The sequence below is a fragment of the Ranitomeya imitator genome, chromosome 6 (genome assembly GCF_032444005.1).
Source record: "Ranitomeya imitator isolate aRanImi1 chromosome 6, aRanImi1.pri, whole genome shotgun sequence".
NCBI classification, from domain to species: Eukaryota; Metazoa; Chordata; class Amphibia; order Anura; family Dendrobatidae; genus Ranitomeya; species Ranitomeya imitator.
Window position 1 is genome coordinate 559,074,853 of NC_091287.1, and position 72,089 is coordinate 559,146,941.

The 72,089-nt window shown below is 40.9% G+C and overlaps 1 protein-coding gene across 1 annotated transcript; it reads right to left on the bottom strand.

Annotated features, from left to right (window-relative positions):
* Positions 1-17,454: 17,454 nt before the first annotated feature.
* LOC138643175 (uncharacterized) lies at positions 17,455-50,347 on the bottom strand. Its single transcript, XM_069732005.1, has 5 exons — positions 50,220-50,347; positions 41,031-42,686; positions 39,290-39,481; positions 18,763-18,842; positions 17,455-17,958 (listed from the first exon to the last, which is right to left on the bottom strand). The coding sequence occupies exons 1-5, from the start codon at positions 50,260-50,262 to the stop codon at positions 17,854-17,856; spliced, it is 2,076 nt and encodes a 691-aa protein (XP_069588106.1). The 5' UTR covers positions 50,263-50,347; the 3' UTR covers positions 17,455-17,853.
* Between the last annotated feature and the right edge of the window lie 21,742 nt (positions 50,348-72,089).

The following is a 72,089-nucleotide window of genomic DNA, read 5'->3' on the forward strand; positions in this document are numbered from 1 at the left end:
ACAGTGTATTTCCAGCAGCACAGAGCATTTGAAGCAGCAAAGAGTAACTAAAGCAGCTCAGCGTATCTGAAGCAGCACAGAGTATCTGAAGCAGCACAGAGTATCTCCAGCAGCACAGAGTATCTCCAGCAGCACAGAGTATCTCCAGCAGCACAGAGTATCTGAAGCAGCACAGAGTATCTCCAGCAGCACAGAGTATCTGAAGCAGCACAGAGCATTTGAAGCGGCAAAGAGTATCTAAAGCAGCTCAGCGTATCTGAAGCAGCACAGAGTATCTGAAGCAGCACAGAGTATCTGAAGCAGCACAGTGTATTTCCAGCAGCACAGAGCATTTGAAGCAGCAAAGAGTATCTAAAGCAGCTCAGCGTATCTGAAGCAGCACAGAGTATCTGAAGCAGCACAGAGTATCTGAAGCAGCACAGAGTATCTCCAGCAGCACAGAGAATTTCCAGCAGCATAGAGTATTTCCAGCAGCACAGAGTATCTGAAGCAGCACAGAGTATCTGAAGCAGCACAGAGTATCTCCAGCAGCACAGAGTATCTCCAGCAGCACAGAGTATCTGAAGCAGCACAGAGTATCTGAAGCAGCACAGAGTATCTCCAGCAGCACAGAGTATCTCCAGCAGCACAGAGTATCTGAAGCAGCACAGAGTATCTCCAGCAGCACAGAGTATCTGAAGCAGCACAAAGTATCTGAAGCAGTACAGAGTATCTCCAGCAGCACAGAGTATCTGAAACAGCACAGAGTATCTGAAACAGCACAGAGTATCTCCAGCAGCACAGAGTATCTCCAGCAGCACAGAGTAGCTGAAGCAGCACAGAGTATCTCCAGCAGCACAGAGTATCTCCAGCAGCACAGAGTATTTCCAGCAGCACAGAGTATCTGAAGCAGCACAGAGTATCTGAAGCAGCACAGAGTATCTCCAGCAGCACAGAGAATCTCCAGCAGCATAGAGTATTTCCAGCAGCACAGAGTATCTGAAGCAGCACAGAGTATCTGAAGCAGCACAGAGTATCTCCAGCAGCACAGAGTATCTCCAGCAGCACAGAGTATCTCCAGCAGCACAGAGTATCTGAAGCAGCACAGAGTATCTGAAGCAGCACAGAGTATCTCCAGCAGCACAGAGTATCTCCAGCAGCACAGAGTATCTCCAGCAGCACAGAGTATCTGAAGCAGCACAGAGTATCTGAAGCAGCACAGAGTATCTCCAGCAGCACAGAGTATCTCCAGCAGCACAGAGTATCTGAAGCAGCACAGAGTATCTCCAGCAGCACAGAGTATCTGAAGCAGCACAAAGTATCTGAAGCAGTACAGAGTATCTCCAGCAGCACAGAGTATCTGAAACAGCACAGAGTATCTGAAACAGCACAGAGTATCTCCAGCAGCACAGAGTATCTCCAGCAGCACAGAGTAGCTGAAGCAGCACAGAGTATCTCCAGCAGCACAGAGTATCTCCAGCAGCACAGAGTATTTCCAGCAGCACAGAGTATCTGAAGCAGCACAGAGTATCTGAAGCAGCGCAGAGTATCTCCAGCAGCACAGAGTATCTCCAGCAGCACAGAGTATCTGAAGCAGCACAGAGTATCTCCAGTGTTGTGAATTCTGTGGCTGAGTTCACTTCTGTGGTCACAAGTGGTATTGCAGTCTCTGGGCTTCCTCCCTCAGGTGTTTTGGTGAGCTCGTTGGCTGCCTTGCTATTTAGCTCCACCTGAGTCTGTCTTCCTTGCTCCTTGTCAATGTTCCAGTGTTGGATCTGAGCTACTGCATCTTTCCTTGGGCCTGCTGCTCTGCTAGATAAGTGCTTCTAGTTTGTTTTCTGTTTTTTCTGTCCAGCTTGTTATTATCTTTTGCTGGAAGCTCTGAGTAGCAAAGGGGTGCACCGCCGTGCTGTTAGTTCGGCACGGTGGGTCTTTTTGCCCCTTTGCGTGGTTTTCGTTTTAGGGTTTTTTGTAGACTGCATAGTTCTCTTTGCTATCCTCGCTCTGTCTAGAATATCGGGCCTCACTTTGCTGAATCTATTTCATTCCTACGTTTGTCTTTTCATCTTGCTAACAGTCATTATATGTGGGGGCTGCCTATTCCTTTGGGGTATTTCTCTGAGGTAAGTCAGGCTTGTATTTCTATCTTCAGGCTAGTCAGCTCCTCAGGCAGTGCCGAGTTGCATAGGTAGTTGATAGGCGCAATCCACTGCTGCTTCCAGTTGTGTGAGGATAGATCAGGTACTGCAGTCTACAGAGATTCCACGTCTCAGAGCTCGTCCTATTGTTTTGGGTTATTGCCAGATCTCTGTATGTGCGCTGATTACTGCACGCTGTGTTGCCTGATTGCCAGCCATAACACTCCAGCAGCACAGAGTATCTGAAGCAGCACAAAGTATCTGAAGCAGTACAGAGTATTTCCAGCAGCGCAGAGTATCTCCAGCAGCACAGAGTATCTGAAGCAGCACAAAGTATCTGAAACAGCACAGAGTATCTCCAGCAGCACAGAGTATCTGAAACAGCACAGAGTATCTGGGTAAATCTGACAGGGAGAAGGACTTGGGGATCCTAGTTAATGATAAACTTACCTGGAGCAGCCAGTGCCAGGCAGCAGCTGCCAAGGCAAACAGGATCATGGGGTGCATTAAAAGAGGTCTGGATACACATGATGAGAGCATTATACTGCCTCTGTACAAATCCCTAGTTAGACCGCACATGGAGTACTGTGTCCAGTTTTGGGCACCGGTGCTCAGCAAGGATATAATGGAACTAGAGAGAGTACAAAGGAGGGCAGCAAAATTAATAAAGGGGATGGGAGAACTACAATACCCAGATAGATTAGCGAAATTAGGATTATTTAGTCTAGAAAAAAGACGACTGAGGGGCGATCTAATAACCATGTATAAGTATATAAGGGGACAATACAAATATCTCGCTGAGGATCTGTTTATACCAAGGAAGGTGACGGGCACAAGGGGGCATTCTTTGCGTCTGGAGGAGAGAAGGTTTTTCCACCAACATAGAAGAGGATTCTTTACTGTTAGGGCAGTGAGAATCTGGAATTGCTTGCCTGAGGAGGTGGTGATGGCGAACTCAGTCGAGGGGTTCAAGAGAGGCCTGGATGCCTTCCTGGAGCAGAACAATATTGTATCATACAATTAGGTTCTGTAGAAGGACGTAGATCTGGGGATTTATTATGATGGAATATAGGCTGAACTGGATGGACAAATGTCTTTTTTCGGCCTTACTAACTATGTTACTATGTTGCTATCTGAAGCAGCACAGAGTATCTGAAGCAGCACAGAGTATCTCCAGCAGCACAGAGTATCTGAAGAAGCACAGAGTATCTGAAACAGCACAGAGTATCTCCAGCAGCACAGAGTATCTGAAGCAGCACAGAGTATCTGAAGCAGCACAGAGTATCTGAAGCAGCCCAGAGTATCTGAAGCAGCACAGAGCATTTGAAATGGCAAAGAGTATCTAAAGCAGCTCAGCGTATCTGAAGCAGCACAGAGTATCTGAAGCAGCACAGAGTATCTGAAGCAGCACAGTGTATTTCCAGCAGCACAGAGCATTTGAAGCAGCAAAGAGTATCTAAAGCAGCTCAGCGTATCTGAAGCAGCACAGAGTATCTGAAGCAGCACAGAGTATCTGAAGCAGCACAGAGTATCTGAAGCAGCACAGTGTATTTCCAGCAGCACAGAGCATTTGAAGCAGCAAAGAGTAACTAAAGCAGCTCAGCGTATCTGAAGCAGCACAGAGTATCTGAAGCAGCACAGAGTATCTGAAGCAGCACAGAGTATCTGAAGCAGCACAGAGTATCTCCAGCAGCACAGAGTATCTCCAGCAGCACAGAGTATCTCCAGCAGCACAGAGTATTTCCAGCAGCACAGAGTATCTGAAGCAGCACAGAGTATCTGAAGCAGCACAGAGTATCTGAAGCAGCACAGAGTATCTCCAGCAGCACAGAGTATCTCCAGCAGCACAGAGTATCTCCAGCAGCACAGAGTATCTGAAGCAGCACAGAGTATCTGAAGCAGCACAGAGTATCTGAAGCAGCACAGAGTATCTGAAGCAGCACAGAGTATCTGAAGCAGCACAGAGTATCTGAAGAAGCACAGAGTATCTGAAGAAGCACAGAGTATCTGAAGCAGCACAGAGTATCTGAAGCAGCACAGAGTATCTGAAGCAGCACAAAGTATCTCCAGCAGCTCAGAGTATCTGAAGCAGCACAGAGTATCTCCAGCAGCACAGAGTATCTGAAGCAGCACAGAGTATCTGAAGCAGCACAAGTATCTGAAGCAGCACAGAGTATCTGAAGAAGCACAGAGTATCTCCAGCAGCACAGAGTATCTCCAGCAGCACAGAGTATCTGAAGCAGCACAGAGTATCTCCAGCAGCACAGAGTATCTGAAGCAGCACAGAGTATCTGAAGCAGCACAGAGTATCTGAAGCAGCACAGAGTATCTCCAGCAGCACAGAGTATCTGAAGCAGCACAGAGTATCTGAAGCAGCACAGAGTATCTCCAGCAGCACAGAGTATCTGAAGCAGCACAGAGTATCTCCAGCAGCACAGAGTATCTCCAGCAGCACAGAGTATCTGAAGCAGCACAAAGTATCTCCAGCAGCGCAGAGTATCTCCAGCAGCACAGAGTATCTGAAGCAGCACAGAGTATCTCCAGCAGCACAGAGTATCTCCAGCAGCACAGAGTATCTGAAGCAGCACAGAGTATCTCCAGCAGCACAGAGTATCTGAAGCAGCACAGAGTATCTCCAGCAGCACAGAGTATCTCCAGCAGCACAGAGTATCTGAAGCAGCACAAAGTATCTCCAGCAGCGCAGAGTATCTCCAGCAGCACAGAGTATCTGAAGCAGCACAGAGTATCTCCAGCAGCACAGAGTATCTCCAGCAGCACAGAGTATCTGAAGCAGCACAGAGTATCTCCAGCAGCACAGAGTATCTCCAGCAGCATAGAGTATCTGAAGCAGCATAGAGTATCTGAAGCAGCACAGAGTATCTGACGCAGCACAGAGTATCTCCAGCAGCACAGAGTATCTGAAGCAGAACAGAGTATCTCCAGCAGCACAGAGTATCTGAAGCAGCACAGAGTATCTCCAGCAGCACAGAGTATCTCCAGCAGCACAGAGTATCTCCAGCAGCTCAGAGTATCTGAAGCAGCTCAGAGTATCTGAAGCAGCACAGAGTATCTCCAGCAGCACAGAGTATCTAAAGCAGCACAGAGTATCTCCAGCAGCACAGAGTATCTGAAGCAGCACAGAGTATCTCCAGCAGCACAGAGTATCTGAAGCAGCACAGAGTATCTGAAGCAGCACAGAGTATCTGAAGCAGCACAGAGTATCTGAAGCAGCACAGAGTATCTGAAGCAGCACAGAGTATCTCCAGCAGCACAAAGTATCTCCAGCAGCTCAGAGTATCTGAAGCAGCACAGAGTATCTCCAGCAGCACAGAGTATCTGAAGCAGCACAGAGTATCTGAAGCAGCACAAGTATCTGAAGCAGCACAGAGTATCTGAAGAAGCACAGAGTATCTCCAGCAGCACAGAGTATCTCCAGCAGCACAGAGTATCTGAAGCAGCACAGAGTATCTGAAGCAGCACAGAGTATCTGAAGCAGCACAGAGTATCTCCAGCAGCACAGAGTATCTGAAGCAGCACAGAGTATCTCAAGCAGCACAGAGTATCTCCAGCAGCACAGAGTATCTGAAGCAGCACAGAGTATCTCCAGCAGCACAGAGTATCTGAAGCAGCACAAAGTATCTCCAGCAGCGCAGAGTATCTCCAGCAGCACAGAGTATCTGAAGCAGCACAGAGTATCTCCAGCAGCACAGAGTATCTGAAGCAGCACAGAGTATCTCCAGCAGCACAGAGTATCTCCAGCAGCACAGAGTATCTGAAGCAGCACAAAGTATCTCCAGCAGCGCAGAGTATCTCCAGCAGCACAGAGTATCTGAAGCAGCACAGAGTATCTCCAGCAGCACAGAGTATCTCCAGCAGCACAGAGTATCTCCAGCAGCACAGAGTATCTGAAGCAGCATAGAGTATCTGAAGCAGCACAGAGTATCTGAAGCAGCACAGAGTATCTCCAGCAGCACAGAGTATCTGAAGCAGCACAGAGTATCTGAAGCAGCATAGAGTATCTGAAGCAGCACAGAGTATCTCCAGCAGCACAGAGTATCTGAAGCAGAACAGAGTATCTGAAGCAGCACAGAGTATCTCCAGCAGCACAGAGTATCTCCAGCAGCACAGAGTATCTGAAGCAGCATAGAGTATCTGAAGCAGCACAGAGTATTTCCAGCAGCACAGAGTATCTGAAGCAGCACAGAGTATCTCCAGCAGCACAGAGTATCTGAAGAAGCACAGAGTATCTGAAGAAGCACAGAGTATCTGAAGAAGCACAGAGTATCTGAAGCATCACAGAGTATCTCCAGCAGCACAGAGTATTTCCAGCAGCACAGAGTATCTGAAGCAGCACAGAGTATCTCCAGCAGCACAGAGTATCTGAAGCAGCACAGAGTATCTCAAGCAGCACAGAGTATCTGAAGTAGCACAGAGTATCTGAAGCAGCACAGAGTATCTCCAGCAGCACAGAGTATCTGAAGCAGCACAGAGCATTTGAAGCTGCAAAGAGTATCTAAAGCAGCTCAGCGTATCTGAAGCAGCACAGAGTATCTGAAGCAGCACAGAGTATCTGAAGCAGCACAGTGTATTTCCAGCAGCACAGAGCATTTGAAGCAGCAAAGAGTAACTAAAGCAGCTCAGCGTATCTGAAGCAGCACAGAGTATCTGAAGCAGCACAGAGTATCTCCAGCAGCACAGAGTATCTCCAGCAGCACAGAGTATCTCCAGCAGCACAGAGTATCTGAAGCAGCACAGAGTATCTCCAGCAGCACAGAGTATCTGAAGCAGCACAGAGCATTTGAAGCGGCAAAGAGTATCTAAAGCAGCTCAGCGTATCTGAAGCAGCACAGAGTATCTGAAGCAGCACAGAGTATCTGAAGCAGCACAGTGTATTTCCAGCAGCACAGAGCATTTGAAGCAGCAAAGAGTATCTAAAGCAGCTCAGCGTATCTGAAGCAGCACAGAGTATCTGAAGCAGCACAGAGTATCTGAAGCAGCACAGAGTATCTCCAGCAGCACAGAGAATTTCCAGCAGCATAGAGTATTTCCAGCAGCACAGAGTATCTGAAGCAGCACAGAGTATCTGAAGCAGCACAGAGTATCTCCAGCAGCACAGAGTATCTCCAGCAGCACAGAGTATCTCCAGCAGCACAGAGTATCTGAAGCAGCACAGAGTATCTGAAGCAGCACAGAGTATCTCCAGCAGCACAGAGTATCTCCAGCAGCACAGAGTATCTGAAGCAGCACAGAGTATCTCCAGCAGCACAGAGTATCTGAAGCAGCACAAAGTATCTGAAGCAGTACAGAGTATCTCCAGCAGCACAGAGTATCTGAAACAGCACAGAGTATCTGAAACAGCACAGAGTATCTCCAGCAGCACAGAGTATCTCCAGCAGCACAGAGTAGCTGAAGCAGCACAGAGTATCTCCAGCAGCACAGAGTATCTCCAGCAGCACAGAGTATTTCCAGCAGCACAGAGTATCTGAAGCAGCACAGAGTATCTGAAGCAGCGCAGAGTATCTCCAGCAGCACAGAGTATCTCCAGCAGCACAGAGTATCTGAAGCAGCACAGAGTATCTCCAGCAGCACAGAGTATCTGAAGCAGCACAAAGTATCTGAAGCAGTACAGAGTATTTCCAGCAGCACAGAGTATCTGAAGCAGCACAAAGTATCTGAAACAGCACAGAGTATCTCCAGCAGCACAGAGTATCTGAAGCAGCACAGAGTATCTGAAGAAGCACAGAGTATCTGAAGCAGCACAAAGTATCTGAAGCAGCACAGAGTATCTGAAACAGCACAGAGTATCTGGGTAAATCTGACAGGGAGAAGGACTTGGGGATCCTAGTTAATGATAAACTTACCTGGAGCAGCCAGTGCCAGGCAGCAGCTGCCAAGGCAAACAGGATCATGGGGTGCATTAAAAGAGGTCTGGATACACATGATGAGAGCATTATACTGCCTCTGTACAAATCCCTAGTTAGACCGCACATGGAGTACTGTGTCCAGTTTTGGGCACCGGTGCTCAGCAAGGATATAATGGAACTAGAGAGAGTACAAAGGAGGGCAACAAAATTAATAAAGGGGATGGGAGAACTACAATACCCAGATAGATTAGCGAAATTAGGATTATTTAGTCTAGAAAAAAGACGACTGATGGGCGATCTAATAACCATGTATAAGTATATAAGGGGACAATACAAATATCTCGCTGAGGATCTGTTTATACCAAGGAAGGTGACGGGCACAAGGGGGCATTCTTTGCGTCTGGAGGAGAGAAGGTTTTTCCACCAACATAGAAGAGGATTCTTTACTGTTAGGGCAGTGAGAATCTGGAATTGCTTGCCTGAGGAGGTGGTGATGGCGAACTCAGTCGAGGGGTTCAAGAGAGGCCTGGATGCCTTCCTGGAGCAGAACAATATTGTATCATACAATTAGGTTCTGTAGAAGGACGTAGATCTGGGGATTTATTATGATGGAATATAGGCTGAACTGGATGGACAAATGTCTTTTTTCGGCCTTACTAACTATGTTACTATGTTACTATCTGAAGCAGCACAGAGTATCTGAAGCAGCACAGAGTATCTCCAGCAGCACAGAGTATCTGAAGAAGCACAGAGTATCTGAAACAGCACAGAGTATCTCCAGCAGCACAGAGTATCTGAAGCAGCACAGAGTATCTGAAGCAGCCCAGAGTATCTGAAGCAGCACAGAGCATTTGAAATGGCAAAGAGTATCTAAAGCAGCTCAGCGTATCTGAAGCAGCACAGAGTATCTGAAGCAGCACAGTGTATTTCCAGCAGCACAGAGCATTTGAAGCAGCAAAGAGTATCTAAAGCAGCTCAGCGTATCTGAAGCAGCACAGAGTATCTGAAGCAGCACTGAGTATCTGAAGCAGCACAGTGTATTTCCAGCAGCACAGAGCATTTGAAGCAGCAAAGAGTAACTAAAGCAGCTCAGCGTATCTGAAGCAGCACAGAGTATCTGAAGCAGCACAGAGTATCTGAAGCAGCACAGAGTATCTGAAGCAGCACAGAGTATCTCCAGCAGCACAGAGTATTTCCAGCAGCACAGAGTATCTGAAGCAGCACAGAGTATCTGAAGCAGCACAGAGTATCTGAAGCAGCACAGAGTATCTCCAGCAGCACAGAGTATCTCCAGCAGCACAGAATATCTGAAGCAGCACAGAGTATCTCCAGCAGCACAGAGTATCTGAAGCAGCACAAAGTATCTGAAGCAGCACAGAGTATCTCCAGCAGCACAGAGTATCTCCAGCAGCACAGAGTATTTCCAGCAGCACAGAGTATCTGAAGCAGCACAGAGTATCTGAAGCAGCACAGAGTATCTGAAGCAGCACAGAGTATCTCCAGCAGCACAGAGTATTTCCAGCAGCACAGAGTATCTGAAGCAGCACAGAGTATCTGAAGCAGCACAGAGTATCTCCAGCAGCACAGAGTATCTCCAGCAGCACAGAGTATCTCCAGCAGCACAGAGTATCTCCAGCAGCACAGAGTATCTCCAGCAGCACAGAGTATTTCCAGCAGCACAGAGTATCTGAAGCAGCTCAGAGTATCTGAAGAAGCACAGAGTATCTGAAGCAGCACAGAGTATCTGAAGCAGCACAGAGTATCTCCAGCAGCACAGAGTATCTGAAGAAGCACAGAGTATCTGAAGCAGCACAAAGTATATGAAACAGCACAGAGTATCTCCAGCAGCACAGAGTATCTCCAGCAGCTCAGAGTATCTGAAGCAGCTCAGAGTATCTGAAGAAGCACAGAGTATCTGAAGCAGCACAGAGTATCTGAAGTAGCACAGAGTATCTCCAGCAGCACAGAGTATCTGAAGAAGCACAGAGTATCTGAAGCAGCACAGAGTATCTGAAACAGCACAGAGTATCTCCAGCAGCACAGAGTATCTCCAGCAGCACAGAGTATCTGAAGCAGCACAGAGTATCTGAAACAGCACAGAGTATCTCCAGCAGCACAGAGTATCTCCAGCAGCACAGAGTATCTGAAGCAGCACAGAGTATCTGAAGCAGCACAGAGTATCTCCAGCAGCAGAGTATCTGAAGCAGCACAGAGTATCTGAAGCAGCACAGAGTATTGCATCTGAGTGTGCAGAATATGTTTTCAGTCACAGATTGAGAGCTGCAGACCCTGGAAACCTCAGCAGCACAAGAACTGATTACCTAGAGTACAGGGCTCTGATTCTGGAGACCGAACAGCGGCACAGACTCTTGAGATCATAGAGCTCAATGCCAGATGGCACCGCTTTCCATCATTGCCCCCGTCATTGATGATCGGCTGAAGGTGTTCACTGGTCTTGTAGAAGCTAGCTTAGCCTGGCGATTGTTTGCAGCGGTCACATGTGCTGTAGTCTTTGCATCACTACTGCAGCAAACGCCAGAGGCAGTGCTGGAGAATCAGCGAGGGAGCAGGCGGCGATCAGTAAACCTTTGTTGGTTATCTTTAACTTGTGGAAGTTTGTCGAGTAAAATATATATTTTTTACTTTAATCTGCGTTATTGAATAAAATAAGTGTTGCAATAGGATTTTATGAAAAATGTTGTGACATTTGTCTTCTACAGCCTGTTTGTATCACAGTACATAGCAGATTTCAGAATGAATTACCAGGAAATCGCTTGTTCTTCTAAGCTGATTTCTGACAAATAGTCATAAATAAACTTCCAAGATCGTTCACTGATGGATCTTTTCTGCACTTTCCTATGTACGGTGATACACAGAGGATGTAGAAGACAAACATTTAAAATCCTTTCACAAAAAGTATTTTGAAGTATCTGAAAAAAAAATTGCCGTGAAGACGTTCATATGTCAGCAGGTTTGTACAATACAAGTGAATTTGGAGCGTTTTGTCATCATTTTTGCTTTAAAAAAAAAAAAACCACTAGTGGTTTCAAAAATTCAGTGGAGTGGGAAAAAAAACTGCAAAACGACAATAAAAAACTCATCACAAAAATCAAAGGAAAACTGTATTTAGGTGCGGGATTGTAGACGTTACCGAGGACTCGCCTGTAATCCTTCATCATCCTCTTATCGACAACATAACTGGATGAGCAGGAATAAAAGTAGAACGTGTCCAGCCAGCCGTCCTGTCAGTTAGGGAAATAAGGTGTGATTACGTATATGAGCTCATTGGTCGCAGCCTTCACCCTTAGCCGACACTTTGCATTCATATCTCCAATATACCGACGATGTCTTACGGGAGATCGATGGTCTTCTACACTTAAAAGAAGTCATGTTTTTGGTCACGTGTGACATTGAATCTTTTCACACATTGATCCAACACAAGATGGTCTGGAAGTCGTTCATCAACTTCTCTTTATGTCCAAAATTAAGGGTGAGGTCTGTAATTTAACGGAGTTATCAGAGACTGTTACTATTTTCGCCTAAAGGGCTATAAACTTATAGCCCGGTAGTTGCTGACTACTTGCCTGTTCTGCCCCACAATGATTTCTGTGGGCTCAGAGTATCTTGTGGTACCAGTAATCTTGCTGGTTACTCCTCTGCTTTTGCTGACATCAAGTCAACAGACCAGCGTGTTGTCTTCTGCTCTGCGCTGTCAACGGGGTGTCACTGCCCATGTCATGCTGATTGACAGATGACTCCATGCTACCTAACTGAGGGGAGCAGCCTGTCAATCAGCATGGTATTGGCAGTGATGCCCTGTCAACAGTGCAGAGCAGAAGAGAAGGTGCTACCCTGACGAGAGGTGAAATGAAGAAGAGGAATTGCTTGCTGAGCTGACAAAAATTGTCCCTATGCAGAACAGGCAGGTGAAACTCTTGGGATTTATACATAAAAATTTCCCTACCTACCTCTACATCTAAATCAGCTCTAGGGTACAGCAATGGGGACGGCTTTTACCCCCTCATATGCTAATTTGTTTCATGGGGTTATGGGAGAGGAAGATATTCACTTTACCAATACCATTAATTACAAATGTTCATTACTGGGGCAGTTTTATTGACGATGTCCTCTGCGTTTGGGAGAGGTCAGCTGAGGATATTAGTCTCTTCATTACCCATTTAAGGAAAAAACATAAGAACATAGACTAAACCTACAAATTGGGTAGAACCAACACCGCTTTTCTGGATATCCGTCTTATTGCTTATATGATTTTCTTTCTTTTTTTTCCAATAATTCATCAGATAACATCTTTTTTGACATTTTCATCAGTCACTGCCCCTTCCCAACATCTGATATTCATCATTGTATTACATTGTCTTCACATTACCTCTCGATTCTACAATGTATATATTTCATCAATATAGGAATGAATCTTTTGCTGTCTTTTATTAGCTTGTGACGTGCCCACATAAGCCACGTTATCTATGTTAGTTTGCTCTCATCCGTGCGCTTGTATGCCGTGTTTTTTTTTACCATATTTTCTTATTATTAGCTATTATTATTATTATTATTATTAGATATTATTGTTTATATTTATTATTGATATTTACTATATTCGTTATATAGGATCCTTTGTGCTATTGTTTTTGGTACAATGCTTGTGAGTTGTGACACCTTTATATATTTATCTATTTTGTATGTATTGATATATTAGTTCACCTTATTGCTCATTATTTATAAGGTATTTTTAGATATTTTTTTTATTATTTTCACATCATTTTATCACTTCATATATATGTGGACTCCTCATTGCAGTCTTTTATATCCAAGACCAGTTTCCAAGCCCATGCATTTCATCCCTGGAACACATATTTTCCTCACTATCTATTGTTTGTGCGCCGCTCTCATTTGTAGGGCAGACGTCATCTCTTGTCGTTATATGTTCCGTTCAAATTCTTTACGTTCCCTTCCCTACCACCTACTGTTGACCGTTGGCTCTACTGCTGCCTGCACACATCTGACCTGGTGTACAGCACAGGGCTCAAACTTTGAGCGCGCACATTACTTCCATGAGACGTGCTCCACAGTGAAACAAATGGTCCATTACTATAACCTGCGTTTCACCTGGAGAGGTATCATTTGTCATTTCTGGTGTGCATAGTATAGAGCTCACATTAGAAAACCAGCAAATTTACAAATCTTAGATTCACTGGTCATTCAATCAAATCCTCCACCTGATACCATCATCATCTTCATTGGTTAGATGTAGTTTAAATAATGACTTCATCTTCAAAAATTACCCCCTGAGAAAGCCAAGGCGAAACTTGCGTCAGAGTTTTTGTGGTCTCTGGTTAATCTAGTTATATATATAACAAAGAATGGAGGGCACCATTGATAGGGATCTCCCGTTACATGCTAAAGTGATGCATAACCAAAAAAGGGAGAAGAAAGTAGCATGCAATGCACAGGGATCACCAAATGGGATCCATTACATGAGTGCTACTTTTATGAAGTCCTTTTTTTTTTTTTTACTTTTTATCTCTTGCCATCTATCATATTTGAGCTATTCGTGTGTATTGGGGCACTTTCCATTGGTGCTGTATAACTCTATTCATGAATAAATAGAATTTTGTATATCTTTAGGATTCTCTATTTCCAGATACACTTTAATACTAGCACATGAATTGTTTTCCGTCTGCTTTGGGCCACGGTCATCCGTATAATAATTTGCTACATATAATTTACATACTATTCCCAGAAACATATACAGTGGGGCAAAAAAGTATTTAGTCAGTCAGCAATAGTGCAAGTTCCACCACTTAAAAAGATGAGAGGCGTCTGTAATTTACATCATAGGTAGACCTCAACTATGGGAGACAAATTGAGAAAAAAAATCCAGAAAATCACATTGTCTGTTTTTTTAACATTTTATTTGCATATTATGGTGGAAAATAAGTATTTGGTCAGAAACAAAATTTCATCTCAATACTTTGTAATATATCCTTTGTTGGCAATGACAGAGGTCAAACGTTTTCTGCAAGTCTTCACAAGGTTGCCACAAACTGTTGTTGGTATGTTGGCCCATTCCTCCATGCAGATCTCCTCTAGAGCAGTGATGTTTTTGGCTTTTCGCTGGGCAACACGGACTTTCAACTCCCTCCAAAGGTTTTCTATAGGGTTGAGATCTGGAGACTGGCTAGGCCACTCCAGGACCTTGAAATGCTTCTTACGAAGCCACTCCTTCGTTGCCCTGGCGGTGTGCTTTGGATCATTGTCATGTTGAAAGACCCAGCCACGTTTCATCTTCAATGCCCTTGCTGATGGAAGGAGGTTTGCACTCAAAATCGCACGATACATGGCCCCATTCTGTTATGAAAGGTAATTCAGTACCACAATGGACATAGAGGTCAGCGCACATACAGTGACCTGGCAATAACCCAAAAAACAAGAACGAGCTCTGAGACGTGGGAACTCTGTTGACCGCAATCCCTAATCCTCTCCAACCACACTAAAGGAAGCCATGGATTGCGCCTAACGCTCCCTATGCAACTCGGCACGGCCTGAGAAACTAGCTAGCCTGAAGATAGAAAATAAGCCTACCTTGCCTCAGAGAAATACCCCAAAGGAAAAGGCAGCCCCCACATATAATGACTGTGAGTTAAGATGAAAAGACAAACGTAGAGATGAAATAGATTTAGCAAAGTGAGGCCCAACTTTCTGAACAGAGCGAGGATAGGAAAGGTAACTTTGCGGTCAACACAAAACCCTACAAAAAACCATGCAAAGGGGGCAAAAAGACCCTCCGTACCGAACTAACGGCACGGAGGTACACCCTCTGCGTCCCAGAGCTTCCAGCAAGCAGAAAAAAAACAAATTGACAAGCTGGACAGAAAAAAACAGCAAACAAATAGCAAAGAGGAACTTAGCTATGCAGAGCAGCAGGCCACAGGAAAGATCCAGGAGGAAACAGGTCCAATACTAGAACATTGACTGGAGGCCAGGATCAAAGCACTAGGTGGAGTTAAATAGAGCAGCACCTAACGACTTCACCACATCACCTGAGGAAGGAAACTCAGAAGCCGCAGTACCACTTTCCTCCACCAACGGAAGCTCACAGAGAGAACCAGCCAAAGTACCACTTGTGACCACAGGAGGGAGCTCTGCCACAGAATTCACAACACCATTCATTCTTTCATGTACCCGGATCAGTCGTCCTGGCCCCTTTGCAGAGAAACAGCCCCAAAGCATGATGTTTCCACCACCATGCTTTACAGTAGGTATGGTGTTTGATGGATGCAACTCAGTATTCTTTTTCCTCCAAACACGACAAGTTGTGTTTCTACCAAACAGTTCCAGTTTGGTTTCATCAGACCATAGGACATTCTCCCAAAACTCCTCTGGATCATCCAAATGCTCTCTAGCAAACTTCAGACGGGCCCGGACATGTACTGGCTTAAGCAGTGGGACACGTCTGGCACTGCAGGATCTGAGTCCATGGTGGCGTAGTGTGTTACTTATGGTAGGCCTTGTTACATTGGTCCCAGCTCTCTGCAGTTCATTCACTAGGTCCCCCCGCATGGTTCTGGGATTTTTGCTCACCGTTCTTGTGATCATTCTGACCCCACGGGGTGAGATTTTGCGTGGAGCCCCAGATCGAGGGAGATTATCAGTGGTCTTGTATGTCTTCCATTTTCTAATTATTGCTCCCACTGTTGATTTCTTCACTCCAAGCTGGTTGGCTATTGCAGATTCAGTCTTCCCAGCCTGGTGCAGGGCTACAATTTTGTTTCTGGTGTCCTTTGACAGCTCTTTGGTCTTCACCATAGTGGAGTTTGGAGTCAGACTGTTTGAGGGTGTGCACAGGTGTCTTTTTATACTGATAACAAGTTTAAACAGGTGCCATTACTACAGGTAATGAGTGGAGGAAAGAGGAGACTCTTAAAGAAGAAGTTACAGGTCTGTGAGAGCCAGAAATCTTGATTGTTTGTTTCTGACCAAATACTTATTTTCCACCATAATATGCAAATAAAATGTTAAAAAAACAGACAATGTGATTTTCTGGATTTTTTTTTCTCAGTTTGTCTCCCATAGTTGAGGTCTACCTATGATGTAAATTACAGACGCCTCTCATCTTTTTAAGTGGTGGAACTTGCACTATTGCTGACTGACTAAATACTTTTTTGCCCCACTGTATATTTATCCACTTGCAAACTTTTTGCTTTTTCATTTCTTCATTTTTCTTGTGTAATTTTATTTTTATGGCTATTTTGTGCATATGTATTTAGTAAGATATCTTTTCATCCACCCTGTATCGCCCTTAACTTACTAATTCTCTAAAAGCTTGCTAGATGTCTTGCGTAAGGCTTCTGAGCACCCGGTGAGCGCCATCTCTAGCCCCACTTGGAATCCAAAGTCCCCTGATTAATTATCTTTGTTATGGAGCGCCATCTTTTTGCCGTCCTTACTAATGATGAGTAAGTATACTCGTTGCTCAGGTTTTCCTCAGCACGCTCGGGTGGTCTCCGAGTATTTGTTAGTGTTCGGAGATTTCGTTTTCATCCCGGCAGCTGAATGATTTACAACTATTAGACAGCCTGAGTACATGTGGGGGTTGCCTGTTTGCTAGAGAATCCCCACATGTACTCAGCCTGGCTAGTAGCTGTAAATCATTCAGCTGCCGGGATGAAAACTAATTCTTCGAACACTAACAAATACTCGGAGATCACCCGAGCGTGCTGAGGAAAACCCAAGCACCGAGTATACTCGCTCATCACTAGTCCTTACCAACATTATGGCCATCAGAGACATCGTCTTATCAACTGCGCACGCGTGGATTTGCGCGTGCGCACTGCAATATTTGGTGGCCATATTGGTGCACCATTTGCAAAGACACTCCATTACATCTACAGCTCGTGCGCGGGCTTATGCGTGCGCACTGTGTTCCTCGATACTCCATTATACCCATACTACTTTGCGCAAAACACCAGCGAATCTACAACCGCCAGCTGTTTCTTGGCCACTTGATTATTTACAGGTTTTTGGTGGACACAATTTTCAGGTCTCTCCAGAGATGCTCAGTTGGGTTTAGGTCCGGGCTCTGGCTGGGCCGGTCAGGAATGGTCACAGTGGGGGGCATAAGAGTTGATCGCCAATCCTAAATATTAATATTTTTTTTATTATTACCTATCGGATTCTCTGTAGTCTTTTCTGCTTTATTATATTTTTTTCTACTTTTTTTTTTAAAGAGGCATTTACATTAACTACACATCCCATGAGAAGAGTGACTTGTGGGCTCTTCACACAGTTCTAAAATGGCCAAATGAGCACGGTATCCTCGGCAGATCACGACTATTATTATTATGATTATTTATTATTATAGCGCCATTTATTCCATGGTGCTTTACAAGTGAGGAGGGGTATACATAATAAAAACAGGTACAATAATCCTGAACATTACAAGTCATAACTGGTACAGGAGAGGACCCTGCCCGCGAGGGCTCACAATCTACAAGGGATGGGTGAGGATACAGTAGGTGAGGGTAGAGCTGGTCATGCAGCGGTTTGGTCGATCGGTGGTTACTGCAGGTTGTAGGCTTGTCGGAAGAGGTGGGTCTTCAGGCTCTTTTTGAAGGTTTCGATGGTAGGTGAGAGTCTGATGTGTTGTGGTAGAGAATTCCAGAGTAGGGGTGATACGCGAGAGAAATCTTGTATACAATTGTGGGAAGAGGAGATAAGAGGGGAGTAGAGAAGGAGATCTTGTGAGGATCGGAGGTTGCGTGCTGGAAAGTATCGGGAGACAAGGTCACAGATGTATGGAGGAGACAGGCTGTCTTGACTAGAAAATGAATATCCAGCGAATGGTGAGGAGCAATCTAAAATCCCATTTCCATGATGGTGAGGCACGGCAGGAACATCTGCTGAGCCCAGGACACAGTCACATCTTCTGCGGGAATCTGCTGATCGAGGAGGAGACAAGTCTGAGGAGGGAAGGTTCTCCATTAGGACTTTATACCACAGTGACAGGCCAGATCTAATCCTAGGGTACAGTGCCGCCTACTGGTCCGCACATTTATTGCAACTTTCAAATACACTACCCGGCTCTATCTGCTCAACGTGCAAATACCAAAACTATAGGATGTGTGACCATGAAAATAGAGAATTCATCATCTCATATTATTCCCTAACAGGAAGAGTAGCCTAAAGAACTACTAGAGATGATCACGACTTCCAATCAATGATCCAATTACCGCTACTATGATAATGCAGCGTAAGCCCCACAAAGATACAAGAGCGGGCGCCAAATAGTAAGGTCATAAGATCAGGTACAGATCCCTAAAACAAGAACTGAAAGACTCTTGTCTGGCTACAAAAAGTGTTTACAAGCTGTGATACGTGCAAAAGGGGGCGCTACTAGGTACTAACCATGCAGGGAGCCCAAACTTTTGCACCGACCCATTTTCCTTTTTCTAATTTTTAAAATGTATAAACATGAACATATATTTTTTTCCTTGTTTGTTTTCCCCTAAAATACAAATGAAATGTGTCATCTATAACTTTAGCCCTTTTAGGGATCATTTCATCTTTAACATGTGTAACTGTTCTTTTACATGTCACTATACGTGCAATTTATAGGTCGCTGGGAAGAACCAAGTTAGGATATAATTGTGCTTCTTCCTTTCCTCCAGTAACTACTCTGCAATATTCCTTCTGCAAAGAATCATCTTATAATACTGCAAAAATGTCACAGAATTCTCATAGGTGTTCATAAAAACTGGAATTACCTGCTGTAAAAGGTCTCTCATTGCAACAGCAAAGTTCGTGGTGGGAGAAGACACCAATTTCACCCGTAATATTATCCTCCCTGCAGAGAGAAAAACCACTAATAATGTTATAATAGACTATAAAACATGGCGCAACATCAACAAATAAAGTGCAAGAATCTAACATAATACTGCCCTCCACTGTAAGTTCAGAAATATCACTAATATAATACTGCTCCATAGAAATAATAACTACTATAATACTGCTCCCTATATACAAGAATATAATTACTATAATACTGCTCCTATATACAAGAATATAACTAATATAATACTGCTCCCTATGTACAAGAATATAACTACTATAATACTGCCCCTATATACAAGAATATAACTACTATAATACTGCTCCTATGTACAAGAATATAACTAATATAATACTGCTCCCTATGTACAAGAATATAACTGCTATAATACTGCTCCCTATGTACAAGAATATAACTACTATAATACTGCCCCTATGTACAAGAATATAACTACTATAATACTGCCCCTATGTACAAGAATATAACTACTATAATACTGCTTCCTATGTACAAGAATATAACTACTATAATACTGCTCCCTATGTACAAGAATATAACTACTATAATACTGCTCCTATGTACAAGAATATAACTACTATAATACTGCCCCTATGTACAAGAATATAACTACTATAATACTGCTCCTATATACAAGAATATAACTACTATAATACTGCCCCTATGTACAAGAATATAACTACTATAATACTGCTCCTATGTACAAGAATATAACTACTATAATACTGCTCCTATATACAAGAATACAACTACTATAATACTGCTCCTATATACAAGAATATAACTACTATAATACTGCCCCTATGTACTAGAATATAACTACTATAATACTGCTCCTATGTACAAGAATGTAACTACTATAATACTGCTCCTATGTACAAGAATATAACTACTATAATACTGCTCCTATGTACAAGAATATAACTACTATAATACTGCTCCTATGTACAAGAATATAACTACTATAATACTGCTCCTATATACAAGAATATAACTACTATAATACTGCTCCTATGTACAAGAATATAACTACTATAATACTGCTTCATAGAAATAATAACTACTATAACACTGCCCCCTATATACAAAAATATAACTACTATAATACTGCTCCTATGTACAAGAATATAACTACTATAATACTGCTCCTATGTACAAGAATATAACTACTATAATACTGCCCCTATGTACAAGAATATAACTACTATATTACTGCCCCCCATGTACAAGAATATAACTAATATAATACTGCTCTTACGTACAAGAATATAACTTCTTTAATACTGCTCCTATGTACAAGAATATAACTACTTTAATACTGCCCCTATGTACAATAATATAACTACTATAATACTGCTCCTATGTACAAGAATATAACTACTATAATACTGCTCCTATGTACAAAAATATAACTACTATAATACTGCTCTTACGTACAAGAATATAACTTCTTTAATACTGCCCCTATGTACAAGAATATAACTACTATAATACTGCCCCGATGTACAATAAAATAACTACTATAATACTGCCCCTAAGTACAAGAATATAACTACTATAATACTGCTCCTATGTACAAGAATATAACTACTATAATACTGCCCCTATGTACAGGAATATAACTACTATAATACTGCTCCTATATACAAGAATATAACTACTATAATACTGCCCCTATGTACAAGAATATAACTACTATAATACTGCTCCTATGTACAAGAATATAACTACTATAATACTGCTCATATGTACAAGAATATAACTACTATAATACTGCTCCTATGTACAAGAATATAACTACTATAATACTGCTCCTATGTACAAGAATATAACTACTATAATACTGCTCCTATATACAAGAATATAACTACTATAATACTGCTCCTATGTACAAGAATATAACTACTATAATACTGCTTCATAGAAATAATAACTACTATAACACTGCCCCCTATATACAAGAATATAACTACTATAATACTGCTCCTATGTACAAGAATATAACTACTATAATACTGCTCCTATGTACAAGAATATAACTACTGTAATACTGCCCCTATGTACAAGAATATAACTACTATAATACTGCCCCCTATGTACAAGAATATAACTACTATAATACTGCTCCTATGTACAAGAATATAACTACTATAATACTGCTCCTATGTACAAGAATATAACTACTATAATACTGCTCCTATGTACAAGAATATAACTACTATAATACTGCTCCTATGTACAAGAATATAACTACTATAATACTGCTCCTATATACAAGAATATAACTACTATAATACTGCTCCTATGTACAAGAATATAACTACTATAATACTGCTCCTATGTACAAGAATATAACTACTATAATACTGCCCCTATGTACAAGAATATAACTACTATAATACTGCCCCCTATGTACAAGAATATAACTAATATAATACTGCTCTTACGTACAAGAATATAACTACTTTAATACTGCCCCTATGTACAATAATATAACTACTATAATACTGCTCCTATGTACAAGAATATAACTACTATAATACTGCTCCTATGTACAAAAATATAACTACTATAATACTGCTCTTACGTACAAGAATATAACTTCTTTAATACTGCCCCTATGTACAAGAATATAACTACTATAATACTGCCCCGATGTACAATAAAATAACTACTATAATACTGCCCCTAAGTACAAGAATATAACTACTATAATACTGCTCCTATGTACAAGAATATAACTACTATAATACTGCCCCCTATATACAAGAAAATAACTACTATAATACTGCCCCTATGTACAAGAATATAACTACTATAATACTGCTCCTATGTACAAGAATATAACTACTATAATACTGCTCCAATGTACAAGAATATAACTACTATAATACTGCTCTTATGTACAAGAATATAACTTCTTTAATACTGCCCCTATGTACAAGAATATAACTACTATAATACTGCCCCGATGTACAATAAAATAACTACTATAATACTGCCCCTAAGTACAAGAATATAACTACTATAATACTGCTCCTATGTACAAGAATATAACTACTATAATACTGCCCCCTATATACAAGAAAATAACTACTATAATACTGCCCCTATGTACAAGAATATAACTACTATAATACTGCTCCTATGTACAAGAATATAACTACTATAATACTGCTCCAATGTACAAGAATATAACTACTATAATACTGCTCTTATGTACAAGAATATAACTTCTTTAATACTCCCCCTATGTACAAGAATATAACTACTATAATACTGCCCCGATGTACAATAAAATAACTACTATAATACTGCCCCTAAGTACAAGAATATAACTACTATAATACTGCTCCTATGTACAAGAATATAACTACTATAATACTGCCCCCTATATACAAGAAAATAACTACTATAATACTGCTCCTATGTACAATAATATAACTACTATAATACTGCTCCTATGTACAAGAATATAACTACTATAATACTGCTCCAATGTACAAGAATATAACTACTATAATACTGCTCTTACGTACAAGAATATAACTTCTTTAATACTGCCCCTATGTACAAGAATATAACTACTATAATACTGCCCTTATGTACAATAAAATAACTACTATAATACTGCTCCTATATACAAGAATATAACTACTATAATATTGCTCCTTTGTACAAGAATATAACTACTATAATACTGCTCCTATGTACAAGAATATAACTACTATAATACTGCCCCCTATATACAAGAAAATAACTACTATAATACTGCCCCTATGTACAAGAATATAACTACTATAATACTGCTCTTACGTACAAGAATATAACTACTATAATACTGCTCTTATGCACAAGAATATAACTTCTATAATACTGCTCCTATGTACAAGAATATAACTACTATAATACTGCTCCTATGTACAAGAATATAACTACTATAATACTGCTCCTATGTACAAGAATATAACTACTATAATACTGCTCCTATGTACAAGAATATAACTACTATAATACTGCTCCTATGTACAAGAATATAACTACTATAATACTGCTCCTATATACAAGAATATAACTACTATAATACTGCTCCTATGTACAAGAATATAACTACTATAATACTGCTTCATAGAAATAATAACTACTATAACACTGCCCCCTATATACAAGAATATAACTACTATAATACTGCTCCTATGTACAAGAATATAACTACTATAATACTGCTCCTATGTACAAGAATATAACTACTATAATACTGCCCCTATGTACAAGAATATAACTACTATAATACTGCCCCCTATGTACAAGAATATAACTAATATAATACTGCTCTTACGTACAAGAATATAACTTCTTTAATACTGCTCCTATGTACAATAATATAACTACTATAATACTGCCCCTATGTACAAGAATATAACTACTATAATACTGCTCCTATATACAAGAATATAACTACTATAATACTGCCCCTATGTACAAGAATATAACTACTATAATACTGCTCCTATGTACAAGAATATAACTACTATAATACTGCTACTATGTACAAGAATATAACTACTATAATACTGCCCCTATGTACAGGAATATAACTACTATAATACTGCTCCTATATACAAGAATATAACTACTATAATACTGCCCCTATGTACAAGAATATAACTACTATAATACTGCTCCTATGTACAAGAATATAACTACTATAATACTGCTCCTATGTACAAGAATATAACTACTATAATACTGCTCCTATGTACAAGAATATAACTACTATAATACTGCTCCTATATACAAGAATATAACTACTATAATACTGCTCCTATGTACAAGAATATAACTACTATAATACTGCTTCATAGAAATAATAACTACTATAACACTGCCCCCTATATACAAGAATATAACTACTATAATACTGCTCCTATGTACAAGAATATAACTACTATAATACTGCTCCTATGTACAAGAATATAACTACTATAATACTGCTCCTATGTACAAGAATATAACTACTATAATACTGCCCCTATGTACAAGAATATAACTACTATAATACTGCCCCCTATGTACAAGAATATAACTAATATAATACTGCTCTTACGTACAAGAATATAACTACTTTAATACTGCCCCAATGTACAATAATATAACTACTATAATACTGCTCCTATGTACAAGAATATAACTACTATAATACTGCTCCTATGTACAAAAATATAACTACTATAATACTGCTCTTACGTACAAGAATATAACTTCTTTAATACTGCCCCTATGTACAAGAATATAACTACTATAATACTGCCCCGATGTACAATAAAATAACTACTATAATACTGCCCCTAAGTACAAGAATATAACTACTATAATACTGCTCCTATGTACAAGAATATAACTACTATAATACTGCCCCCTATATACAAGAAAATAACTACTATAATACTGCCCCTATGTACAAGAATATAACTACTATAATACTGCTCCTATGTACAAGAATATAACTACTATAATACTGCTCCAATGTAGAAGAATATAACTACTATAATACTGCTCTTATGTACAAGAATATAACTTCTTTAATACTCCCCCTATGTACAAGAATATAACTACTATAATACTGCCCCGATGTACAATAAAATAACTACTATAATACTGCCCCTAAGTACAAGAATATAACTACTATAATACTGCTCCTATGTACAAGAATATAACTACTATAATACTGCCCCCTATATACAAGAAAATAACTACTATAATACTGCTCCTATGTACAATAATATAACTACTATAATACTGCTCCTATGTACAAGAATATAACTACTATAATACTGCTCCAATGTACAAGAATATAACTACTATAATACTGCTCTTACGTACAAGAATATAACTTCTTTAATACTGCCCCTATGTACAAGAATATAACTACTATAATACTGCCCTTATGTACAATAAAATAACTACTATAATACTGCTCCTATATACAAGAATATAACTACTATAATATTGCTCCTTTGTACAAGAATATAACTACTATAATACTGCTCCTATGTACAAGAATATAATTACTATAATACTGCCCCCTATATACAAGAAAATAACTACTATAATACTGCCCCTATGTACAAGAATATAACTACTATAATACTGCTCTTACGTACAGGAATATAACTACTATAATACTGCTCTTATGCACAAGAATATAACTTCTATAATACTGCTCCTATGTACAAGAATATAACTACTATAATACTGCTCCTATGTACAAGAATATAACTACTATAATACTGCCCCCTATATACAAGAAAATAACTACTATAATACTGCCCCTATGTACAAGAATATAACTACTATAATACTGCTCTTACGCACAAGAATATAACTACTATAATACTGCTCTTATGCACAAGAATATAACTTCTATAATACTGCTCCTATGTACAAGAATATAACAACTATAATACTGCTCCTATGTGCAAGAATATAACTACTATAATACTGCTCCTATGTACAAGAATATAACTACTATAATACTGCCCCTATGTACAATAATATAACTACTATAATACTGCTCTTATGTACAAGAATATAACTACTATAATACTGCTCTTATGTACAAGAATATAACTACTATAATACTGCTCCTATGTACAAGGATATAACTACTATAATACTGCCCCCTATATACAAGAAAATAACTACTATAATACTGCCCCTATGTACAAGAATATAACTACTATAATACTGCCCCTTTGTACAAGAATATAACTACTATAATACTGCTCTTACGTACAAGAATATAACTACTATAATACTGCTCTTATGTACAAGAATATAACTTCTATAATACTGCTCCTATGTACAAGAATATAACTACTATAATACTGCCCCTATGTACAATAATATAACTACTATAATACTGCCCCTATGTACAATAATATAACTACTATAATACTGCTCCTATGTACAATAACATAACTACTATAATACTGCTCTTACGTACAAGAATATAACTACTATAATACTGCTCCTATGTACAAGAATATAACTACTATAACACTGCCCCCTATATACAAGAAAATAACTACTATAATACTGCCCCTATGTACAAGAATATAACTACGATAATACTGCTCCTATGTACAAGAATATAACTACTATAATACTGCCCCTATGTACAAGAATATAACTACTATAATACTGCTCCTATATACAAGAATATAACTAATATAATACTGCCCCTATGTACAAGAATATAACTACTATAATACTGCTCCTATATACAAGAATATAACTAATATAATACTGCTCCTATGTACAAGAATATAACTACTATAATACTGCTCTATGTACAAGAATGTAACTACTCTAATACTGCTCCTATGCACAAGAATATAACTACTATAATACTGCTCCTATGTACAAGAATATAACTACTATAATACTGCTCCTATGTACAAGAATATAACTACTATAATACTGCTCCTATGTACAAGAATATAACTACTATAATACTGCTCCTATGTACAAGAATATAACTACTATAATTCTGCTCCTATGTACAAGAATATAACTACTATAATACTGCTCCTGTGTACAATAATATAACTACTATAATACTGCTCTATGTAGAAGAATATAACTAGTATAATACTGCTCCTATGTACAAGAATATAACTACTATAATACTGCTCCTATGTACAAGAATATAACTACTATAATACTGCTCCTATGTACAAGAATATAACTACTATAATAATGCTCCTATATACAAGAATATAACTACTATAATACTGCTCCTATGTACAAGAATATAACTACTATAATACTGCTTCATAGAAATAATAACTACTATAACACTGCCCCCTATATACAAGAATATAACTACTATAATACTGCTCCTATGTACAAGAATATAACTACTATAATACTGCTCCTATGTACAAGAATATAACTACTATAATACTGCCCCTATGTACAAGAATATAACTACTATAATACTGCCCCCTATGTACAAGAATATAACTAATATAATACTGCTCTTACGTACAAGAATATAACTTCTTTAATACTGCTCCTATGTACAATAATATAACTACTATAATACTGCTCCTATGTACAAGAATATAACTACTATAATACTGCCCCTATGTACAAGAATATAACTACTATAATACTGCTCCTATATACAAGAATATAACTACTATAATACTGCCCCTATGTACAAGAATATAACTACTATAATACTGCTCCTATGTACAAGAATATAACTACTATAATACTGCTCCTATGTACAACAATATAACTACTATAATACTGCCCCTATGTACAGGAATATAACTACTATAATACTGCTCCTATATACAAGAATATAACTACTATAATACTGCCCCTATGTACAAGAATATAACTACTATAATACTGCTCCTATGTACAAGAATATAACTACTATAATACTGCTCCTATGTACAAGAATATAACTACTATAATACTGCTCCTATGTACAAGAATATAACTACTATAATACTGCTCCTATGTACAAGAATATAACTACTATAATACTGCTCCTATATACAAGAATATAACTACTATAAAACTGCTCCTATGTACAAGAATATAACTACTATAATACTGCTTCATAGAAATAATAACTACTATAACACTGCCCCCTATATACAAGAATATAACTACTATAATACTGCTCCTATGTACAAGAATATAACTACTATAATACTGCTCCTATGTACAAGAATATAACTACTATAATACTGCTCCTATGTACAAGAATATAACTACTATAATACTGCCCCTATGTACAAGAATATAACTACTATAATACTGCCCCCTATGTACAAGAATATAACTACTATAATACTGCCCCTATGTACAGGAATATAACTACTATAATACTGCTCCTATGTACAATAATATAACTACTATAATACTGCTCTATGTAGAAGAATATAACTAGTATAATACTGCTCCTATGTACAAGAATATAACTACTATAATACTGCTCCTATGTACAAGAATGTAACTACTATAATACTGCCCCTATGTACAATAATATAACTACTATAATACTGCTCTTATGTACAAGAATATAACTACTATAATACTGCTCTTATGTACAAGAATATAACTACTATAATACTGCTCCTATGTACAAGAATATAACTACTATAATACTGCCCCCTATATACAAGAAAATAACTACTATAATACTGCCCCTATGTACAAGAATATAACTACTATAATACTGCCCCTATGTACAAGAATATAACTACTATAATACTGCTCTTACGTACAAGAATATAACTACTATAATACTGCTCTTATGTACAAGAATATAACTTCTATAATACTGCTCCTATGTACAAGAATATAACTACTATAATACTGCCCCTATGTACAATAATATAACTACTATAATACTGCTCTATGTACAAGAATATAACTAGTATAATACTGCTCCTATGTACAAGAATATAACTACTATAATACTGCTCCTATGTACAAGAATATAACTACTATAATACTGCCCCTATGTACACTAATATAACTACTATAATACTGCTCTTATGTACAAGAATATAACTACTATAATACTGCTCTTATGTACAAGAATATAACTACTATAATACTGCTCCTATGTACAAGAATATAACTACTATAATACTGCTCCTATGTACAAGAATATAACTACTATAATACTGCCCCATGTACAAGAATATAACTACTATAATACTGCTCCTATGTACAAGAATATAACTAATATAATACTGCTCCTATGTACAATAATATAACTACTATAATACTGCTCTATGTACAAGAATATAACTAGTATAATACTGCTCCTATGTACAAGAATATAACTACTATAATACTGCCCCTATGTACAAGAATATAACTACTATAATACTGCTCCTATGTACAATAATATAACTACTATAATACTGCTCTATGTACAAGAATATAACTACTATAATACTGCTCTATGTACAAGAATATAACTAGTATAATACTGCTCTTACGTACAAGAATATAACTACTATAATACTGCTCTTATGTACAAGAATATAACTACTATAATACTGCTCCTATGTACACTAATATAACTACTATAATACTGCTCTTATGTACAAGAATATAACTACTATAATACTGCTCTTATGTACAAGAATATAACTACTATAATACTGCTCCTATGTACAAGAATATAACTACTATAATACTGCTCCTATGTACAAGAATATAACTACTATAATACTGCCCCATGTACAAGAATATAACTACTATAATACTGCTCCTATGTAAAAGAATATAACTAATATAATACTGCTCCTATGTACAATAATATAACTACTATAATACTGCTCTATGTACAAGAATATAACTAGTATAATACTGCTCCTATGTACAAGAATATAACTACTATAATACTGCCCCTATGTACAAGAATATAACTACTATAATACTGCTTCTATGTACAATAATATAACTACTATAATACTGCTCTATGTACAAGAATATAACTACTATAATACTGCTCTATGTACAAGAATATAACTAGTATAATACTGCTCTTACGTACAAGAATATAACTACTATAATACTGCTCTTATGTACAAGAATATAACTTCTATATTACTGCTCCTATGTACAAGAATATAACTACTATAATACTGCCCCTATGTACAATAATATAACTACTATAATTCTGCTCTTATGTACAAGAATATAACTTCTATAATACTGCTCCTATGTACAATAATATAACTACTATAATACTGCTCTATGTACAAGAATATAACTAGTATAATACTGCTCCTATGTACAAGAATATAACTACTATAATACTGCCCCCTATGTACAAGAATATAACTACTATAATACTGCTCCTATGTACAATAATATAACTACTATAATACTGCTCTATGTACAAGAATATAACTAGTATAATACTGCTCCTATGTACAAGAATATAACTACTATAATACTGCTCCTATGTACAAGAATATAACTACTATAATACTGCCCCTATGTACAATAATATAACTACTATAATACTGCTCTTATGTACAAGAATATAACTACTATAATACTGCTCTTATGTACAAGAATATAACTACTATAATACTGCTCCTATGTACAAGAATATAACTACTATAATACTGCCCCCTATATACAAGAAAATAACTACTATAATACTGCCCCTATGTACAAGAATATAACTACTATAATACTGCCCCTATGTACAAGAATATAACTACTATAATACTGCTCTTACGTACAAGAATATAACTACTATAATACTGCTCCTATGTACAAGAATATAACTACTATAATACTGCTCCAATGTACAAGAATATAACTACTATAATACTATCCCCTATGTACAAGAATATAACTACTATAATACTGCTCCTATGTACAAGAGTATAACTACTATAATACTGCCCCTATGTACAAGAATATAACTACTATAATACTGCTCCTATGTACAATAATATAACTACTATAATACTGCTCTATGTACAAGAATATAACTAGTATAATACTGCTCCTATGTACAAGAATATAACTACTATAATACTGCTCCTATGTACAAGAATATAACTACTATAATACTGCCCCTATGTACACTAATATAACTACTATAATACTGCTCTTATGTACAAGAATATAACTACTATAATACTGCTCTTATGTACAAGAATATAACTACTATAATACTGCTCCTATGTACAAGAATATAACTACTATAATACTGCTCCTATGTACAAGAATATAACTACTATAATACTGCTCTATGTACAAGAATATAACTAGTATAATACTGCTCCTATGTACAAGAATATAACTACTATAATACTGCCCCTATGTACAGGAATATAACTGCTATAATACTGCTCCTATGTACAATAATATAACTACTATAATACTGCTCTATGTACAAGAATATAACTAGTATAATACTGCTCCTATGTACAAGAATATAACTACTATAATACTGCTCCTATGTACAAGAATGTAACTACTATAATACTGCCCCTATGTACAATAATATAACTACTATAATACTGCTCTTATGTACAAGAATATAACTACTATAATACTGCTCTTATGTACAAGAATACAACTAATATAATACTGCTCCTATGTACAATAATATAACTACTATAATACTGCTCTATGTACAAGAATATAACTAGTATAATACTGCTCCTATGTACAAGAATATAACTACTATAATACTGCCCCTATGTACAAGAATATAACTACTATAATACTGCTCCTATGTACAATAATATAACTACTATAATACTGCTCTATGTACAAGAATATAACTACTATAATACTGCTCTATGTACAAGAATATAACTAGTATAATACTGCTCTTACGTACAAGAATATAACTACTATAATACTGCTCTTATGTACAAGAATATAACTTCTATATTACTGCTCCTATGTAGAAGAATATAACTACTATAATACTGCCCCTATGTACAATAATATAACTACGATAATACTGCTCTTATGTACAAGAATATAACTTCTATAATACTACTCCTATGTACAATAATATAACTACTATAATACTGCTCTATGTACAAGAATATAACTAGTATAATACTGCTCCTATGTACAAGAATATAACTACTATAATAATGCCCCCTATGTACAAGAATATAACTACTATAATACTGCTCCTATGTACAATAATATAACTACTATAATACTGCTCTATGTACAAGAATATAACTAGTATAATACTGCTCCTATGTACAAGAATATAACTACTATAATACTGCTCCTATGTACAAGAATATAACTACTATAATACTGCCCCTATGTACAATAATATAACTACTATAATACTGCTCTTATGTACAAGAATATAACTACTATAATACTGCTCTTATGTACAAGAATATAACTACTATAATACTGCTCCTATGTACAAGAATATAACTACTATAATACTGCCCCCTATATACAAGAAAATAACTACTATAATACTGCCCCTATGTACAAGAATATAACTACTATAATACTGCCCCTATGTACAAGAATATAACTACTATAATACTGCTCTTACGTACAAGAATATAACTACTATAATACTGCTCCTATGTACAAGAATATAACTACTATAATACTATCCCCTATGTACAAGAATATAACTACTATAATACTGCTCCTATGTACAAGAGTATAACTACTATAATACTGCCCCTATGTACAAGAATATAACTACTATAATACTGCTCCTATGTACAATAATATAACTACTATAATACTGCTCTATGTACAAGAATATAACTAGTATAATACTGCTCCTATGTACAAGAATATAACTACTATAATACTGCTCCTATGTACAAGAATATAACTACTATAATACTGCCCCTATGTACACTAATATAACTACTATAATACTGCTTATATGTACAAGAATATAACTACTATAATACTGCTCTTATGTACAAGAATATAACTACTATAATACTGCTCCTATGTACAAGAATATAACTACTATAATACTGCTCCTATGTACAAGAATATAACTACTATAATACTGCTCTATGTACAAGAATATAACTAGTATAATACTGCTCCTATGTACAAGAATATAACTACTATAATACTGCCCCTATGTACAGGAATATAACTGCTATAATACTGCTCCTATGTACAATAATATAACTACTATAATACTGCTCTATGTACAAGAATATAACTAGTATAATACTGCTCCTATGTACAAGAATATAACTACTATAATACTGCTCCTATGTACAAGAATGTAACTACTATAATACTGCCCCTATGTACAAGAATATAACTACTATAATACTGCTCCTATGTACAAGAATATAACTACTATAATACTGCTCTTATGTACAAGAATATAACTACTATAATACTGCTCCTATGTACAAGAATATAACTACTATAATACTGCTCCTATGTACAAGAATATAACTACTATAATACTGCCCCTATGTACACTAATATAACTACTATAATACTGCTCTTATGTACAAGAATATAACTACTATAATACTGCTCTTATGTACAAGAATATAACTACTATAATACTGCTCCTATGTACAAGAATATAACTACTATAATACTGCTCCTATGTACAAGAATATAACTACTATAATACTGCTCTATGTACAAGAATATAACTAGTATAATACTGCTCCTATGTACAAGAATATAACTACTATAATACTGCCCCTATGTACAGGAATATAACTGCTATAATACTGCTCCTATGTACAATAATATAACTACTATAATACTGCTCTATGTACAAGAATATAACTAGTATAATACTGCTCCTATGTACAAGAATATAACTACTATAATACTGCTCCTATGTACAAGAATGTAACTACTATAATACTGCCCCTATGTACAATAATATAACTACTATAATACTGCTCTTATGTACAAGAATATAACTACTATAATACTGCTCTTATGTACAATAATATAACTAATATAATACTGCTCCTATGTACAATAATATAACTACTATAATACTGCTCTATGTACAAGAATATAACTAGTATAATACTGCTCCTATGTACAAGAATATAACTACTATAATACTGCTCCTATGTACAAGAATATAACTACTATAATACTATCCCCTATGTACAAGAATATAACTACTATAATACTGCTCCTATGTACAAGAGTATAACTACTATAATACTGCCCCTATGTACAAGAATATAACTACTATAATACTGCTCCTATGTACAATAATATAACTACTATAATACTGCTCTATGTACAAGAATATAACTAGTATAATACTGCTCCTATGTACAAGAATATAACTACTATAATACTGCTCCTATGTACAAGAATATAACTACTATAATACTGCCCTTATGTACACTAATATAACTACTATAATACTGCTCTTATGTACAAGAATATAACTACTATAATACTGCTCTTATGTACAAGAATATAACTACTATAATACTGCTCCTATGTACAAGAATATAACTACTATAATACTGCTCCTATGTACAAGAATATAACTACTATAATACTGCTCTATGTACAAGAATATAACTAGTATAATACTGCTCCTATGTACAAGAATATAACTACTATAATACTGCCCCTATGTACAGGAATATAACTGCTATAATACTGCTCCTATGTACAATAATATAACTACTATAATACTGCTCTATGTACAAGAATATAACTAGTATAATACTGCTCCTATGTACAAGAATATAACTACTATAATACTGCTCCTATGTACAAGAATGTAACTACTATAATACTGCCCCTATGTACAATAATATAACTACTATAATACTGCTCTTATGTACAAGAATATAACTACTATAATACTGCTCTTATGTACAAGAATATAACTAGTATAATACTGCTCCTATGTACAAGAATATAACTACTATAATACTGCTCCTATGTACAAGAATGTAACTACTATAATACTGCCCCTATGTACACTAATATAACTACTATAATACTGCTCTTATGTACAAGAATATAACTACTATAATACTGCTCTTATGTACAAGAATATAACTACTATAATACTGCTCCTATGTACAAGAATATAACTACTATAATACTGCTCCTATGTACAAGAATATAACTACTATAATACTGCTCTATGTACAAGAATATAACTAGTATAATACTGCTCCTATGTACAAGAATGTAACTACTATAATACTGCCCCTATGTACAGGAATATAACTGCTATAATACTGCTCCTATGTACAATAATATAACTACTATAATACTGCTCTATGTACAAGAATATAACTAGTATAATACTGCTCCTATGTACAAGAATATAACTACTATAATACTGCTCCTATGTACAAGAATGTAACTACTATAATACTGCCCCTATGTACAATAATATAACTACTATAATACTGCTCTTATGTACAAGAATATAACTACTATAATACTGCTCTTATGTACAAGAATATAACTAATATAATACTGCTCCTATGTACAATAATATAACTACTATAATACTGCTCTATGTACAAGAATATAACTAGTATAATACTGCTCCTATGTACAAGAATATAACTACTATAATACTGCCCCTATGTACAAGAATATAACTACTATAATACTGCTCCTATGTACAATAATATAACTACTATAATACTGCTCTATGTACAAGAATATAACTACTATAATACTGCTCTATGTACAAGAATATAACTAGTATAATACTGCTCTTACGTACAAGAATATAACTACTATAATACTGCTCTTATGTACAAGAATATAACTTCTATATTACTGCTCCTATGTAGAAGAATATAACTACTATAATACTGCTCTATGTACAAGAATATAACTAGTATAATACTGCTCTTATGTACAAGAATATAACTTCTATAATACTGCTCCTATGTACAATAATATATAACTACTATAATACTGCTCTATGTACAAGAATATAACTAGTATAATACTGCTCCTATGTACAAGAATATAACTACTATAATACTGCCCCCTATGTACAAGAATATAACTACTATAATACTGCTCCTATGTACAATAATATAACTACTATAATACTGCTCTATGTACAAGAATATAACTAGTATAATACTGCTCCTATGTACAAGAATATAACTACTATAATACTGCTCCTATGTACAAGAATATAACTACTATAATACTGCCCCTATGTACAATAATATAACTACTATAATACTGCTCTTATGTACAAGAATATAACTACTATAATACTGCTCTTATGTACAAGAATATAACTACTATAATACTGCTCCTATGTACAAGAATATAACTACTATAATACTGCCCCTATATACAAGAAAATAACTACTATAATACTGCCCCTATGTACAAGAATATAACTACTATAATACTGCCCCTATGTACAAGAATATAACTACTATAATACTGCTCTTACGTACAAGAATATAACTACTATAATACTGCTCCTATGTACAAGAATATAACTACTATAATACTATCCCCTATGTACAAGAATATAACTACTATAATACTGCTCCTATGTACAAGAGTATAACTACTATAATACTGCCCCTATGTACAAGAATATAACTACTATAATACTGCTCCTATGTACAAGAGTATAACTACTATAATACTGCCCCTATGTACAATAATATAACTACTATAATACTGCTCTATGTACAAGAATATAACTAGTATAATACTGCTCCTATGTACAAGAATATAACTACTATAATACTGCTCCTATGTACAAGAATATAACTACTATAATACTGCCCCTATGTACACTAATATAACTACTATAATACTGCTCTTATGTACAAGAATATAACTACTATAATACTGCTCTTATGTACAAGAATATAACTACTATAATACTGCTCCTATGTACAAGAATATAACTACTATAATACTGCTCCTATGTACAAGAATATAACTACTATAATACTGCTCTATGTACAAGAATATAACTAGTATAATACTGCTCCTATGTACAAGAATATAACTACTATAATACTGCCCCTATGTACAGGAATATAACTGCTATAATACTGCTCCTATGTACAATAATATAACTACTATAATACTGCTCTATGTACAAGAATATAACTAGTATAATACTGCTCCTATGTACAAGAATATAACTACTATAATACTGCTCCTATGTACAAGAATGTAACTACTATAATACTGCCCCTATGTACAATAATATAACTACTATAATACTGCTCTTATGTACAAGAATATAACTACTATAATACTGCTCTTATGTACAAGAATATAACTACTATAATACTGCTCCTATGTACAAGAATATAACTTCTATAATACTGCCCCCTATATACAAGAAAATAACTACTATAATACTGCCCCTATGTACAAGAATATAACTACTATAATACTGCCCCTATGTACAAGAATATAACTACTATAATACTGCTCTTACGTACAAGAATATAACTACTATAATACTGCTCTTATGTACAAGAATATAACTTGTATAATACTGCTCCTATGTACAAGAATATAACTACTATAATACTGCCCCTATGTACAATAATATAACTACTATAATACTGCTCTTATGTACAAGAATATAACTTCTATAATACTGCTCCTATGTACAAGAATATAACTACTATAATACTGCTCCTATGTACAAGAATATAACTACTATAATACTGCCCCTATGTACAAGAATATAACTACTATAATACTGCTCCTATGTACAAGAATATAACTAATATAATACTGCTCCTATGTACAATAATATAACTACTATAATACTGCTCTATGTACAAGAATATAACTAGTATAATACTGCTCCTATGTACAAGAATATAACTACTATAATACTGCCCCTATGTACAATAATATAACTACTATAATACTGCTCCTATGTACAATAATATAACTACTATAATACTGCTCTATGTACAAGAATATAACTAGTATAATACTGCTCCTATGTACAAGAATATAACTACTATAATACTGCTCCTATGTACAAGAATATAACTACTATAATACTGCCCCTATGTACAATAATATAACTACTATAATACTGCTCTTATGTACAAGAATATAACTACTATAATACTGCTCTTATGTACAAGAATATAACTACTATAATACTGCTCCTATGTACAAGAATATAACTACTATAATACTGCCCCCTATATACAAGAAAATAACTACTATAATACTGCCCCTATGTACAAGAATATAACTACTATAATACTGCCCCTATGTACAAGAATATAACTACTATAATACTGCTCTTACGTACAAGAATATAACTACTATAATACTGCTCCTATGTACAAGAATATAACTACTATAATACTGCTCCTATGTACAAGAATATAACTACTATAATACTATCCCCTATGTACAAGAATATAACTACTATAATACTGCCCCTATGTACAAGACTATAACTACTATAATACTGCTCCTATGTACAAGAATATAACTACTATAATACTGCTCTTACGTACAAGAATTTAACTACTATAATACTGCTCCTATGTACAAGAATATAACTACTATAATACTGCTCCTATGTACAAGAATATAACTACTATAATACTATCCCCTATGTACAAGAATATAACTACTATAATACTGCTCCTATGTACAAGAATATAACTACTATAATACTGCTCCTATGTACAAGAATATAACTACTATAATACTATCCCCTATGTACAAGAATATAACTACTATAATACTGCTCGTATGTACAAGAGTATAACTACTATAATACTGCCCCTATGTACAAGAATATAACTACTATAATACTGCTCCTATGTACAATAATATAACTACTGTAATACTGCTCTATGTACAAGAATATAACTAGTATAATACTGCTCCTATGTACAAGAATATAACTACTATAATACTGCCCCTATGTACACTAATATAACTACTATAATACTGCTCTTATGTACAAGAATATAACTACTATAATACTGCTCTTATGTACAATATAACTACTATAATACTGCTCCTATGTACAATAATATAACTACTATAATACTGCTCTATGTACAAGAATATAACTAGTATAATACTGCTCCTATGTACAAGAATATAACTACTATAATACTGCCCCTATGTACAAGAGTATAACTACTATAATACTGCTCCTATGTACAATAATATAACTACTATAATACTGCTCTATGTACAAGAATATAACTAGTATAATACTGCTCCTATGTACAAGAATATAACTACTATAATACTGCCCCTATGTACACTAATATAACTACTATAATACTGCTCTTATGTACAAGAATATAACTACTATAATACTGCTCTTATGTACAATATAACTACTATAATACTGCTCCTATGTACAATAATATAACTACTATAATACTGCTCTATGTACAAGAATATAACTACTATAATACTGCCCCTATGTACAAGAATATAACTACTATAATACTGCTCCTATGTACAATAATATAACTACTATAATACTGCTCTATGTACAAGAATATAACTAGTATAATACTGCTCCTATGTACAAGAATATAACTACTATAATACTGCCCCTATGTACACTAATATAACTACTATAATACTGCTCTTATGTACAAGAATATAACTACTATAATACTGCTCTTATGTACAATATAACTACTATAATACTGCTCCTATGTACAATAATATAACTACTATAATACTGCTCTATGTACAAGAATATAACTACTATAACACTGCTCCTATGTACAAGAATATAACTACTATAATACTTCCCCTATGTACAAGAATATAACTACTATAATACTGCTCCTATGTACAAGAATATAACTATTGTAATACTGAATATTGAATTTCTAGTATTATAAACCATATCAGATATAAAAATGTCTACGCACCTCCAGAGTTGCTCACTGTGATTTTTGGGTTGAAGGTGTATTCTGATCCTGTAGTTGTGATTTCTGAGCTCTGTTCTTCAGTGGTCTCCGTGGTCGATGAAGTGTTGGTGTTTATTCTGGAATTTTTAGATCTCTCTGAAGCTGGTGATGATTGTGGTGTTTCGATGTAGGGGATGGTTGTGTTCCTGGTACCTGGAGATATGGTGGTAATCAGTTTAATCGGCTTTGATGGAGCTGAAATAATTGGTGCAGATGAATGTGTTGTCAGTCGTTCTAGGTGTTGGTTTTATTGTTATTATCTTGGATAAGTTCAAATAGGTGTTGATGTGATCATTGCTGCGGTAAATTATATGTGGCCAGCCATGGTAGAAGGTGGTGGTACAATTTTGTCAGCTGATGATATAGTGGCAGTAATAATAGAAGGTGGTGATACAGGAACATCAGTGGATGGTATGTTGTCTGTAGTGGTAGTAGGTGATGGTACAGTTACGACAGCTGATGGTTTGGTACCAGTCATGGTAGAAGGTGGTGGTGCAGTTACGTTAGCTGATAATATGGAGCCATTCATGGTTGAAAGTGGTGGTACAGTTATGTTAGCAGCTGATATTGAGCCAGTCATGGTATAAGGTGGTGGTACAGTTACATGAGTAGATGATATGGTGCCAATCATGCTAGAATGTGGTGGCACAGTTATGTCAGTAGATGATATGGTGGCAGTCATGGAATAAGGTGGTGGTACAATTTTGTCAGCTGATGATTTAGTGGCAGTAATGATAGAAGGTGGTGATACAGTAACATCAGTGGATGGGATGTTGTCTGTAATGGTAGTAGGTGGTGGTACATTTACGACAGCTGATGGTTTGGTACCAGTCATGGTAGAAGGTGGTGGTACAGTTATGTTAGCAGCTGATATTGAGCCAGTCATGGTATAAGGTGGTGGTACAGTTACATGAGTAGATGATATGGTACCAATCATGCTAGAATGTGGTGGCACAGTTATGTCAGTAGATGATATGGTGGCAGTCATGGTATAAGGTGGTGGTGCAGTTTTGTTAGCTGATAATATGGAGCCATTCATGGTAGAAGGTGGTGGCACAGTTATGTCAGTAGATGATATGGTGGCAGTCATGGTATAATGTGGTGGTGCAGTTATGTCAGTAGATGATATGGTGGCAGTCATGGTATAAGGTGGTGGTACAGTTACATGAGTAGATGATATGGTGCCAATCATGCTAGAATGTGGTGGCACAGTTATGTCAGCAGATGATATGGTGGCAGTCATGGTATAAGGTGGTGGTACAGTTACATGAGTAGATGATATGGTGCCAATCATGCTAGAATGTGGTGGCACAGTTATGTCAGCAGATGATATGGTGGCAGTCATGGTATAAGGTGGTGGTTCGCTAGCAGTTTATTGTGGTTTAGGGTTTTACTACACTAAAATGTATTTGATAAATTGTTATATCTGGTGGTATATTGGTAGCCACGTTGTTGATATAGCTGGTGATATGATAGGATTCATATTTGGAGGCTTTGCTGACATTGTCGTAGCTGATGTTGTGGTTGGTGTCATTGGTGCCCTGCACATAGTTATTGGTATTCATCTACATGCAATAAAAGTTGGTGTTGACTCTGTTATTAGTGGTTTTCTTAACCCTAAATGTTGGTAACAGCATGAATGCAGTTGGTGGCACAGATGCCAATGCAGATATAACAGCTAATGTAGTAGCAACAAACATACCAGGAGGCATTGGTGCAGATTTTGTCTCTGGAGACCAGGAACCAGTCACATTAAATGCTTTTCCACTACTCATTATAGCTGGTAACATGGTGCTAGGGTTATTAGAGGTCAATGATACAGATGTGTCTGCCATTGTCATAGATGGTGACTTGGGTTCGGAGACTTTAGACTTCAAGGGCAAAATTGAAGGGGGTGTTTTATTGGGTATCAGCATGGTATTTGTAGTATCCTCTGTTGTAGTTGTCAGCATATCATTTGTTGGCCATGTTGTCTCTTGCATTGTGCTGGCAGTGGTATTAAATTTCACTGGTGCAGACATGGAGGATGATGATGGTATAGTTGTGGTTGAAATATATGATGAGTTCAATAGTTGAGATGTTTCTTGATGGCTGTGAGTATATACAGCGGTGTGCGCTACATCGATGATGTTTTTCGTGAATACAGATTGAATACTGGTGATCCCTCTTGATGTTGATGGGATTATGGAGCCAGAAGGTCTTGTTGATCCCTGATCTGTGGTAAATCCTGGCAGTGCTGTGTTGGCATTTGACTTTGAAGTAGGTGATGACAGGGAACTTATTGATTGAGGACCGTGATTATAAACAGTGCTGTCCCCTACATCAATGATGTTTTTCGTGAATCTAGTTTGAGTACTGATGACTCGTTTTGTAGTTGATGGGATAATGGTGTCAGAAGGCCTTATTGATCCACGCTCTGTGGTAAATCCTGGCAGTGCTGTGTTGGCTTGTGAATTTGAAGTAGGTGATGTCAGGGAACTTATTGGTTGAGAGTTGTGGTTATATACAGTAGTGTCTGCTATATCAATGATGTTTGTTGTGAATCTTGGTTGAATACTGGTGAATCCTTTTGTAGTTGATGGGATAATGGTGTCAGAAGGCCTTATTGATCCTCGGTCTGTGGTAAAGCCTGGCAATGCTGTGTTGGTTTGTGAATTTAAAGTAGGTGATGTCAGGGAACTTTTTGTTTGAAGACTGTGGTTACATACAGTAGTGCCCGCTACATCGATGATGTTTTTCATGAATCTAGGTTGAATACTGCTGACTCCTTTTGTAGTTGATTGGGTAATGGTGTCAGAAGGCCTTGTTGATCCCCCATCTGTGGTAAATCCTGGCAGTGCTGTTTTGGCTTGTGTAGGTGTTGGCAAAGAGCTTGTTAGTTGAGAGGTTTCTTGATTGCTGTGTGTATATACAGCGGTGTGCATTTCATCGATGATGTTTCTCGTCAGCTCATGTGGAATATTGGTGATTCTTGTTGTAGTTGATAGGATTAGGCTGCTTGTAACTACAGATGTCTTAAACTCCATCTCCTGATCCATAGGTGGCAATGTAATATCACCATGTGGTTTTGGTGTTGGGGATAAAGCATCGTTTCTTCCTATAGGCTTCATAAGCGGAACAACTGTGGGAGTTTCTCTCTCCGTAGGTTTAATTGATAATGGTTCAAATATTTTGACCACAAAGGCAGTTGAATCCATCACCTTGTTCTGGTGTGTTGTGGTGTCAGAAGGAAATGTAGCATTGGTCAGGGAGACAACAAGGTCTGCTGGTCCTGCACTGATGTTACTAATTTCTGGTGGCTTGATGCTGGTCTCACTGCCAGGATAGGCTCCATCATGAAATAGTGCTCCTGTTGGGGCTAAATAAGCAATAAAATGGATAAGAATTAGGTGCACATATGCATCAGTATCACTGAATTTTTCAGGTTTTATGGACCCATAAGTGGATTTTACAGTGTAAAGCTATGGAACACCAGAATGAGGCACAGAATGAAGCTCCATAGAGTGGTGTCATCACTCAGAAGAGGAGTGGAATGAAGCTGGATATCAGAGAAGATGATGGTAGGTGAGCACATTAACACACTGACACTGCACTACATACACGTATACACAGGGTAATAAAAAGTTATTTGGAGTGCCTCTTTAACTACTTGCAGTCCGCCCATTGAGTTAAAATGTTTGGCCGGTCCACATATTTCTCTGTAGTGACATTCTAAAATGTCATTGTTGAGGCAGCAGGAGTGGGGAGTCCCCAGAAAAAAGGCAGAGATTGTTTATTACTGTCTCTGCTTTCCTGATGGCAGTATATATAGTTCTGAACAAGATATGTGTAAACAATATGAGAAGTGCTGTCACGGTTCACGGGGAGGATACCTTTATCATCCCCACCACTTACACCAATTTGTCGTGAACCAGGGTTGTTTGTTTGCCCCTGGTTCTTTCTGAATGTGATTTATCTTTATCGCACTTAAGAGTTCCGGTTTTGAACTTGCAGCTCTCTGGCGCCGCTTACCCCCAGGTCAAACCAGGTACTGCACCTAGGATAATTAGTCACCAGAAAGGCTTACTTTGTACTGGCTAATGGGTACACTGCAGCGAGGGCGATATAGCTACTCCCACTCAGGCGGAAACAATAATTATCAACGCCGCTGTCGCTACATAGCTTCCCATACGCACCAAACAAATTCCGCTGCCACCAGCTCCGATTTCTTAATTATTAACAGGTTCGGAACCAACCCAGATTAGTGGCGTAATTCACTTCAGAGGACAAGACCGTACATTATAGAGCAAGGAGAGACAAGCTAGTAATTTTATATTTTACTCCAAAAAAGGTAGGCAGTGTTTACAGAGGTATGAAAAGATATTATAAAGAAGACAAATATCATATGTACAATACAATTACAAATAAAATGGGATTAAAGTTGAAAAAAACACTTGCATTTCGTTATGTCATATCATCTCATGGTTGACCGTGTGCTGTGGGAGAAGGGCAAGCATATATCCAGATGTATCACCCCTGTATAGCAGCTAGACCCCAGACAAAGACACATGAAGACTACGGCTTCACTCACTTACTTCCTAGCCTAAAACCAAAGTCCTCCCCCTGTGGTGAGGTCACTTAGAGGCTGAATCCTCCCCTTTTCTAAGAGTTATGGAACCCATTTTTTTGCCTAGCTCGCTGTACGAACCTCGTATATAAAAGACACAATGATCAGGAGGCGCACCACATTGGGGCGATTTTTTTAAGTGTAAATACGACGTAGTTACACGACCCGCTTACGGAGACACCCGCTCCTTGCACTTGTTGTGTTTAGCTTCCAGCAATTTCAGAGGGTTATAGATCTCTCGATGGACATCCGGAATTTATAATCCTTATATCTCTAGCCCTGATTGGTGGCAATATATATAACCAACAAAGAACAATAGAAGCTCATGCTTTCTATACCAGTTTTACCAGTACCAGGTGGGAGGGGGGAATGAGTAGGGTAGGGAGACTTGTCTGCCGCAGCATGGAGCCATATAAATTCTTGAGGAAGGGGGAAATGAGGGGTTTAGGATTACACACACCAGCAAAGGGATAAAGAGTGGCTCAGAGTTCTAGCCTTGTGTTGGCAGGCTGAGGAAACTGCAGCTGAAAGCCCTGTATGTGAAAGTGAAGTGATCAGAACTTTCCTATTTCCTGACAAGTGCTAACAGCGCTCAGTCCTCCAGGTGCTAAGAAGGAGCAGGAGCTTCTGAGCGCTCACAGAACCCGACCACCTCTGCAATGTAACAAGGAGGGGAGGGAGGGAGAAAGAAACTGACAAAAAAAGTCCCAGTACATTATATAATATATTATCATAAATAACTTTATTGAGATTAGCAACAACATGGGTATCAGCGCAATGATGAAAGAATGACACTAAAATCACAATTAAAAGCAGGAACGCACACACAAGATATGTAACAGTGTGGGAAGGAGGGCAAAAAATGAACACAGTATACTCACAGTTTATCAAAAAATACTCAAACCACACAATAATGAGTCTCATTATGGGAAAAAGGTAAAGTGCCAGTGCAATCCTCAATGCGTTGAGCGGTCATATAGCAGGTCCTAATCTATAACACTATATACATGGAAGAGTACTCATATCATCATGGAGCCATATATAGTAAGTCACCTCATGGTGTAGATCATATGGAAAACTGTCTAATAAGTAATGAACTTACATGACAATGTAGCTCCTTCGTCCTAGTGGCGTCCACCCTGAGCGCAGTCAGAATGAGCTCACTGAGCGCACAGTCAGAATGAGCTCACTGAGTGCACAGTCAGAATGAGCTCACTGAGCGCACAGTCAGAATGAGCCCACTGAGTGCACAGTCAGAATGACCTCACTGAGCGCACAGTCAGAATGAGCTCATTGAGCGCACAGTCAGAATGAGCTCACTGAGCGCACAGTCAGAATGAGCTCACTGAGCGCACAGTCAGAATGAGCTCACTGAGCGCACAGTCAGAATGAGCTCACTGAGCGCACAGTCAGAATGAGCTCACTGAGCGCACAGTCAGAATGAGCTCACTGAGCGCACAGTCAGAATGAGATCAGTGAGCACAAAGTCAGAATTAGCTCACTGACTGCAGTCAGAATGAGCTCACTTAGCGCACAGTCAGAATGAGCTCACTGAGCACAAAATCAGAATGAGCTCACTGAGCGCACAGAATAAGATCAGTGAGCGCGCAGTCAGAATGAGCTCACTGAGCACACAATCAGAATGAGCTCACTGAGTGCACAGTCAGAATGAGATCAGTGAGAGCACAATCAGAATGAGCTCACTGAGTGCACAGTCAGAATGAGATCAGTGAGAGCACAATCAGAATGAGCTGACTGAGCGCACAAACAGAATGAGCTCACTGAGCGCACAATCAGAATGAGCTCACTGAGCGCACAATCAGAATGAGATCAGTGAGCGCACAGTCAGAATGAGCCCACTGAGCGCACAGTCAGAATGACCTCACTGAGCACACAGTCAGAATGAGCTCACTGAGCGCACAGTCAGAATGAGCCCACTGAGCGCACAGTCAGAATGAGCTCACTGAGCGCACAATCAGAATGAGCCCACTGAGCGCACAGTCAGAATAACCTCACTGAGCACACAGTCAGAATGAGCTCACTGAGCGCACAGTCAGAATGAGCTCACTGAGCGCACAGTCAGAATGAGCTCACTGAGCGCACAATCAGAATGAGCTCACTGAGCGCACAGTCAGAATGAGCCCACTGAGTGCACAGTCAGAATGACCTCACTGAGCACACAGTCAGAATGAGCTCACTGAGCGCACAGTCAGAATGAGCTCACTGAGCGCACAGTCAGAATGAGATCAGTGAGCACAAAGTCAGAATTAGCTCACTGACTGCAGTCAGAATGAGCTCACTTAGCGCACAGTCAGAATGAGCTCACTGAGCACAAAATCAGAATGAGCTCACTGAGCGCACAGAATGAGATCAGTGAGCGCGCAGTCAGAATGAGCTCACTGAGCACACAATCAGAATGAGCTCACTGAGTGCACAGTCAGAATGAGATCAGTGAGAGCACAATCAGAATGAGCTGACTGAGCGCACAAACAGAATGAGCTCACTGAGCGCACAATCAGAATGAGCTCACTGAGCGCACAATCAGAATGAGATCAGTGAGCGCACAGTCAGAATGAGCCCACTGAGCGCACAGTCAGAATGACCTCACTGAGCACACAGTCAGAATGAGCTCACTGAGCGCACAGTCAGAATGAGCCCACTGAGCGCACAGTCAGAATGAGCTCACTGAGCGCACAATCAGAATGAGCCCACTGAGCGCACAGTCAGAATAACCTCACTGAGCACACAGTCAGAATGAGCTCACTGAGCCCACAGTCAGAATGAGCTCACTGAGCGCACAGTCAGAATGAGCTCACTGAGCGCACAATCAGAATGAGCTCACTGAGCGCACAATCAGAATGAGCTCACTGAGCGCACAGTCAGAATGAGATCAGTGAGCGCACAGTCAGAATGAGCCCACTGAGCGCACAGTCAGAATGACCTCACTGAGCACACAGTCAGAATGAGCTCACTGAGCGCACAGTCAGAATGAGCCCACTGAGCGCACAGTCAGAATGAGCTCACTGAGCGCACAATCAGAATGAGCCCACTGAGCGCACAGTCAGAATAACCTCACTGAGCACACAGTCAGAATGAGCTCACTGAGCGCACAGTCAGAATGAGCTCACTGAGCGCACAGTCAGAATGAGCTCACTGAGCGCACAATCAGAATGAGCTCACTGAGCGCACAGTCAGAATGAGCCCACTGAGTGCACAGTCAGAATGACCTCACTGAGCACACAGTCAGAATGAGCTCACTGAGCGCACAGTCAGAATGAGCTCACTGAGCGCACAGTCAGAATGAGATCAGTGAGCACAAAGTCAGAATTAGCTCACTGACTGCAGTCAGAATGAGCTCACTTAGCGCACAGTCAGAATGAGCTCACTGAGCACAAAATCAGAATGAGCTCACTGAGCGCACAGAATGAGATCAGTGAGCGCGCAGTCAGAATGAGCTCACTGAGCACACAATCAGAATGAGCTCACTGAGTGCACAGTCAGAATGAGATCAGTGAGAGCACAATCAGAATGAGCTGACTGAGCGCACAAACAGAATGAGCTCACTGAGCGCACAATCAGAATGAGCTCACTGAGCGCACAATCAGAATGAGATCAGTGAGCGCACAGTCAGAATGAGCCCACTGAGCGCACAGTCAGAATGACCTCACTGAGCACACAGTCAGAATGAGCTCACTGAGCGCACAGTCAGAATGAGCCCACTGAGCGCACAGTCAGAATGAGCTCACTGAGCGCACAATCAGAATGAGCCCACTGAGCGCACAGTCAGAATAACCTCACTGAGCACACAGTCAGAATGAGCTCACTGAGCCCACAGTCAGAATGAGCTCACTGAGCGCACAGTCAGAATGAGCTCACTGAGCGCACAATCAGAATGAGCTCACTGAGCGCACAATCAGAATGAGCTCACTGAGCGCACAGTCAGAATGAGCTCACTGAGCGCACAGTCTGAATGAGATCAGTGAGAGCACAATCAGAATGAGCTCACTGAGCGCACAAACAGAATGAGCTCACTGAGCGCACAATCAGAATGAGCTCACTGAGCGCACAATCAGAATGAGATCAGTGAGCGCACAGTCAGAATGAGCCCACTGAGTGCACAGTCAGAATAACCTCACTGAGCACACAGTCAGAATGAGCTCACTGAGCGCACAGTCAGAATGAGCTCACTGAGCGCACAGTCAGAATGAGCTCACTGAGCGCACAGTCAGAATGAAATCACTGAACACACAGTCAGAATGAGATCACTGAGCGCAGCCAGGATGAGCTCACCGAGGGCACAGTCAGAATGAGATCACTGAGCCAACACCCAGAATGAGCTCACTAAGCGCACAGTCAGAATGAGATCACTGAGCGCACAGTCAGAATGAGATCACTGAGCGCAGCCAGGATGAGCTCACCGAGGGCACAGTCAGAATGAGATCACTGAGCACACAGTCAGAATGAGCTCACTGAGCACACAATCAGAATAAGATCACTGAGCGCACAGTCAGAATGAGCTCACTGAGCACACAATCAGAATAAGATCACTGAGCACACAGTCAGAATGAGCTCACTGAGCACACAATCAGAATAAGATCACTAAGCACACAGTCAGAATGAGCTCACTGAGCCAACAGCCAGAATGAGATCACTGAGCGCACAATCAGAATAAGATCACTGAGCGCACAGTCAGAATGAGATCACTGAGCACACAATCAGAATGAGCTCACTGAGCGCACAAACAGAATGAGCTCACTGAGCGCACAATCAGAATGAGCTCACTGAGCGCACAATCAGAATGAGATCAGTGAGCGCACAGTCAGAATGAGCCCACTGAGTGCACAGTCAGAATAACCTCACTGAGCACACAGTCAGAATGAGCTCACTGAGCGCACAGTCAGAATGAGCTCACTGAGCGCACAGTCAGAATGAGCTCACTGAGCGCACAGTCAGAATGAAATCACTGAACACACAGTCAGAATGAGATCACTGAGCGCAGCCAGGATGAGCTCACCGAGGGCACAGTCAGAATGAGATCACTGAGCCAACACCCAGAATGAGCTCACTAAGCGCACAGTCAGAATGAGATCACTGAGCGCACAGTCAGAATGAGATCACTGAGCGCAGCCAGGATGAGCTCACCGAGGGCACAGTCAGAATGAGATCACTGAGCACACAATCAGAATAAGATCACTGAGCGCACAGTCAGAATGAGCTCACTGAGCACACAATCAGAATAAGATCACTGAGCACACAGTCAGAATGAGCTCACTGAGCACACAATCAGAATAAGATCACTAAGCACACAGTCAGAATGAGCTCACTGAGCCAACAGCCAGAATGAGATCACTGAGCGCACAATCAGAATAAGATCACTGAGCACACAGTCAGAATGAGCTCACTGAGCCAACAGCCAGAATGAGATCACTGAGCGCACAGTCAGAATGAGATCACTGAGCGCACAGTCAGAATGAGCTCACTGAGCACACAGTCAGAATGAGCTCACTGAGCCAACAGCCAGAATGAGCTCACTAAGCGCACAGTCAGAATGAGCTCACTGAGCACACAGTCAGAATGAGCTCACTGAGCCAACAGCCAGAATGAGCTCACTAAGCGCACAGTCAGAATGAGATCACTGAGCCAACAGCCAGAATGAGATCACTGAGCGCACAGTCAGAATGAGATCACTGAGCGCACAGTCAGAATGAGCTCACTGAGCACACAGTCAGAATGAGCTCACTGAGCCAACAGCCAGAATGAGCTCACTAAGCGCACAGTCAGAATGAGCTCACTGAGCACACAGTCAGAATGAGCTCACTGAGCCAACAGCCAGAATGAGCTCACTAAGCGCACAGTCAGAATGAGATCACTGAGCCAACAGCCAGAATGAGATCACTGAGCGCACAGTCAGAATGAGATCACTGAGCGCACAGTCAGAATGAGCTCACTGAGCACACAGTCAGAATGAGCTCACTGAGCCAACAGCCAGAATGAGCTCACTAAGCGCACAGTCAGAATGAGCTCACTGAGCACACAGTCAGAATGAGCTCACTGAGCCAACAGCCAGAATGAGCTCACTAAGCGCACAGTCAGAATGAGATCACTGAGCGCACAATCAGAATAAGATCACTGAGCACACAGTCAGAATGAGCTCACTGAGCCAACAGCCAGAATGAGCTCACTAAGCGCACAGTCAGAATGAGATCACTGAGCGCACAGTCAGAATGAGCTCACTGAGCACACAATCAGAATAAGATCACTGAGCACACAGTCAGACGTACTCACAGTAGAGCAGCAGTGTCAGGAATGGCGGCACACAGACTAACATGGCGATGGCTACGATGGATGCAGCCGGAGTGGTGCACGCAGCTCCAGGGATATGGGGCCTCTTGGTTACATCTGATCTTTCTCTAGGTGTGACGCTCGGATGACACAACTCACACAATAACCACAAGAATAAAGGACAGATAATATAAGAGGAGGAAATCATCGCACCCTGGGAACAATGCGCACACTGTCCGCCGCTTCTTACATTTCCCAGGGAAGTACAAGACATCCAAATGCCGATATCACTGAATGTGAAAATACCTAAAATGCATTAGGCCTGGTTCATACTGCGTTTATTGCAGCCCGTTCAATGCATAGCGTTGATGGGCTGTGTTAACGCTATAGCACACATGCCATTGCGTTATGCTATACCGCTATCTGTGCTAGCTGCAGCCCGCGTCCAAGGCTCCGTCACTGAACTATGGCACATCGCATGCTGATTATGGCCCGATAATAGGGGTTAATGGCAGCATTAACAGACTGCGCTACACCGCGCTATGCTGTGGGTGTGTGCAAACATTAAGTATTTGGATGCAGAAATCTGTGCACCATTTCTGCGTTTCTTGGCAGTAAAAATGCAACTGCAAAAAAGTGCATTTTTGCATTTGTTTTTGGATACCAATGAATGCTATAGATATAGATAGTGTCACAACTCTGTTGTAGGGTGTCCCGGGACCGAGGCTTCTTCCCTGTCCCTAACACTAAGAGCGGACATCTTGTTTTAGCACCTTTTTGACGCTGCAACAGCGCAGAGAGGCTGCTCCTGATGCTGGCACTGTTAACAGCAAGATTTTATCTAGTTAGTTAGGCTACGTTCACATTTGCGTTGTTGTGTGTTGCGTCGGCGACACAACGCACAACGCATGCAAAACGCATGCAAAAACGCATGGTTTTGTGAAGCATGCGTCCATTTTTGGCTTGCTTTTGGATGCAAAAAAAATGCAACTTGCTGCGTCCTCTGCGCCCTGACGCTTGTACCAAAAATGACGCATGCGTCACAAAACGCAAGACAATGCATGTCCATGCGCCCCCATGTTAAATATAGGGGCGCATGATGCATGCGTCGCCGCGGCTGCGCCCGACGCAACGCTAATGTGAACGTAGCCTTAGGCAGTTGTATATCAGTCAGATAACGTAGCTGGATAGTGTCTAGTGTGGCTGTAAAATTTACCTTCCGGCACTTTTTTTTTGCTATTACTGAGGTCCACAGACAAAGCCGCCAGGGCACATGTCCCACAAGTGTGTTGTGCACTGCTTCTATTGTGCTTCATGCACGAGTATATCATTTATATCATTCTAAATCTTACTTTTTTCAGTTGCTATTTGTAATACAGCCTGCTGTATCCAACCTTGTCATTTAGTGTGAGTCCTTTGACACTTTTTTTTAGACAAGCTCCTGTACCAGCACAACAGAGTCCCAAGTCTTACACATTGTGAGCGAATGGAGAGGATGGTGCAGGAGTATCTAAAAATGCATATCAATATTATCAGGGAGGGTTTGGACCCTTTTACATTTTGGTCATCAAAAAAATTGATGAGTGGGCTGAGCTCGCCTCACATGCCTTGGAGGTTTTATCCTGCCCTGCGACCAGCGTTCTCTCAGAACATGTCTTCAGCGCTGCTGCTGGTGCCCTGACGGATAAGCGCAGCCGGCTGTCCCCTGAAAGCGTAGACCACCTAACTTTCATCAAGATGAACAAGTCATGGATCACCAAGGACTTTTGATCTCACATAATTGCACCCTGTGATATCTTTAGTGGGGCTTCTGTGCCTGCTGCAGATGTTAACACCCGTCGGTCCCTATTATACAATTTCTACTGTGGTGAAATTGATGCCACGTTGTTGGTGTCTCCCAATAATCTTTGTAAATGTGAACTCTCCTAGTTGGGTCTCCTTCATGTGTGTTGCCTGTAGCAGTAGGCCTCTGAGACTCTCAGGCCTCCACTTCCTTGGACTCAACTACCCATGTTACTATCCTTAGATTTTTCTGACAATAGTAGTCTACGACACTGATATTTTTGCCACCTGAGTGTGACTCAGTATGACAACAGGTTGAGCTGTTGCATGTGGCATCAGGGCTCCAAGCACTGGAGGTCTACACCGATCCCTCACCCACCTCATCTTACTGTGACGTTAAATTGAAAGCTGTAAATTCTGTCCCCGACCCCGATACCTCATGCCTGGCTGATTTCTGCAGTGCCATGCTACAATTTGTACTGTGGGTGAACTGAGGCCACTTTCCTGGTGTCTGTCACTCATTTGATGTGTTTTGACAGCTTTTGGGCCTGTTTGAAGGTGTTGTGAATGCGTTTGGTTTTTGCCGCTAATTGACTCCATTGGATTTCGGCTACGTTCGATGAATATTCGACTAATAAATTGGCAAATATTGTGAAAATCGGAGATCGTAATCCGAACCGAACATTGAAATATTCGCTCATCTCTAATAATAACATTATTATACAATATGTCAGATTTAATTTGTCAGGACCTTCTTAATTCCACAAATTCCTGATATCACAGGCCGGGAATATCACGAGTACCACCCACTGTGATCTTTAGAACAAACAACTCTCTGCTGCCCCCTATCGTCTAGACAATTACACGACTGGCCGACGATCAACGGAGAAGGCCGCAGCCTGTTCGTACCACTAGGCCGGCTATGGGAAAATTAATGGTGAGGGTACAGCCTATACACCTTCGAATTCCAACTCATGGAATATCTGTACGCAACCCGGTATGGTCACAGAAAACTGTCCGATAACCCCAGTGTCACAGTATGTAACGACCCAATAGGGGGATTGGTCAGCGGATGGCACAACACACATTCAACGGGATGGAAATGGGGAGAGGAAGGCCCTACCGATAGGGAATGAGGAATGGACACCACCTGAGCCCCAACCTGATCATGTCACTGCACTCCCCTAACTGTTGTGAATTCTGTGGCAGAGCTCCCTCCTGTGGTCACAAGTGGTACTTCGGCTGGCTCTCTCTGTGAGCTTCCGTTGGTGGAGGAAAGTGGTACTGCGGCTTCTGAGTTTCCTTCCTCAGGTGATGTGGTGAAGTCGTTAGGTGCTGCTCTATTTAACTCCACCTAGTGCTTTTATCCTGGCCTCCAGTCAATGTTCTAGTATTGGACCTGTTTCCTCCTGGATCGTTCCTGTGGCCTGCTGCTCTGCATAGCTAAGTTCCTCTTTGCTATTTGTTTGCTGTTTTTTTCTGTCCAGCTTGTCAATTTGTTTTTTTCTGCTTGCTGGAAGCTCTGGGACGCAGAGGGTGTACCTCCGTGCCGTTAGTTCAGTACGGAGGGTCTTTTTGCCCCCTTTGCGTGGTTTTTGTAGGATTTTGTGTTGACCGCAAAGTTACCTTTCCTATCCTCGCTCTGTTCAGAAAGTTGGGCCTCACTTTGCTAAATCTATTTCATCTCTACGTTTGTCTTTTCATCTTTACTCACAGTCATTATATGTGGGGGCTGCCTTTTCCTTTGGGGTATTTCTCTGAGGCAAGGTAGGCTTATTTTCTATCTTCAGGCTAGCTAGTTTCTCAGGCCGTGCCGAGTTGCATAGGGAGCGTTAGGCGCAATCCACGGCTGCCTTTAGTGTGGTTGGAGAGGATTAGGGATTGCGGTCAACAGAGTTCCCACGTCTCAGAGCTCGTTCTTGTTTTTTGGGTTATTGCCAGGTCACTGTATGTGCGCTGACCTCTATGTCCATTGTGGTACTGAATTACCTTTCATAACAGTACTGGAAGCCAAAAGTACTAATGATTCCCAATAGAGGGAAAAAAGAAGTTCTGAGACCATTTTTTTTTCTTTGCACTGTGTTTTGCCTTTTTTTTCCCCTAGACATTTGGGTGGTTCAGGACACAGGTGTAGCAATGGACATTAAAGGTCTGTCTTCATGTGTGGATCAGCTCACGGCAAGAGTACAAAGTATTCAAGACTTTGTGGTTCAGAATTCTATGTTAGAACCGAGAATTCCTATTCCTGATTTGTTTTTTGGAGATAGAACTAAATTTCTGAGTTTCAAAAATAATTGTAAACTATTTCTGGCTTTGAAACCTCGCTCCTCTGGTGACCCAGTTCAACAAGTTAGGATCGTTATTTCTTTTTTGCGTGGCGACCCTCAGGACTGGGCATTTTCTCTTGCGTCAGGAGATCCTGCATTAAGTAATATCGATGCATTTTTCCTGGCGCTCGGATTGCTGTACGATGAGCCTAATTCTGTGGATCAGGCAGAGAAGAATTTGCTGGCTCTGTGTCAGGGTCAGGATGAAATAGAGGTATATTGTCAGAAATTTAGAAAGTGGTCCGTACTCACTCAGTGGAATGAAGGTGCGCTCGCAGCTATTTTCAGAAAAGGTCTCTCTGAAGCCCTTAAGGATGTCATGGTGGGATTTCCTATGCCTGCTGGTCTGAATGAGTCTATGTCTTTGGCCATTCAGATCGGTCGACGCTTGCGCGAGCGTAAATCTGTGCACCATTTGGCGGTATTACCTGAGCTTAAACCTGAGCCTATGCAGTGCGATAGGACTTTGACCAGAGTTGAACGGCAAGAACACAGACGTCTGAATGGGCTATGTTTCTACTGTGGTGATTCCACTCATGCTATCTCTGATTGTCCTAAGCGCACTAAGCGGTTCGCTAGGTCTGCCACCATTGGTACGGTACAGTCAAAATTTCTTCTGTCTGTTACCTTGATCTGCTCTTTGTCATCGTATTCTGTCATGGCATTTGTGGACTCAGGCGCTGCTCTGAATTTGATGGACTTGGAGTATGCTAGGCGTTGTGGGTTTTTCTTGGAGCCCTTGCAGTGTCCTATTCCATTGAGAGGAATTGATGCTACGCCTTTGGCCAAGAATAAGCCTCAGTACTGGACCCAGCTGACCATGTGCATGGCTCCTGCACATCAGGAGGTTATTCGCTTTCTGGTGTTGCATAATCTGCATGATGTGGTCGTGTTGGGGTTGCCATGGCTACAACTCCATAATCCAGTATTAGATTGGAAATCCATGTCTGTGTCCAGCTGGGGTTGTCAGGGGGTACATGGTGATGTCCCATTTCTGACGATTTTTTTGTCATCCACCCCTTCTGAGGTTCCTGAGTTCTTGTCTGATTACCGGGATTTATTTGATGAGCCCAAGTCCGATACCCTACCTCCGCATAGGGATTGTGATTGTGCTATCGATTTGATTCCTGGTAGTAAATTTCCAAAAGGTCGACTGTTTAATTTATCTGTGCCTGAGCACGCCGCTATGCGGAGTTATGTGAAGGAGTCTTTGGAGAACGGGCATATTCGCCCGTCATCGTCGCCATTAGGAGCAGGGTTCTTTTTTGTAGCCAAGAAGGATGGTTCACTAAGACCTTGTATAGATTACCGCCTTCTAAATAAGATCACGGTTAAATTTCAGTACCCCTTGCCATTGTTATCTGATTTGTTTGCTCGGATTAAGGGGGCTAGTTGGTTCACCAAGATAGATCTTCGTGGTGCGTATAATCTTGTGCGTATTAAGCGAGGCGATGAGTGGAAAACTGCATTTAATAAGCCCGAGGGCCATTTTGAGTATCTAGTAATGCCATTCGGACTTGCCAATGCTCCATCAGTGTTTCAGTCCTTTATGCATGACATCTTCCGAGAGTACCTGGATAAATTCCTGATTGTGTACTTAGATGACATTTTGATCTTCTCGGATGATAGGGAGTCTCATGTGAAGCAGGTCAGAACGGTGTTTCAGGTCCTGCGTGCTAATTCTTTGTTTGTGAAGGGATCAAGTGTCTCTTTGGTGTTCAGAAGGTTTCATTTTTGGGGTTCATCTTTTCCCCTTCTACTATCGAGATGGACCCGGTTAAGGTCCAAGCCATCCATAATTGGACTCAGCCGACATCTCTGAAAAGTCTGCAAAAGTTCCTGGGCTTTGCTAATTTTTATCGTCGCTTCATCTGCAATTTTTCTAGTATTGCTAAACCATTGACCGATTTGACCAAGAAAGGTGCTGATTTGGTCAATTGGTCTTCTGCTGCGGTGGAAGCTTTTCAAGAGTTGAAGCGTCGTTTTTCTTCTGCCCCTGTGTTGTGTCAACCAGATATTTTGCTTCCGTTCCAGGTCGAGGTTGATGCTTCTGAGATTGGAGCAGGGGCTGTTTTGTCGCAGAGAAGTTCTGATTGCTCGGTGATGAAACCATGCGCCTTCTTTTCCAGGAAGTTTTCGCCTGCTGAGCGAAATTATGATGTGGGCAATCGAGAGTTGCTGGCCATGAAGTGGGCATTCGAGGAGTGGCGTCATTGGCTTGAAGGAGCTAAGCATCGCGTGGTGGTCTTGACTGATCATAAGAACTTGACTTATCTTGAGTCCGCCAAGCGGTTGAATCCTAGATAAGCTCGTTGGTCGTTGTTTTTTGCCCGTTTTGACTTTGTGATTTCATACCTTCCGGGCTCTAAAAATGTGAAGGCGGATGCTCTGTCTAGGAGTTTTGTGCCCGACTCTCCGGGTGTATCTGAGCCGGCGGGTATCCTCAAAGAGGGAGTAATTGTGTCTGCCATCTCCCCTGATTTGCGGCGGGTGCTGCAGAAATTTCAGGCTGATAAACCTGATCGTTGCCCAGCGGAGAAACTGTTTGTCCCTGATAGGTGGACGAATAAAGTTATCTCTGAGGTTCATTGTTCGGTGTTGGCTGGTCATCCTGGAATCTTTGGTACCAGAGAGTTAGTGGCTAGATCCTTTTGGTGGCCATCTCTGTCGCGGGATGTGCGTACTTTTGTGCAGCCCTGTGGGATTTGTGCTCGGGCTAAGCCCTGCTGTTCTCGTGCCAGTGGGTTGCTTTTGCCCTTGCCGGTCCCGAAGAGGCCTTGGACACATATCTCTATGGATTTTATTTCAGATCTTCCCGTCTCTCAAAAGATGTCAGTCATTTGGGTGGTCTGTGATCGCTTCTCTAAGATGGTCCATTTGGTACCCTTGTCTAAATTGCCTTCCTCCTCTGATTTGGTGCCATTGTTTTTCCAGCATGTGGTTCGTTTACATGGCATTCCAGAGAATATCGTTTCTGACAGAGGTTCCCAGTTTGTTTCGAGGTTTTGGCAAGCCTTTTGTGGTAGGATGGGCATTGACTTGTCTTTTTCCTCGGCTTTCCATCCTCAGACTAATGGCCAGACCGAACGAACCAATCAGACCTTCGAAACATATCTGAGATGCTTTGTTTCTGCTGATCAGGATGACTGGGTGTCCTTTCTGCCTTTGGCAGAGTTCGCCCTTAATAATCGGGCCAGCTCGGCTACCTTGGTTTCACCGTTTTTCTGCAACTCTGGGTTCCATCCTCGTTTCTCTTCAGGGCAGGTTGAGTCTTCGGACTGTCCTGGTGTCGATACTGTGGTGGACAGGTTGCAGCAGATTTGGACTCATGTAGTGGACAATTTGACCTTGTCCCAGGAGAAGGCTCAACGTTTCGCTAATCGCAGACGCTGTGTGGGTCCCCGACTTCGGGTTGGGGACTTGGTTTGGTTATCTTCTCGTCATATTCCTATGAAGGTTTCCTCTCCTAAGTTTAAACCTCGTTTTATTGGTCCGTATAGGATTTCTGAGGTTCTTAATCCTGTGTCTTTTCGTCTGACCCTTCCAGATTCTTTTTCCATACATAACGTATTCCATAGGTCATTGTTGCGGAGATACGTGGCACCTATGGTTCCATCTGTTGATCCTCCTGCCCCGGTTTTGGTGGAGGGGGAGTTGGAGTATATTGTGGAGAAGATTTTGGATTCTCATGTTTCAAGGCGGAAACTCCAGTATCTGGTTAAGTGGAAGGGTTATGCTCAGGAAGATAATTCCTGGGTCTTTGCCTCTGATGTCCATGCTCCCGATCTTGTTCGTGCCTTTCATATGGCTCATCCTGGTCGTCCTGGGAGCTCTGGTGAGGGTTCGGTGACCCCTCCTCAAGGGGGGGGGGTACTGTTGTGAATTCTGTGGCAGAGCTCCCTCCTGTGGTCACAAGTGGTACTTCGGCTGGTTCTCTCTGTGAGCTTCCGTTGGTGGAGGAAAGTGGTACTGCGGCTTCTGAGTTTCCTTCCTCAGGTGATGTGGTGAAGTCGTTAGGTGCTGCTCTATTTAACTCCACCTAGTGCTTTTATCCTGGCCTCCAGTCAATGTTCTAGTATTGGACCTGTTTCCTCCTGGATCGTTCCTGTGGCCTGCTGCTCTGCATAGCTAAGTTCCTCTTTGCTATTTGCTTGCTGTTTTTTTCTGTCCAGCTTGTCAATTTGTTTTTTTCTGCTTGCTGGAAGCTCTGGGACGCAGAGGGTGTACCTCCGTGCCGTTAGTTCAATACGGAGAGTCTTTTTGCCCCCTTTGCGTGGTTTTTGTAGGATTTTGTGTTGACCGCAAAGTTACCTTTCCTATCCTCGCTCTGTTCAGAAAGTTGGGCCTCACTTTGCTAAATCTATTTCATCTCTACGTTTGTCTTTTCATCTTTACTCACAGTCATTATATGTGGGGGCTGCCTTTTCCTTTGGGGTATTTCTCTGAGGCAAGGTAGGCTTATTTTCTATCTTCAGGCTAGCTAGTTTCTCAGGCCGTGCCGAGTTGCATAGGGAGCGTTAGGCGCAATCCACGGCTGCCTTTAGTGTGGTTGGAGAGGATTAGGGATTGCGGTCAACAGAGTTCCCACGTCTCAGAGCTCGTTCTTGTTTTTTGGGTTATTGCCAGGTCACTGTATGTGCGCTGACCTCTATGTCCATTGTGGTACTGAATTACCTTTCATAACACCTAACGCCCTAAGCATGTCCTTCCCCCCGCCGCCATCACAAACTTCTTCCCTCGCTGTCACCTTGCACTGCCCTGGCTAGCACACCTGCTGGCAAGGGCGCTATCCTCACCTCTGTAGATGATACAACACAGAGGACAGTGACAAACACGAGACAGATAAGGTAAAAACACCACCCTTAACTTCCAGACTCCGCTGCCAAGCTCCACACCTCAGAGGACACAGAAACAGGACTCCAAACTCTAGAAGTAGCTGACACCAGAGGCTGGTCTTCATAGAATAACTCTATCACCAACAGTCAGTGGATGCATCAGATGACTAACTGAAGGATGGTGGGAGTGGTCACCACCCACATCAGCTGACCTAGCACCTCTGCAGTTGCAGCAAGCTGCCAGCAAGCAAAATTGACATCACCGCTGGCCTAAAAAGGTAAAAAGCTATATTTCAATTATAATAGAACCAGAGCTGCCACGCATTCAAAAATGGATCGTGACACAGACTACACGCCGCTACCACCAAACCATCTTGGTCGATTGGACACTGTATGGTAATAAGACTTTTCCTGTCTCTTGATCTATGGACATCCTCTTCAGTCACCTGGGCATAAAGAGGAATCTTCAGATTTTAATTAATCTGCTTCACATCTCTGTGCACTGCATTTAACATAAAGGCTTGGAGCGCATGTTCCCATCTCATGACAAATGGTAGAGGAAAGAAAAAAGGAAGGGAGTGACATGAAGGACCTCAAGGATTATTAATATTTTCTATGGCAGTGAGTCATGTGGAGACTCTTTCCTCACATATTACACAACTAAACTATCTTCAGATAAGATGGTGGTAGATACAGAAACCAATCTGTGAACAGGTTCTGCCACATTCTCTCATCTCCTCTCTATTGTAACACATGAATGATTCCAGGGAACATGAACCACTGCGAACAATCAAGAGCTGAGAGACCGATGTATGCACACACCCAGTATACGGGGCAGGAGGAGTGGTACTGTGCAGTGTATATATACAGGAGGAGTGGTACTGTGCAGTGTATATATACAGGAGGAGTGGTACTGTGCAGTGTATATATACAGGACAGGAGGAGTGGTACTGTGCAGTGTATATATACAGGACAGGAGGAGTGGTACTGTGCAGTGTATATATACAGGAGGAGTGGTACTGTGCAGTGTATATATACAGGAGGAGTGGTACTGTGCAGTGTATATATACAGGACAGGAGGAAGGTACTGTGCAGTGTATATATACAGGACAGGAGGAGCGGTACTGTGCAGTGTATATATACAGGAGGAGTGGTACTGTGCAGTGTATATATACAGGAGGAGTGGTACTGTGCAGTGTATATATACAGGACAGGAGGAGTGGTACTGTGCAGTGTATATATACAGGAGGAGTGGTACTGTGCAGTGTATATATACAGGAGGAGTGGTACTGTGCAGTGTGTATATACAGGACAGGAGGAGTGGTACTGTGCAGTGTATATATACAGGAAAGGAGGAGCGGTACTGTGCAGTGTATATATACAGGACAGGAGGAGTGGTACTGTGCAGTGTATATATACAGGACAGGAGGAGCGGTACTGTGCAGTGTATATATACAGGACAGGAGGAGTGGTACTGTGCAGTGTATATATACAGGACAGGAGGAGCGGTACTGTGCAGTGTATATATACAGGACAGGAGGAGCGGTACTGTGCAGTGTATATATACAGGACAGGAGGAGTGGTGCTGTGCAGTGTATATATACAGGACAGGAGGAGTGGTACTGTGCAGTGTATATATACAGGACAGGAGGAGCGGTACTGTGCAGTGTATATATACAGGACAGGAGGAGTGGTACTGTGCAGTGTATATATACAGGAGGAGTGGTACTGTGCAGTGTATATATACAGGACAGGAGGAGCGGTACTGTGCAGTGTATATATACAGGACAGGAGGAGAGGTACTGTGCAGTGTGTATATACAGGAGGAGTGGTACTGTGCAGTGTATATATACAGGAGAGGAGGAGTGGTACTGTGCAGTGTATATATACAGGACAGGAGGAGTGGTACTGTGCAGTGTATATATACAGGACAGGAGGAGTGGTACTGTGCAGTGTATATATACAGGACAGGAGGAGTGGTACTGTGCAGTGGATATATACAGGAGGAGTGGTACTGTGCAGTGTATATATACAGGACAGGAGGAGCGGTACTGTGCAGTGTATATATACAGGACAGGAGGAGCGGTACTGTGCAGTGTATATATACTGGACAGGAGGAGTGGTACTGTGCAGTGTATATATACAGGACAGGAGGAGTGGTACTGTGCAGTGTATATATACTGGACAGGAGGAGTGGTACTGTGCAGTGTATATATACAGGACAGGAGGAGTGGTACTGTGCAGTGTATATATACAGGAGGAGTGGTACTGTGCAGTGTATATATACAGGACAGGAGGAGTGGTACTGTGCAGTGTATATATACAGGACAGGAGGAGTGGTACTGTGCAGTGTATATATACAGGACATGAGGAGTGGTACTGTGCAGTGTATATATACAGGAGGAGCGGTACTGTACAGTGTATATATACAGGACAGAAGGAGTGGTACTGTGCAGTGTATATATACAGGACAGGAGGAGAGGTACTGTGCAGTGTATATATACAGGAGGAGTGGTACTGTGCAGTGTATATATACTGGACAGGAGGAGTGGTACTGTGCAGTGTATATATACAGGACAGGAGGAGAGGTACTGTGCAGTGTATATATACAGGACAGGAGGAGAGGTACTGTGCAGTGTATATATACAGGAGGAGTGGTACTGTGCAGTGTATATATACAGGAGGAGTGGTACTGTGCAGTGTATATATACAGGACAGGAGGAGTGGTACTGTGCAGTGTATATATACAGGACAGGAGGAGTGGTACTGTGCAGTGTATATATACAGGACAGGAGGAGTGGTACTGTGCAGTGTATATATACTGGACAGGAGGAGTGGTACTGTGCAGTGTATATATACAGGACAGGAGGAGTGGTACTGTGCAGTGTATATATACAGGAGGAGTGGTACTGTGCAGTGTATATATACAGGACAGGAGGAGCGGTACTGTGCAGTGTATATATACTGGACAGGAGGAGTGGTACTGTGCAGTGTATATATACAGGAGGAGTGGTACTGTGCAGTGTATATATACAGGACAGGAGGAGTGGTACTGTGCAGTGTATATATACAGGAGGAGCGGTACTGTGTAGTGTATATATACAGGAGAAGTGGTACTGTGCAGTGTATATATACAGGACAGGAGGAGCGGTACTGTGCAGTGTATATATACAGGACAGGAGGAGTGGTACTGTGCATGGATATATACAGGACAGGAGGAGCGGTACTGTGCAGTGTATATATACAGGACACTAGGAGTGGTACTGTGCAGTGTATATATACAGGACAGGAGGAGTGGTACTGTGCAGTGTGTATATACTGGACAGGAGGAGTGGTACTGTGCAGTGTATATATACAGGACAGGAGGAGCGGTACTGTGCAGTGTATATATACAGGACAGGAGGAGAGGTACTGTGCAGTGTATATATACAGGACAGGAGGAGTGGTACTGTGCAGTGTATATATACAGGACAGGAGGAGTGGTACTGTGCAGTGGATATATACAGGACAGGAGGAGCGGTACTGTGCAGTGTATATATACAGGACACTAGGAGTGGTACTGTGCAGTGTATATATACAGGACAGGAGGAGTGGTACTGTGCAGTGTGTATACAGGACAGGAGGAGTGGTACTGTGCAGTGTATATATACAGGACAGGAGGAGTGGTACTGTGCAGTGTATATATACAGGACAGGAGGAGCGGTACTGTGCAGTGTATATATACAGGACAGGAGGAGTGGTACTGTGCAGTGTATATATACAGGACAGGAGGAGTGGTACTGTGCAGTGTATATATACAGGACAGGAGGAGTGGTACTGTGCAGTGTATATATACAGGACAGGAGGAGAGGTACTGTGCAGTGTATATATACAGGACAGGAGGAGTGGTACTGTGCAGTGTATATATACAGGACAGGAGGAGTGGTACTGTGCAGTGGATATATACAGGACAGGAGGAGCGGTACTGTGCAGTGTATATATACAGGACACTAGGAGTGGTACTGTGCAGTGTATATATACAGGACAGGAGGAGTGGTACTGTGCAGTGTGTATACAGGACAGGAGGAGTGGTACTGTGCAGTGTATATATACAGGACAGGAGGAGTGGTACTGTGCAGTGTATATATACAGGACAGGAGGAGCAGTACTGTGCAGTGTATATATACAGGACAGGAGGAGTGGTACTGTGCAGTGTATATATACAGGAGGAGTGGTACTGTGCAGTGTATATATACAGGACAGGAGGAGCGGTACTGTGCAGTGTATATATACTGGACAGGAGGAGTGGTACTGTGCAGTGTATATATATAGGAGGAGTGGTACTGTGCAGTGTATATATACTGGACAGGAGGAGTGGTACTGTGCAGTGTATATATACAGGACAGGAGGAGTGGTACTGTGCAGTGTATATATACAGGACAGGAGGAGTGGTACTGTGCAGTGTATATATACAGGAGGAGTGGTACTGTGCAGTGTATATATACAGGACAGGAGGAGCGGTACTGTGCAGTGTATATATACAGGACAGGAGGAGTGGTACTGTGCAGTGTATATATACAGGAGGAGTGGTACTGTGCAGTGTATATATACAGGAGAGGAGGAGTGGTACTGTGCAGTGTATATATACAGGACAGGAGGAGTGGTACTGTGCAGTGTATATATACAGGAGGAGTGGTACTGTGCAGTGTATATATACAGGACAGGAGGAGTGGTACTGTGCAGTGTATATATATACAGGACAGGAGGAGTGGTACTGTGCAGTGTATATATACAGGAGGAGTGGTGCTGTGCAGTGTATATATACAGGAAAGGAGGAGTGGTACTGTGCAGTATATATATACAGGACAGGAGGAGTGGTACTGTGCAGTGTATATATACAGGACAGGAGGAGTGGTACTGTGCAGTGTATATATACAGGAGGAGTGGTACTGTGCAGTGTATATATACAGGAGAGGAGGAGTGGTACTGTGCAGTGTATATATACAGGACAGGAGGAGTGGTGCTGTGCAGTGTATATATACAGGACAGGAGGAGTGGTACTGTGCAGTGTATATATACAGGACAGGAGGAGTGGTACTGTGCAGTGTATATATACAGGACAGCAGGAGTGGTACTGTGCAGGGTATATATACAGGAGGAGTGGTACTGTGCAGTGTATATATACAGGAGGAGTGGTACTGTGCAGTGTATATATACAGGACAGGAGGAGTGGTACTGTGCAGTGTATATATACAGGAGGAGTGGCACTGTGCAGTGTATATATACAAGACAGGAGGAGTGGTACTGTGCAGTGTATATATACAGGAGGAGTGGTACTGTGCAGTGTATATATACAGGACAGGAGGAGTGGTACTGTGCAGTGTATATATACAGGACAGGAGGAGTGGTACTGTGCAGGGTATATATACAGGAGGAGTGGTACTGTGCAGTGTATATATACAGGAGGAGTGGTACTGTGCAGTGTATATATACAGGACAGGAGGAGTGGTACTGTGCAGTGTATATATACAGGACAGGAGGAGCGGTACTGTGCAGTGTATATATACAGGACAGGAGGATTGGTACTGTGCAGTGTATATATACAGGACAGGAGGAGCGGTACTGTGCAGTGTATATATACAGGACAGGAGGATTGGTACTGTGCAGTGTATATATACAGGACAGGAGGAGTGGTACTGTGCAGTGTATATATACAGGACAGGAGGAGTGGTACTGTGCGGTGTATATATACAGGACAGGAGGAGTGGTACTGTGCAATGTATATATACAGGACAGGAGGAGTGGTACTGTGCAGTGTATATATACAGGACAGGAGGAGTGGTACTGTGCAGTGTATATATACAGGACAGGAGGAGTGGTACTGTGCAGTGTATATATACAGGAGAGGAGGAGTGGTACTGTGCAGTGTATATATACAGGAGGAGTGGTACTGTGCAGTGTATATATACAGGACAGGAGGAGTGGTACTGTGCAGTGTATATATACAGGACAGGAGGAGTGGTACTGTGCAGTGTATATATACAGGACAGAAGGAGCGGTACTGTGCAGTGTATATATACAGGACAGGAGGATTGGTACTGTGCAGTGTATATATACAGGACAGGAGGAGTGGTACTGTGCAGGGTATATATACAGGACAGGAGGAGTGGTGCTGTGCAGTGTATATATACAGGACAGGAGGAGTGGTACTGTGCAGTGTATATATACAGGACAGGAGGAGTGGTACTGTGCAGGGTATATATACAGGAGGAGTGGTACTGTGCAGTGTATATATACAGGAGGAGTGGTACTGTGCAGTGTATATATACAGGACAGGAGGAGTGGTACTGTGCAGTGTATATATACAGGACAGGAGGAGTGGTACTGTGCAGTGTATATATACAGGACAGGAGGAGTGGTACTGTGCAGGGTATATATACAGGAGGAGTGGTACTGTGCAGTGTATATATACAGGAGGAGTGGTACTGTGCAGTGTATATATACAGGACAGGAGGAGTGGTACTGTGCAGTGTATATATACAGGAGGAGTGGCACTGTGCAGTGTATATATACAAGACAGGAGGAGTGGTACTGTGCAGTGTATATATACAGGACAGGAGGAGTGGTACTGTGCAGTGTATATATACAGGACAGGAGGAGTGGTACTGTGCGGTGTATATATACAGGAGGAGTGGTACTGTACAGTGTATATATACAGGAGGAGTGGTACTGTGCAGGGTATATATACAGGAGGAGTGGTACTGTGCAGTGTATATATACAGGAGGAGTGGTACTGTGCAGTGTATATATACAGGACAGGAGGAGTGGTACTGTGCAGTGTATATATACAGGACAGGAGGAGTGGTACTGTGCAGTGTATATATACAGGACAGCAGGAGTGGTACTGTGCAGGGTATATATACAGGAGGAGTGGTACTGTGCAGTGTATATATACAGGAGGAGTGGTACTGTGCAGTGTATATATACAGGACAGGAGGAGTGGTACTGTGCAGTGTATATATACAGGAGGAGTGGCACTGTGCAGTGTATATATACAAGACAGGAGGAGTGGTACTGTGCAGTGTATATATACAGGACAGGAGGAGTGGTACTGTGCAGTGTATATATACAGGACAGGAGGAGTGGTACTGTGCGGTGTATATATACAGGAGGAGTGGTACTGTACAGTGTATATATACAGGAGGAGTGGTACTGTGCAGGGTATATATACAGGAGGAGTGGTACTGTGCAGTGTATATATACAGGAGGAGTGGTACTGTGCAGTGTATATATACAGGACAGGAGGAGTGGTACTGTGCAGTGTATATATACAGGACAGGAGGAGTGGTACTGTGCAGTGTATATATACAGGACAGCAGGAGTGGTACTGTGCAGGGTATATATACAGGAGGAGTGGTACTGTGCAGTGTATATATACAGGAGGAGTGGTACTGTGCAGTGTATATATACAGGACAGGAGGAGTGGTACTGTGCAGTGTATATATACAGGAGGAGTGGCACTGTGCAGTGTATATATACAAGACAGGAGGAGTGGTACTGTGCAGTGTATATATACAGGAGGAGTGGTACTGTGCAGTGTATATATACAGGACAGGAGGAGTGGTACTGTGCAGTGTATATATACAGGACAGGAGGAGTGGTACTGTGCAGGGTATATATACAGGAGGAGTGGTACTGTGCAGTGTATATATACAGGAGGAGTGGTACTGTGCAGTGTATATATACAGGACAGGAGGAGTGGTACTGTGCAGTGTATATATACAGGACAGGAGGAGTGGTACTGTGCAGGGTATATATACAGGAGGAGTGGTACTGTGCAGTGTATATATACAGGAGGAGTGGTACTGTGCAGTGTATATATACAGGAGGAGTGGTACTGTGCAGTGTATATATACAGGACAGGAGGAGCGGTACTGTGCAGTGTATATATACAGGACAGGAGGAGCGGTACTGTGCAGTGTATATATACAGGAGGAGTGGTACTGTGCGGTGTATATATACAGGACAGGAGGAGTGGTACTGTGCAATGTATATATACAGGACAGGAGGAGTGGTACTGTGCAGTGTATATATACAGGACAGGAGGAGTGGTACTGTGCAGTGTATATATACAGGACAGGAGGAGTGGTACTGTGCAGTGTATATATACAGGAGAGGAGGAGTGGTACTGTGCAGTGTATATATACAGGAGGAGTGGTACTGTGCAGTGTATATATACAGGACAGGAGGAGTGGTACTGTGCAGTGTATATATACAGGACAGGAGGAGTGGTACTGTGCAGTGTATATATACAGGACAGGAGGAGCGGTACTGTGCAGTGTATATATACAGGACAGGAGGATTGGTACTGTGCAGTGTATATATACAGGACAGGAGGAGTGGTACTGTGCAGGGTATATATACAGGACAGGAGGAGTGGTGCTGTGCAGTGTATATATACAGGACAGGAGGAGTGGTACTGTGCAGTGTATATATACAGGACAGGAGGAGTGGTACTGTGCAGGGTATATATACAGGAGGAGTGGTACTGTGCAGTGTATATATACAGGAGGAGTGGTACTGTGCAGTGTATATATACAGGACAGGAGGAGTGGTACTGTGCAGTGTATATATACAGGACAGGAGGAGTGGTACTGTGCAGTGTATATATACAGGACAGGAGGAGTGGTACTGTGCAGGGTATATATACAGGAGGAGTGGTACTGTGCAGTGTATATATACAGGAGGAGTGGTACTGTGCAGTGTATATATACAGGACAGGAGGAGTGGTACTGTGCAGTGTATATATACAGGAGGAGTGGCACTGTGCAGTGTATATATACAAGACAGGAGGAGTGGTACTGTGCAGTGTATATATACAGGACAGGAGGAGTGGTACTGTGCAGTGTATATATACAGGACAGGAGGAGTGGTACTGTGCAGGGTATATATACAGGAGGAGTGGTACTGTGCAGTGTATATATACAAGACAGGAGGAGTGGTACTGTGCAGTGTATATATACAGGACAGGAGGAGTGGTACTGTGCAGTGTATATATACAGGAGGAGTGGCACTGTGCAGTGTATATATACAAGACAGGAGGAGTGGTACTGTGCAGTGTATATATACAGGACAGGAGGAGTGGTACTGTGCAGTGTATATATACAGGACAGGAGGAGTGGTACTGTGCGGTGTATATATACAGGAGGAGTGGTACTGTACAGTGTATATATACAGGACAGGAGGAGTGGTACTGTGCAGTGTATATATACAGGACAGGAGGAGTGGTACTGTGCAGGGTATATATACAGGAGGAGTGGTACTGTGCAGTGTATATATACAGGAGGAGTGGTACTGTGCAGTGTATATATACAGGACAGGAGGAGCGGTACTGTGCAGTGTATATATACAGGACAGGAGGATTGGTACTGTGCAGTGTATATATACAGGACAGGAGGAGCGGTACTGTGCAGTGTATGTATACAGGACAGGAGGAGCGGTACTGTGCAGTGTATATATACAGGACAGGAGGATTGGTACTGTGCAGTGTATATATACAGGACAGGAGGAGTGGTACTGTGCAGTGTATATATACAGGACAGGAGGAGTGGTACTGTGCGGTGTATATATACAGGACAGGAGGAGTGGTACTGTGCAATGTATATATACAGGACAGGAGGAGTGGTACTGTGCAGTGTATATATACAGGACAGGAGGAGTGGTACTGTGCAGTGTATATATACAGGACAGGAGGAGTGGTACTGTGCAGTGTATATATACAGGACAGGAGGAGTGGTACTGTGCAGTGTATATATACAGGAGAGGAGGAGTGGTACTGTGCAGTGTATATATACAGGAGGAGTGGTACTGTGCAGTGTATATATACAGGACAGGAGGAGTGGTACTGTGCAGTGTATATATACAGGACAGGAGGAGTGGTACTGTGCAGTGTATATATACAGGACAGGAGGAGCGGTACTGTGCAGTGTATATATACAGGACAGGAGGATTGGTACTGTGCAGTGTATATATACAGGACAGGAGGAGTGGTGCTGTGCAGTGTATATATACAGGAGGAGTGGTACTGTGCAGTGTATATATACAGGACAGGAGGAGTGGTACTGTGCAGTGTATATATACAGGACAGGAGGAGTGGTACTGTGCAGTGTATATATACAGGACAGGAGGAGTGGTACTGTGCAGTGTATATATACAGGAGGAGCGGTACTGTGCAGTGTATATATACAGGACAGGAGGAGTGGTACTGTGCAGTGTATATATACAGGACAGGAGGAGTGGTACTGTGCAGTGTATATATACAGGACAGGAGGAGGGGTACTGTGCAGTGTATATATACAGGACAGGAGGAGTGGTACTGTGCAGTGTATATATACAGGACAGGAGGAGCGGTACTGTGCAGTGTATATATACAGGACAGGAGGAGTGGTACTGTGCAGTGTATATATACAGGACAGGAGGAGTGGTACTGTGCAGTGTATATATACAGGACAGGAGGAGTGGTACTGTGCAGTGTATATATACAGGAGAGGAGGAGTGGTACTGTGCGGTGTATATATACAGGACAGGAGGAGTGGTACTGTGCAATGTATATATACAGGACAGGAGGAGTGGTACTGTGCAGTGTATATATACAGGACAGGAGGAGTGGTACTGTGCAGTGTATATATACAGGACAGGAGGAGTGGTACTGTGCAGTGTATATATACAGGAGAGGAGGAGTGGTACTGTGCAGTGTATATATACAGGAGGAGTGGTACTGTGCAGTGTATATATACAGGACAGGAGGAGTGGTACTGTGCAGTGTATATATACAGGACAGGAGGAGTGGTACTGTGCAGTGTATATATACAGGACAGGAGGAGCGGTACTGTGCAGTGTATATATACAGGACAGGAGGATTGGTACTGTGCAGTGTATATATACAGGACAGGAGGAGTGGTGCTGTGCAGTGTATATATACAGGAGGAGTGGTACTGTGCAGTGTATATATACAGGACAGGAGGAGTGGTACTGTGCAGTGTATATATACAGGACAGGAGGAGTGGTACTGTGCAGTGTATATATACAGGACAGGAGGAGTGGTACTGTGCAGTGTATATATACAGGAGGAGCGGTACTGTGCAGTGTATATATACAGGACAGGAGGAGTGGTACTGTGCAGTGTATATATACAGGACAGGAGGAGTGGTACTGTGCAGTGTATATATACAGGACAGGAGGAGTGGTACTGTGCAGTGTATATATACAGGAGAGGAGGAGTGGTACTGTGCAGTGTATATATACAGGAGGAGTGGTACTGTGCAGTGTATATATACAGGACAGGAGGAGTGGTACTGTGCAGTGTATATATACAGGACAGGAGGAGTGGTACTGTGCAGTGTATATATACAGGACAGGAGGAGTGGTACTGTGCAGTGTATATATACAGGAGGAGTGGTACTGTGCAGTGTATATAAACAGGACAGGAGGAGTGGTACTGTGCAGTGTATATATACAGGACAGGAGGAGTGGTACTGTGCAGTGTATATATACAGGAGGAGCGGTACTGTGCAGTGTATATATACAGGAGGAGTGGTACTGTGCAGTGTATATATACAGGAGGAGTGGTACTGTGCAGTGTATATATACAGGAGGAGTGGTGCTGTGCAGTGTATATATACAGGACATGAGGAGTGGTACTGTGCAGTGTATATATACAGGACAGGAGGAGTGGTACTGTGCAGTGTATATATACAGGACAGGAGGAGTGGTACTGTGCAGTGTATATATACAGGAGGAGTGGTACTGTGCAGTGTATATATACAGGACAGGAGAAGTGGTACTGTGCAGTGTATATATACAGGACATGAGGAGTGGTGCTGTGCAGTGTATATATACAGGAGGAGTGGTACTGTGCAGTGTATATATACAGGACAGGAGGAGTGGTACTGTGCAGTGTATATATACAGGAGGAGTGGTACTGTGCAGTGTATATATACAGGACATGAGGAGTGGTGCTGTGCAGTGTATATATACAGGAGGAGTGGTACTGTGCAGTGTATATATACAGGACAGGAGGAGTGGTACTGTGCAGTGTATATATACAGGACAGGAGGAGTGGTACTGTGCAGTGTATATATACAGGACAGGAGAAGTGGTACTGTGCAGTGTATATATACAGGACATGAGGAGTGGTGCTGTGCAGTGTATATATACAGGAGGAGTGGTACTGTGCAGTGTATATAAACAGGACAGGAGGAGTGGTACTGTGCAGTGTATATATACAGGACAGGAGGAGTGGTACTGTGCAGTGTATATATACAGGACAGGAGGAGTGGTACTGTGCAGTGTATATATACAGGAGGAGCGGTACTGTGCAGTGTATATATACAGGACAGGAGGAGTGGTACTGTGCAGTGTATATATACAGGACAGGAGGAGTGGTGCTGTCCAGTGTATATATACAGGAGGAGTGGTACTGTGCAGTGTATATATACAGGAGGAGTGGTACTGTGCAGTGTATATATACAGGAGGAGTGGTACTGTGCAGTGTATATATACAGGAGGAGTGGTACTGTGCAGTGTATATATACAGGAGGAGTGGTACTGTGCAGTGTATATATACAGGACAGGAGGAGTGGTACTGTGCAGTGTATATATACAGGACAGGAGGAGTGGTACTGTGCAGTGTATATATACAGGAGGAGTGGTACTGTGCAGTGTTTATAAACAGGACAGGAGGAGTGGTACTGTGCAGTGTATATATACAGGACAGGAGGAGTGGTACTGTGCAGTGTATATATACAGGACAGGAGGAGTGGTACTGTGCAGTGTATATATACAGGACAGGAGGAGCGGTACTGTGCAGTGTATATATACAGGAGAGGAGGAGTGGTACTGTGCAGTGTATATATACAGGAGGAGTGGTACTGTGCAGTGTATATATACAG

Coding starts and splice junctions, on each gene's coding strand:
- LOC138643175 (XM_069732005.1), bottom strand. CDS start 50,262: ATGTTAGTCTGTGTGCCGCCATTCCTGACACTGCTGCTCTACT. Junction 42,687..50,219: donor CCTGACACTGCTGCTCTACT/GTGAGTACGTCT, acceptor TTGCTTATTTAG/CCCCAACAGGAGCACTATTT. Junction 18,843..39,289: donor CACAGTGAGCAACTCTGGAG/GTGCGTAGACAT, acceptor TTCTCTCTGCAG/GGAGGATAATATTACGGGTG.